This window comes from Camellia sinensis, chromosome 3, assembly GCF_055761805.1.
Source record: "Camellia sinensis isolate YWXY chromosome 3, ASM5576180v1, whole genome shotgun sequence".
Taxonomy (NCBI): domain Eukaryota; kingdom Viridiplantae; phylum Streptophyta; class Magnoliopsida; order Ericales; family Theaceae; genus Camellia; species Camellia sinensis.
Genome location: NC_138963.1, coordinates 41,142,478 through 41,214,566, shown reverse-complemented (window position 1 = coordinate 41,214,566; position 72,089 = coordinate 41,142,478). Strand labels below are relative to the sequence as shown.

General features: G+C 39.9%; 2 protein-coding genes and 1 pseudogene across 2 annotated transcripts; 1 reads left to right on the top strand and 2 right to left on the bottom strand.

The window, feature by feature from the left end:
• Window positions 1-19,366: 19,366 nt before the first annotated feature.
• Window positions 19,367-29,811, top strand: LOC114293955 (Vacuolar protein sorting 55 (VPS55) family protein). The gene is made up of 5 exons (XM_028238073.2): window positions 19,367-19,665; window positions 24,020-24,071; window positions 27,191-27,230; window positions 27,321-27,405; window positions 29,326-29,811. The coding sequence occupies exons 2-5, from the start codon at window positions 24,039-24,041 to the stop codon at window positions 29,507-29,509; spliced, it is 342 nt and encodes a 113-aa protein (XP_028093874.1). The 5' UTR covers window positions 19,367-19,665; window positions 24,020-24,038; the 3' UTR covers window positions 29,510-29,811.
• An 825-nt stretch (window positions 29,812-30,636) lies between these two features.
• On the bottom strand, window positions 30,637-58,448 carry LOC114293965 (NAC domain-containing protein 90-like; annotated as a pseudogene).
• Window positions 58,449-59,895: 1,447 nt separating this feature from the next.
• On the bottom strand, window positions 59,896-63,090 carry LOC114293980 (NAC domain-containing protein 90). The gene is made up of 3 exons (XM_028238089.2): window positions 62,658-63,090; window positions 61,658-61,953; window positions 59,896-60,523 (listed from the first exon to the last, which is right to left on the bottom strand). The coding sequence occupies exons 1-3, from the start codon at window positions 62,815-62,817 to the stop codon at window positions 60,188-60,190; spliced, it is 792 nt and encodes a 263-aa protein (XP_028093890.1). The 5' UTR covers window positions 62,818-63,090; the 3' UTR covers window positions 59,896-60,187.
• Between the last annotated feature and the right edge of the window lie 8,999 nt (window positions 63,091-72,089).

Genomic DNA, 72,089 nt, shown 5'->3' with positions numbered 1-72,089 from the left:
GAAACATAGTGTATCCGAGCAGAGGTTGCCAGAGCAGTGGATTACCCCATCAGTGGACAGTCAGATTGAGATCCCAATTGTTGCTATAGAAATAGACCTGCCAATAGTTCAGACAAATCAGGGCAGTATGGCGGCACCGACAGGAGTTGAGGAAATTATGCGTCAGATGCAAGAAACCATGAGAGCCATGCAGCAGGACGCTGTTCGCCGGGATGAGTTTGCCAAACAACAGGCCGAGATCATGGCCCAGCAAGCAGAATTAATTGCCAGGCTGCAACAACAAACCGGAGCATCTGCTTCACACCCGGTTCCTCCCCCACCGGGAATCCCAACACCCGAGGAGGCACCAAATGCCCAAGCAGATACGGACATACCAACGGGGCTAACTCTGCCCCCAAATCTGCCCCAGCTATCTAAGGCACCTACGCTTGTCAATCAACCGGACTCTCCCTTCGAGTTCGAGGTAGACCATACAGCACTGAAATTGAGCAAGCTCGAGAAGCTATTCAAAAAATCCCAGGGGGTAAAGGCTATCCCAGATATCGAGGACGGATATACCGACGTGGCTATAACGTTGCCGGATAGATTCAAAATGCCGCAGATCGATCGCTTCGACGGATCTGGTGATCCCATGGTCCACCTCCGGCTATTCTCAGATATATTAGGGCCAATGGGCCTCACCAGACCCCAGAAGCTTTCGCTATTTGGCCGGACCCTGTCGGGTGTGGCCGCTATCTGGTATGCGAAGTTGGAGGATTATGTCAAGCGGAGTTGGGATGAAATGGCCGAGGCCTTTGTTGCGCAATACTCTTACAACACCCAAATTGAGATTACAACTCGTGATCTCGAAACAACAAGGCAGGAGCACAAAGAGAGTTTCTCGGATTTTGTGACCCGGTGGAGGGCGAAGGCCTCGATCATGACTTTAAGGCCCACCGATAAGAACCAGATCAGGATGATTGTACGCAATCTCCAGCCAAAACTAATGCAAAAATGATTGTGCTCCCCTTTCCCACCTTTTCGGATTTGCACGAGATGGGAGCACAAATTGAAGATGCAATGAAACAGGGTCTGATTGACCAAGACAGAGAGCAACCCCGAAGAACCTTTAATCGCAACAATAATGCAGGCCCAAGTGGCGTTGCAACTGCAAGAACTTCGGAGGTAAACATGGTCGCCACCATTCCCCCTCCCCTTCCAAGGCCCATGGCAGCCACACCCTTTTTCGGTGCATCCGGAAGCAATACACAGACCACCAAATACCAACCTAGAGGCCAAAGGACCTTCACCCCATTGTACATGCCCTTGTCCAAGGCTCTAGGGGTATTAATCAGGAAAGGACATCTAAAACCCTTGGAACCGAGGCCGTTGCCAAATCCACTCCCCCCCACTTACAACCCAGCAAAATATTGCGCATATCACCAACAACACGGTCATGACACCGACCAATGTTTTAGATTGCGTCACGAGATTCAAGATCTCATTGACAAACAGGTGATTTTGCCACCAGAAAGACCCAATGTCACAACCAACCCACTCCCTACACACAACCAAGCTTCACCTCCCAAAAGAATCAACTTTATCCAGACTGAGGTCGTGTCTTACGATCCTAGCATCTATATCACCCCGTCCCATCTACCTAAGTCGGAGGTGCTCCTTCTTGACTGCACTGACTTTTTGTGCATATTAGACGTCTCCACAACCCAACCTGAGCCAATGGTGGCGGCTTTTGAAGACGGTACGGGAGAGATTGCAGAGGGGGATGGAGCTGTTGAATCGGGGTTTGAGCAGTCTGGGAACTTTGCTGGGGAAGCCTATGATTCGAGTGATTACATCCTGTCAGCAGGCCAGTCTAAGCCAAGTGTAGAATTGCCAAAGAAAGCAGAACTGTGTGTGATCCAGGGGGATAGATTTGAGCAGGGAACAGATGACGTGGCGGAAGGGCTGAAAGTCAGAACACATTGCCGGAGAGCGCCGGTATGAAAATTTTTGCTTGGGACTTGAGCATTGTGGATGCAGAGAAGGGCCGGAAGGGCCGGACTTGAGCATTGTGGATTCAAGGATTTGAACAGAGCTAGTCCGAAGGACAACTTTTCCTTACCGCATATTGACGAGTTAGTGGACTTCACAGCGGGGCATGCTTTGCTTTCGTTCATGGATGGTTTCTCAGGCTATAATCAGATAGTGATGGCACCCGAAGACCGGGAGAAGACTACTTTCGCCATCCCGTGGGGGACTTACTGCTACAGAGTGATGCCGTTTGGGTTAAAGAATGCTGGAGCTACATATCAACGGGCCGCAACTACAATATTGCATGATATGATCCACAAAGAGGTTGAGGTGTATGTGGATGACATGATTGTCAAGTCCAAAGAAAGAGAGGGCCACTACACCGCCTTCCAAAAGTTCTTTCAAAGGATTAGAGAATTTCGGTTGCGGCTAAATCCTCAGAAGTGTACGTTCGGTGTTACAGCGGGAAAAATGTTGGGGTTTCTGATTACACAAAGGGGCATCGAGGTCGACCCTTCAAAAATCAAGGCCATCTTAGAAATGCCACCACCAAGGACTGAAAAGGAGGTGCGAGGCTTTCTGGGTAAAGTGCAATTCATAAGACGGTTTATCTCAAAATTAACCTTGACTTGTGAACCACTTTTTGGTCTCCTGAAGAAAGGCAAGAAATTCCAATGGGACGGCCGATGCCAAGCTGCTTTTGAACAGATCAAGGAATATTTACAGAACCCGCCCGTGTTGTCACCGCCAGAGCCGGGGAAACCGTTGAAATTGTACCTCTCAGTGACTGAGACCACAATGGGCTGTATGCTCGCACAAGAATCAGAGGACAAAGTAGAGAGAGCCATATACTATCTGAGCAAGAAGATGCTAGAGTATGAGACTCGCTACATACCGTTGGAGAAGGCTTGCTTAGCTTTGGTATGGGCTACCAGGAAGCTGTGGCACTACCTGTTAGCTCACTCCGTAATGTTGGTTTCACGACTCGATCCCATCAAATATCTTTTCAAGAAACCGACACTTACGGGTAGGCTAGCTCGTTGGTTGCTATTGCTCTCCGAATTCGACCTAAAATATGTAGCACGCAAGTCAGTCAAGGGAAGAGCAGTGGCAGAGTTCTTAGCCGATCATCCAGTCGAAGGAGGTGAAGCAGTTGAGTACTTATTCCCAAATGAAGCCATTTTCCACATCAACGACGAATATTGGACGATGTACTTTGACGGAGCGTCAAATCAATACGGGTATGGGATAGGAGTGTTGCTGATAGCACCCGATAATTCCCGTGTCCCTCTAGCCTTCAAACTCCGGTTCAAAGTCTCGAACAACGAAGCAGAATATGAGGCATGCATTGCCGGTCTAGAAGCAGCCCTGGAATTAGGGGCAAGACGGTTGGACGTCATCGGGGATTCAAACCTTGTTGTGTCTCAAGCAAAAGGAGACTGGAAAGTCAAAGAAGAAAAGATGATGATGTATCACCAGACCTTGGACTTGTTAATTCCTCAGTTTGAGAAGCTAAACTTTGCTCATTTACTAAGAGAGAACAACAGGTTCGCAGATTCCTTAGCAACTCTATCTTTCATGATAGACATCCCGTTCGGAGTCCGGATGCGTCCAGTCATCATCGACCAGAAATTTGCGCCAGCCTATGAGTCGATTACTGCTATAGATGAGGTTCAGGGCGAAAACCCCTGGTATTATGACATTTGGAATTTCTTGGAGAAGGAAGCATATCCGCCAGGGGTAAATGCCAAGGATAAAAGGGCAATCAGAAGAATGGCCGTTCAGTTCATCATCTGTGGGGGTAAGCTGTATAAGAGAGGTCATCTGGGAATGCATACGCTGTGTGTCGAAGTCGAAGAATCGAAGCGTCTGATGGAGGCCATCCATGGAGGAGAATGCGGTGCGCATATGAACGGAGTAATGCTAGCACGGAAGATCCTCAGACAGGGTTACTACTGGTCCACCGTGGAAGATGATTGTATCGGTTTTGTTCGGCGATGCCACAAGTGTCAGATCCATGGAAACCGCATGAACATCCCGCCGTCGAAGCTGTACAACATGACTTTACCATAGCCATTTTCAGTTTGGGGAATTGATGTGATCAGGGCTGTCACTTCGAAGGGGTCAAATGGGCATGAGTTCATCCTAGTCGCAATAGATTACTTTACAAAGTGGGTCGAGGCCCAATCATATGCGGTGTTGAAGGCGTCACACGTTGCAAAATTTATTAGAAATAACATCATCTGTCGCTATGGGGTCCCAAACGAGATTATTTCGGATAACGGTTCCCACTTCAAGAAGGAGGTGATTGACTTGTTGGAGAAATACAACGTGGCTTTTAATAAGTCATCCACATACCAGCCGCAAACCAACGGAGCGGTCGAGGCCGCCAACAAGAATATCAAACACATACTGCAGAAGATGGTGGAAACCTACCGGGATTGGCCAGATAAGCTGCCATTTGCTCTGTGGGGCTACAGGACTTCAATTAGAACTTCTACCGGAGCGACTCCGTATTCATTGGTTTATGGGATGGAGGCCATTCTGCCTATCGAGATTGAGGTTCTGTCATTGTGAGTATTGGCTGAGTGTCAAATAGCCGAAGCAGATTGGTAGCAGAGCAGGTTTGAGGAACTCATGCTCTTTGATGAGAGAAGACTGAAAGCTCTGTACCATGTTCAAGGCTATTAGCGCAGAATTGCCTGGGCTTTCAACAAGAAAGTTAAGTCCAGGAATCTAAAGGAAGGAGATTTGATGCTCAAGGATAACCGAGCTCCCATCCACGACCCAAGGGGCAAGTTCAGACCCAATTGGACTGGTCCCTACATCATCAAGTCTATCTGGTCAGGTGGAGTTGTGGTTCTGATGGACCTAGATGGCTTAGAATTTTCACAACCGATCAACATGGACAAGTTGAAGAAATATTATCCCTGAGAGGCTCGCTAGGCCGAAAACCCGAAAGGGCGACCTAGGCAAAAGTTAGAGCATAAAAAATTAGAAAAATATAAAAACTGAGCTCGCAAGGTTGAAAACCCGCAAAGGGCGGCCTTGGCAAAAGTTAGAGCGTAAAAGGAGAGTGAAAATACTCGAGTGAACCTAAGCCTGAACTACGTAAGGCTTGATTCCCATCTTCGGGATACGTAGGCAACTTTATCCTGAAGTTCAGCCGTAAACCTTTTCCTCGATGAACTCTGTCCATTTGATCATCTCGGTCATCTTTGTCTATCAGCATTTAAGGGCTTCGATTGTAATCTCCGGTGCAGTGCTATTCAGACTAGGGGTAACTTTCCGTTGCTGCGCAGTGCTGCGGTACTCTTCAGACTAGGGGCAACTTTCCAGTTGCAGGGATCTGGAGTTATGCATCTCAGTGACAGATCTCAAGCGTGTCCAGTTCTGATCCATATCGAAAATGGTTTTGAAAAGTTTTAATAAAAGTTGACTTTGTTCAATTAATCTTCTTACAACTAAGACCATTTTTGGACCAAAGCGGAAAATTTTCAGTACCACAACCTTCAATTTCATTGATTTCAAAACAGAGTTCTCCTGCTCTTGCATACGATCGAAGTTGCTTTTTATTACATTCATAAAGAAAACTTGAAAGTACTAATAAAACAATAAATCCGGGGCATAGTCAAGTCAGGTGTCCCTGCGCCCCCTCCCAGAGCTGGTCGAAGCTTCTGATACCGAGCTGGGCCCAATCTGTGCTTCTTCATTGAGCCAATCCAAGCACTCATCAGGCAAAGCATAATTGAAAATGGGAGCGGGGGCCAGGAGTTCTCTCGTCCTCCATGCTGTGGCATATCGGGCAAGCTGTGCACCTCGAACTGGGAAGGCAGCCGGATACTCTATCCCCCCTGGCGAGCAAGTCTGATCATGACCGAACTGGCGTTGGAACTGGAACGGAAAGTAAAATACACAGTGAGTCAGACCAACCAACTGGATCCCGGTCTGCCGGAACATGCTATAGCTCATTGCCGGGAGATTGAGCCAAGGGCAGCGCCAGGCGGAGCGATCTGCAGACAAATTGCACATCCAGTTGAACCACCATCCCTCATCAAGGGCATCAACTAGGCATTGTCGGAAGAAGTAGCCGCGAGTTGAGTAGGCTGGGCAAGAGTCCACAACCTGCAATTTATCCATCAACCATACCTGGAGAGGGATGAAAAATGAGAGAATAAAGAATAGAGAGATGTACGATGAGAGAAAAGTAAGGCAAGGGTTTTGTGAGAAAAACCGAGCCTGAGGGCCGAGTGATGTGAGCAATACATATGTGAGATTGGGTGGGAAACATTACCTGCAGCAGTAGTGGACTCCCCGCAAATCTGGTCGTCTCCCGGCGATGGAAAGCATCCAAGCCCATCAGCGTCTCAGCCAGTGTCATCGCAATACAAGTCTTTCCATCCTTCAAGCCTTGAGAAACTTCAATCAGGCGAATGCTAGATCCACCAAAGTCCGACGCAAGCAGAAAGTGAGATAGCAAGCACAAGCAAAGGGCATGTTGTCGGAAACCTTGCCAATGATGGTCGCTACGGTCACCGGCGTCAGAAAAGCGATAAATCAATCCGAGGATGTCCAGTTCCCCATTATAGATCAGAGACCGAGCGTCATGCGTGGTGAGTCCACACATCCGCCCTAAAGCTTGAGCGTGACCAAAGCGAAACTGAGGCAAGATCTCTTCATAACTTTCAGATTCCATCAAAGCTTGAAAATCTTCGAAAGTTGGACATACCTCTTGCCCGCCGAAGCTAAAGACATGTGTTACCGGGTTCCAAAACCTTGCCGCGGCATGAGGGAAGGGAAGGTGTGGCGGAGTACGGCTCAGCGTGAATAGTGCATTCAAGCCGAAGCCCCGGAAGTTTAACTTTTCCGAGCCGTCTAAAGAAGCGATCCAAGCTGTGAGATTTTCGACGAGAAACACCTCCATTTTGATACAAAACTGAGATGAAATGAATCAACCACGGAGCTAGGTCTTTTAAAGGGGATAAGGCACTGTTCGGGGGGACACATGTTGAAAAATTGGCGGTTGCTGAGCTAAGTGGCCGGCCGGCCACCTTTTTTGGTAAGCCAGCCACCCCTCTCCCCTCAAATGTAAAAAGCTGGTTGGCCAGCTCCCAAAGGTGGCCGGCCATGCTGCAATCTGTGTATTTGGTCCTGTTCTACCCTTTAGAAGAAAGTCCCTAGCATTTCCATGCATCGGGAGTGTCGAAGGCCTCCATTTCCCTCTGTTTCGGATGCGTTCCGTCACCCAAATCGTCCGAAATATACTTTGTTTATAGAGTTGGTGTTTAGTCTTGCTTATCGAGTTGTTGTTTTGTTTATCGAGTTGTTGTTTTGTTGGTCGAGCTGTTTCGTTTACCAAGTCTTGTTTAATCGAGTTGCCGAGTTTTGTGCATTTGAATTGTTACTCTTTGTTTATCAATTTTGTTGTGTTTTGCTTATTGAGTTGTAAACTTGCTGAGGTTTTTGTTGTTTCTTAGTAAGTTAGGTTGTTTAGTTTGTCGTGTCGGTTCGCTACCTGACTTGGCAAGTACACAATGCACATTTACCGTTTAATCTCATTATTTGCAAAATGATGCGATGCGATGCTGAGAAGATAAAGTACAACACTTTTTCAAAAAGTTGTTTCATTCCATCATGCTTCCTTTGTTACAACATTTTATAACAAAGGTACAAGTTTTACAGAAAATAAAACTGCCTAATAATGTACAATGTGCTACAACTACTAGTAAAAAAGGTAAATAAAGCAGGAAATAGTTGCACCAATGCTCTCAAGAGCAGGAATAAGAGGCCCTTTTCGTCCTCTTCTACGAAACAGGCTCTGCACCACCGGCACCATCTGAGTCGGAACTGTCATCCTCAGGATCCTCCTCAGCCTCCCCTCCACTCCCGGAACCAGGGTCAGAACCCTCCTCTCTGTCAGCAGATGTCTCTGACTGACGATCAGCAGCCTCCTCCTCCTCTTCGTCCTCACCGGGCTCCTCCTCTACGATATGTGCTTTGCGTCTGCGGGACGACTCCCCTCTCCCGGCCTCGCGAGAAGGTCGAGATGGCTCGGCTCCCCGAGAAGGTCGAGATGGCCCGGCTCCCCGAGAAGGCCTGGATGGCCCGGTCTGTGGCTAATATACTGGAGGCATCTGAAAATAAAAAGTACAGTTTGAATACATCAGCTCAAATATGTGTATCAGATACAGATGCAAGCAAACTACATGAAATGAGGGTGCATGCAGATATAGTATATGAATGTGGTGTGTGTCAGATGTGCTCTACACAGGTAACCTACCAATGCAGTGAAATGATCAAGTTCAGCATGTCATCAGAAGTATGATAAGTGCGAGAAAATTAAAGAGTACTTGTACACCCATGATGGACAACTGTGCCTCTCTCCGTAAGACCATGCCCTCGAGTGCGGCCATCATCCCGAGCATCTCATCTATATACCCGACTGGAGGCTGCAGATACAAATGCAAAATATCAGTAAATGAATGAATGTCCAAGTATCTGAGTGATAAATCAAAGCTGTAAAGCATACCGGCGGCGAATCAGGATCTCTGACATATCTGTGGTCAGACATGGGAGGCTCTATCGGAATTGAGTAGGGAGTCCCGAATCGCCATCCCGTCAGCTCGGTCGGCATGTCTGGCCACCCAGGATGATGATGAGTCGGAGGAATCGGGGGAACCAATCCACCCCCACCTCTGGATGTACCAGTCCTGCTAGTAGAAGGGACGTCCGCAGCCCGAGCCCGGCTCGATGGGGGCATACCAGTGGGTCTCCTTCTCGGGGTATGGACTCCCGTCAACGAAGGCATCAAGTATGTGTGACGATAAGTCGCATACTCTCCCTGCTCCAGATAAAGAAATGCATCAGTACCCAACCTGGCGTCGACAACACCTTGGGGAGGGAGCCTATCAGCGGTCCACATGTCGTCTGGGGGTGCTGAGGGAATGTCCTGAACGAGGTAGCCCAATGTTTGGCGCAGGAAGCGCTCCCCTAAAAACCAGGCCCTGCCAACCGGCCCTTCTAACAAGATCCTGTACCGAGAGGCACCCCAGGCAAACTGGAATCGGAGGTCACTACCCAAAGGCGCCCAAGGCTACCATGTGATCTGCGGATAACCAATGCATATGCTGATCAGAAATTGTAAACGCGCAAGATAAATCAAAGATTGGAAACATGAAGAACTGAGAGTTCTGCAATACCTCTGATGGTCGTACTGTGTCAAAGTACTGTCGTAAATAGAGAAGAGACTCCCGAGGTCTCGGCCGGTACGGGCCCTCAAATACCAGCGAGTAAGGGGTCATGGGAGGCATCGCCACCTCAAGCTCCGGGGCTAGTGTCGGGAAGTACGCATAGATCCATAGCTGTGGAAAACAGGGCAGTAGCCATCAGAATACAGAATGCTGAGTGCAAATTGTAAATACAGAATGCTGAGGGCAGAGTACAGAGATACAAAATGTAAAGTGTACCGTGTGTGCAATGTACAGAGAATGAAAGAAGAAATGTAAATCAAAGGGGGCAGAAAGTACCTCCCAAGCTCTCCAATAATCGCCAAGTATGTTCCCCCGTCCGTGGGAGGTCGCGCTCATATAGCAATAAAGAGTGGCCAGGCTGGCGCCACCCCAATCATACCGCCGGACCTGTGATAGGTCCACTAGGGCACTCAACAGATAAAGTCTGACAGTGTTCCCCCTATCGGCGAACAGAGTAGTCCCGAAGAGGAACATCAAAAATTCGCGGGCATACTGGGCTATATCCTCAAGAGTCTCAAGCTCCATCTCCACCCTCCGAAAATGGGAGGAAAACCAAGTATATCGGACCCTGCCCGAAGATCTGTCAACTGGCGGACAAGTTCCCAACAAGTAGATCCAGGCGGCCTCCCACTGGCCCATGTCCTCATCATATGGGATCGCCCAGCCTCCCACATCAAGGCCGGTCAATACGGCGAAGTCAAATAGGGTCATAGTCATGTCCCCAGTGGCAGAGAAATGAAAGGAGTTGGTGGTGTCCCACCATCTCTCCACTAAAACGCCCATCAGTGTCCTACTAGCCGGACAACGAGATATCCCGGAGCAGAAGGGCTCAAACCCTACCAAGTCAACCAAATCCCGGACAGCCTCCGGAAGCTCCACATACCACTCTCTAGCCGCAACAGAGCCATATCCTCGTGCTATACGGGAGGTCACCTGTATTCAGAATGAAAACATACATTCAGTCTCAAAATGAAATAAATGAGCTGTGTGCAAATGAAATGTATGAGCTGTGTGCAAACTAAAACAGATACAATGCAATGAGCTGCGTGTAAATCGAATATTTGGGCTGTGTACTCAGATTTCAAAACAGTGGGCTACGTGTTCATCTCAAAGATCGAGCTGTGTGTTCAACATCAGGTGTTTGGGCTGTGTGCTCAGATTTCAAAATCAGTGGGCTGCGTGTTCATCTCAAAGATCGAGCTGTGTGTTCAACATCAGGTGTTTTGGCTGTGTGCTCAGATTTCAAAATTAGTGGGCTGCGTGTTCATCGCAAAACTCGGGCTGCGTGTTCGACGTCAAGTGTTTGGGCTGTGTGTTCAAATTTCAATAAGTGTGTGCTGCGTGTTCACCTTCAACTTGGGCTGCATGTTCAGAAATTTAGAGTTTGGGCTGTGTGTTCTACTCTCAACAAGTGTGTGCTGCGTGTTCACCTTCAACTTGGGCTGTGTGTTCAGAAATTTAGAGTTTGGGCTGTGTGTTCTACTCTCAACAAGTGTGTGCTGCGTGTTCACCTTCAACTTGGGCTGCGTGTTCAGAAATTCAGAGTTTGGGCTGTGTGTTCTACTCTCGACAAGTGTGTGCTGCGTGTTCACCTTCAGCTGGGCTGTGTGTTTGGAAATTCGAAGTTTGGGCTGAGTGTTCAACTGTCAACATATGTGTGCTGTGTGTTCACCATCAGGTTATGGGCTACGTGATCAGAAATTCAAGTGTTCAAAATGCAAACAGAATACTGTATCATGGGTTAAGCGTCAAAACAAGCTACGTGCTAAAAAGAGCAGATATGCATAGCAAGAGGCATGAAACGTACAAAAATGCGGAATACATTGCAGAAATGTAAAAAAGGCGAAATAAATACCTCTCGTGCCTCATCAGAGAGGTGAGACTCCGGCTCTCACAAAAGCAGATCCCCAGGCGCTCGATCATCAAAATCAGTGAAGTGATAGAAAATAGCTCGCGGAAGGATATATGCCCGAGGGACGTACCTCTCAAGTATGAAGGGTCGAACCCTCGGAGGTAGAGCCATGATATCGGGATCATCCCCGGCACCCGGAGGACCTCCACCGTGAGGAAAATGACCGGCCATTTCAGAAAATCTGCAAAAATGAACAAAAATGAGCAAAATGAGCCAAAATTGAAAAAAGTCAACAAAAGTCAACTCTTGGGAAATGAAAAAGTCAACAAAAGTCAACCCCCGAGAAAATCTTCCAAATGTCGAGACAAACTTACCTCAAGTGGTGAAAATGAGAAAAGAAGCACCGAAATCAAAATTTAATCGGTCCAAAGTGACAAAAACTGAAAGATTTCGCGAAAACAACTTGCGTGGGGCGTTGGAAAACGCGTATAGAGCTCAGATCTGAAGAGGAAAATGGTCTAGGAAGGTAGAGAAGGAGTTTTCGGAGCTAGAGTTATGAGGAAAAATGCTTTGGCCAAATGGATTTAAAGAAAAGAAAGTGAAAGTACCAAAATGCCCACGGTTTTGGAAAAGTGGCCGGCCAGCCACCTTTTCGGGCAGGCCAGCCACCCCTCTCCCTCAACCCTGGCCGGTGGCCTCTCCTTGGGAAGAGAGCTAGCCGGTGGTGTTCCCCAGGTGCCCACCAAGCTCTCTGCAAATTTTGGAGAGGATTGGAGTCCCCGGGACCTGAAAAAGTACAAGAGAAGTACACTTTCCGTCGCGAAATCACTCTACCGGAACTTCAACTTCAACTTTCGATGCGTTTCTCATCGTTACTCGTCAAAAGTGAGATGTATCCTTTTTGAACATGTTGCGACCCCTCCGGGAGGTAAACCGGAGGTCGCGATTGAGTCGCCCTCATCAAAAGCTTGCATTTCTTTGATCGTCGTTTTGTGACAAACATGCATTCGAGTCCACATTTATTCTGCGTTGTTATGAACGTCACTTGCATTCTCATGCACACCACTCATACTATTGTGCACGTTTCACGGGTGTTGTCATACCCCCATACTTAACCCGCGTTGTCACGCGCGTTACTCCTCGCATTGCGATGCACTTTTCTATCGACGCCGCGATTGTCTACATTCAATATCGTTTTGAAAATATGTTGTTAACAATGTTGTGCTTGTTGAGTCTCTCTCTTTTCAGGGCACGATATTGTATGTACGGTTCATTTGAGGCTGGTACGACCAGACGAACCGTGCAGGTATTGTATCTTCTCCGTGTGAGACGTGACAAGAATTGAATAATTCTCTGCATTCTTAACTGCATGAAATGTAGTTGTTGCTTTGCATTCTTGCTTAAAACTGTTGCATCTATTGTGAATATGTGCTTCATTACAGCTTGCTGCATTTGCATGATCATTGAGTTACCTTCAGCTTCTTGCATTGCCAGTTGCATTTTGCCTCTTCTGCCTGTGGGCATGCCTGCGGGCACATCTCTGTTTGTCTTGTCTGTTTGTCTAAGTCTTCGGTTTTGTCAAAAATGGGTCGTCTCTGGGCTTTGACATTCACTCCCGTCACTTATGACTTCCGAGTTCTGTCAAAGAGGGGCAACTATAGACACTCCATTTTTGACCGACCTTAAGACTCAGACGTCACCAGTTGAGCGCTCGGTGATATTGCATATCGTGCTCATTCAGAAGTTTCAGAGTCCCAGCTGCAAGCCTTGCCTCCGGACTTCCGGACACTTTCGTGCCTTGCCTCGATTTGTGAACCAGGCTCTGTTTTCTCTGTTTTCTCTTCCCAAAGGGAGGGAGAGGTCTCGTAGATCATCTCTCAGTGGCCGTAGGCTACGTTTCGTGATCGTAGGTCATTTTTCCCGTTTGGAGCCTGGTTTCCGATTTTTCGGAGTCGACGACCGTGTGCCTCGGTTTGGGACCGCCTAACCACCTCCGTTTGCTCTGATTTTTAGCATACAAATTATTTCCTCCCTTTTGAGGAACACTGTGGCCCGAGAGACCAACTTCGTGGTCGAATGCCACCTTCGGCGCTTAACAACCCATTTTCGGGGCCCCGGGCTGCGCGTTTCGGTCCCCGAACCTCCGTTTTGCATCCGCTTTGGTTCATTTTTGGTGGAGGCCTTATTTTCATTGTTAGGAAGCTTGTAGGAGGGTGGGAGGCCAGCAATTGTTCTGAAAAGCCAGCTTTATTTCTTCATCGCTCTCCGTCGTCCGTTTTCCTCACTAAAAAGCTAATGTTAACCCCCCCGGGGCCACTTTCTTTAGTCCTAAACCCCATATTTGTGTTGTACACACCTGGGAGGCCACCAATATGTATAGGCCGGCCAGTAATTGTCCTTGACCCTTTTGAACCCCTCTAAAAAGTTGGCTTTTCTCTCTCCTGGTTCACTTTTTCTGGGTTTTGACCACATATTTGTGTTGTTCACACATGGGAGGCCACCTTTTTGGGGTGGTCGGCCAGCAATTTTCATTGACCCTTTTGACCCCTGGCCGGCCGGCCAGGGGAGGTGGCTGGCCGGCCATTTGAACCTCTTCTACCTGGCCGGCCATTCTTGTCTCTCCTGGTACATTACAGCTGTGCCAGCTGTTTTGCACAAAACCCCTGCCCGAGGGTCTGCCCTTTTGGGGGGGAAATTTGAATTGGTTTTCCCCCCCCCCCTTTTTCCTCCACTCCTCCCTCTATAAAACCAGACCCCCCAGCTCCATTTTTGAGGGTTACAAATTCTTGTTTAGAGCCTTGCTTACATCTCTCCCTCTCCCTCTTTTCCAAGCCTCAAAATCCTAAAAGCCTTGCACCATTTACACACCAACCCATAGCTCCACACATCCACACTCCATTCCAGCCTTTTGAAGCTGATTTCTAGAGGCTAGGAGCTCCTCTTCTTGGTCCAAAGGCTGCTGGTTCATTGCTCTTCAAGGGTAAGCACACTTTTCCCCTAAACTAGTCTTTCCTTGCTTCATTTATAAGCCTTTCTTGAAAGCATTTTTGGGCTCCAACCCAAACTTTAAATAGTCATATTTTGTGCTCATCTCCATGTTTGATTAAGGGTCTTTCTCTGTTTGAGGTCTCCTCCTTACCCTTTGTGTTTAAACTCTCTTTTAGGCCTATTTTTGCATGATATTTTAGGCTTATTTGTGAGCTGTTTCGGACTTGGTCATAAACTGTGAAATATCTTGTTTTGAGCCCCTCTTCAACTTTGTTCAAGGGATCTCCTTTGTTTGAGGCCAGCAGCTATCACTTGTGTCTTTATCCCTCTTTTAGGCCTTTTTCTTGCATGATATTTTAGGCCTACTTGTGATTATTTTCAAAGCTTGACATAAACTGTAAAGTGCCTTTTTTTTAGCCCCTCTTCAACTTTGTTGAAGGGCTCTTCACTGTTTGAGGCCAGCTGCTGTCCCTTGTCTCTATTCTCTCTTTTAGGGCCATTTTTGCATGATAGATTAGCCCTACTTGTGTTTGTTTTTGAGAGTTTGAAAAATATCTTTTTTTAATCTCATATTCAATTTTGTTTAAGGTTCAATTTTTTTTTGAGGTCATATGCTTCCTTGTATGCTTGATTGTCTCCTATTTTGAGCCTTACACCTAAGCCCTTGTTGCATGATTTGTTTGGCCTTCTAGACACTGAAATCTAGTGGATTTTTAGTGGCTAAGACACTGTTTTGAGCTTCCAAATCAGAGGGGGGTGACCCCCTCTCACCTTGACTTGTTTGGTGGTCATTTTGGCCTTCCAAAGAGACCCTATCTTGCATGCTTTGAAGTCACTTTCTAGGGTCAATTTGGTGAGTTTTGGGACTACCATATTTTATTTTCATAGTTTTTTATGCCATGCCAAATGTCTATCTTGCATGTGCTTAATGACTCCTTGCATGGCCCTCTAAAGTAACTCATCATTTTTGCATGCCATGGTTGCATATCAGTGGTTATTTGGGCCTATTTTTACATGTTTTATTCACTGATTTTTGCTGGTTTGATGAGATTCCATGTGCATCCTATACTTGCCATGTAAACCATGTTTGCTAGTCAAAATTGCATGCTATTTTAGTCCATCTTGCTAGCATCTTTTGGCCATGCTTTGAACTGAAAATGTCCATGTTTTGGGACTGCCTTGGCTCTGTCTTCATGCTTCATGATCAAATAATGCATGCTTTGTATAGCTACAAGTCATTCCATGTGCCTAGTTTCAAGTTTCGGGGTTCATCTCATGCATCGGGTGCCATATTTTCATGATTCGGGACCATTTTGCATCATATTTCAGTGCTGGAATCTACATGCTTGTATGCCATATTCCATGCCTTGCCATGCCTTGTTAGAGTTACATGTTATGCCTAGGATCAGTCATCGGTTTGCGTGCATGCGTGCACGCATTTCGAGAGTCTCATTTTCACCTAATGGCTTCTGATGTGAGTGTGGCTGAGGTCCACTCATATTGGTGTAAGTCCATCGTGCATTGTGTATGCCATTTCATTTCATAGCATTGTGTATGCTAGGTTGTATATTAGAGCATTGTGTATGCCTCGTTACATCATGCATTGTGTGTGCCACTTCATAGCATTGTGTATGCTAGGTCGCATGTTAGGATTGCATTCATGCATGTCATGCATATCGCATTGTGTTTGGGATAGGAGTTAGCCCGAGCACGGGAAACGAGAGACGTTTCGTGAAATGAGGGACGTTTCGTACTCCGAGTGATGGAACGTGTCTCAATTCTCTGTCGCCGACATTCCGGATTACCCACGATGGAGTTTAGGCCTTGTTGTGTCCATATGTGCATTCATTTCATATTGAGTCGTGCAAATCGACTCCTCGGCCATCATGCATCGAGATGTGTGATTAGTGGCACGAGGATCGAGGACTACACTCCCCGAAGAGTAGTCATGCATACATATGTGAAAATACTTTGCCATGTCCCTTTGTTGCTCTCTGTTGCAGCAAATCAGAAATCAACAGCCTTCCGGAGCTTAGCACGCATCCCAAGAAAAATTGCAAACAGAGGCAAACCGGGGCATCGCAAGGGATTTCCGCACAAGGCAACCCGAGCATGCATCATTTATCATTTGAAACAGAGCTGAGGCGGTCCATGAATTTGCGTGCCAATTTACTACTTTCCTAGATTAATTTGTTAATTAATTAGGATTTTATATTTATTCGGGACTGTATTATTTATTCATTTGGGACTGTATTATTTATTCGGACCCTCTGTGCGAGGGCAATGTTGTAATAAGTGTGCGTTCGTGTGATGTATGTCTTCCAACCCCACGTCTTTCTCCCTTTTATTTACCAGCTTATGATGGTTAGTTTAGGGCATGTTTCAATTAGCATACAGTATGATAGCATGTTTGCATTCATTCATCTGTTTTGCATGCACCGGGCTCGGCGCATCATACTAACTGCATTTGTATCTCAATTCCAAGTTGAATACATGTTAGTTGTAGCATTTCACATGCCATCTTTAGAATAGCCGAGCCTATCTTAGTTGCATTTTTGCATGTGTTGCATTAGGCATTTTTGTATAGTTAGGATCATGCATGGATTTCTAATTAGCTTCTGTTTTGGCTTGGAGTACTCGGTAAGTGTTTATGCTTTAGCATCCTTGCATGTGTGTGAGTGACTGCCATGATAGCATGCTTACCATGATGCTATATGCTTATGTGATATAACTGCCTGAATGCCTGTGGGTGAAGGTTGGATTATTTGAATTGGAATAAATGCATTGACTGTGAGTTTTAGGCCCACTAGATAAGTGGCAAAATCATGTTTTTCTAAGCCCACCCGAGGGTGGCAAATCCACGTCTTAACCTACTTGCGGGTAGCACCATCAAACCACTTTAAAAAATAAACATGAAATGTTTTGTTCCAATTCAGACGATCCAGTCTATACTTGTATGCTGTGCGCATCACATAGTAAATCTAGGCTAATAATCGGAATAAGAACGCATAAAGTTTTCAAAACTAGATATCATGGTTAGTAGAGGCCGATCTTTGATCGGGCGAGCAGGGGTGCTCACGAAGTGACCTTCCCCAATCGTACCCAAGTTCCCGAGCCGAGGCAACTTTGGTGATGACGGACACGTGGCCTTAGGCAACGAGTCAGGGTTTCCTAAATTTTCCCAAAATAAAATATTTAGGTGGTGACTCTGTATCTGGCAAAGCAGTCCATGTTTGGCACTTCTTTCAAAAATTTGGTTTCTCAAAACGATTTGCCGGATTTGGACTCTTTGGTTCAGATTTAGAACCGTGACAATTTGAGAGTTCGAACCTGTAGTGAGCCCAAAATGAACAGAATGGGACTCATCCTCCCGGGGCGTTTGGGGACGTCTACAAGTACGACTTTTGAAAAAGGATATAAATATTTTGGTACTGGCATTGTGTATGTATAAAATCTTATGGCTTTGTTAAGATTTATATATTGTATTGTAATGTTTCTACTGGGCTTTAGCTTACCCTATATAGGAAAAATCATCTTTAGGTGCTGGTGATATGCCTCTACCAAGGACTTAGCTTGGGAAGACTGTGGAGTTGAAGGCTCAGTGTTGTTATTTTGTATTTAATTTTGTATAAGCCTAAGGCTTTATCTATATTGAGCTTAAGACTCACTTTTGATGTACCCAAGCATTGACTTGGAAAGATGCACGCCTTTCGGGCATATGATTATCTGTTTAGCTTTCACTTATTTTTACTATTTTTGTAACACATGCTGTAAATTCAGGATGTACTGTTTATGAATATATGTCGCATCTGTCACCTTTTGTATATCAAACTCTAATTAATAAAAGCTTATCAATTCATTTATGTTACTATTTATTGGTTATTACGAGATGGATATATTGTGTTTTATTTCGGGGTGTTACAATAACTGCGCGTACACACACACACACACATATGTATACATATATAAAATGCATCTGAGTAGAAACTGCGTCAAATTGGAAGAAAAAAAAACTCAGAGAATTGTTTTAAACATTGAGAAACGGAAAATGAAATGTACCTCGAGTGCTTAAAGCTCTGAACAAAGCCAAAAGATTAAGAAAAAAGTCTTAGATCTCAAAACCATAGAGAGATTAGTTGTATCGGATCTCGCAACCATGGATGGTCGAATCAAAGACGAAACAAGCTAGATCTACGAAAGAGCCACTGCCAAATCTTATTTTCGGTCTTGGAGATCTTGATGTGCTTTGTGCTCATTGTTAATCTTAGAGAGAAGGCGACAGAGAACGGTGGTAACAGCGATGATGGTGGTGTTGGGGGTGAAAGGTGAGAGAGAGAGAGAGAGAGAGAGAGAGAGAGAGAGAGAGAGAATTTGGATTTTGAAGCCATCAAGAGTGGCCAATGATGACGACAGATGAGGAAAAACAACGGCAGATGAGCACCGCAAAGGAGATCAGCGGAGGAGCATCAATGAAGGAGAGATAGTTAGGGTTTGGAGAGGAGAGAGATGTAGAGTGTTTGAAAATGAAACAGATAAAGGTTTTGGACGTATATATATATATATATATATATATATATATATATATATATAGGTATAGGATATTTTGGTTATTTTGTTTAAACTTGTTCTTTTAAAGAAAACATTCTAACGCTTGAATTTTTGGCCAAACAAAATTGATAATTAGACTTATGGACTAAGTGACCAATCAAGTAACGATAGATGGATAAAAGTGTAATATTACAACTTAGGCCCTGTTTAAAGAGAGGCTACGACCTTGTTTGAGGATAGAAAATTTTAACTTAAAAGTTAAAAAGTCACTACAAATTATTACATTATTCTTTATATTTTTTTACATATTTTTTTCAAAAAAAATAAAAAAGTTAATTCCCAAACACTTATTTAAAAGTTGATTATATTAATTGAAAATAAAATGATAAAAATAAAAATTCAGTGAAAGTAAAGGATATTTAGGAGTGTAAAAATGACCCGCGACCCGGGGTGGGTTCGATCCGTTTAGACCTATTTAGGCTGGGCCTGAGACCCTAGACCTGGTCAGGGTCATTATTTTGAAGCCTGACTCGGACCGTGGTACAGCCCATCGGCCTGCTTAAGGCTCACTAAAGGCCCGGTTTGTCCGAGACCCAGTATCTTTTTTAATAAAAATTAATAAAATTTTAGTACAAAAAAAAAATATTTAAACCCGCCCAAGCCTGAACCCAAACCCACTAGGCCAAATACCCTAGAGTTGGGCCTAATTCTACGATATGTACCCGCCCCGAATTCTGACGGAAGTCCACGAGGTCGGACATGAAGTGAGCCGGTATTGGATACCTTGAGGTGTAATTAAATTTTGTGTTTCTTAATTATTGGCAATTGGTCCTTTACTTTTCTCATTATCTTCTCTGCACTCGTTTGGTTTCCGTCAAAGAGTTCTGATCGATCATCAGCAAGCCTAGAAGCGTACACGCATACATCAATACAATATACGTACACATAAAGTCGTTTACTGTTCTTGTTCCGTTTGGTTCCCTTGAAAATTCGCGGAAATGACGATGACAATCGAAGGTACGATTCTCTTTCTCCAATCATGAATTGAATTTACGTTTCCTGTAACTCTAGCCTCAAGTTTCTGTGCTGAAATTTGAAAAAAAATTATTTTTTGTTTCTCAAATTCATGTAGTACTTGTTGTAATTATAAGTTCAATTGTTCAATTTTTCGGTGCATAGTAGCTTGAATGTTGTTGTTGTTGTTGTTGTTGATGTGGATTTAGACTGAGGAATCTAGAAATAAGTTTGCGATGCAATGAGGATCATCAATTGATATTCCGATATCTATGGTTCTAGTGTTAGGGTTTCACAACATATATATATACACTAGGCAAAGCTAATTATCTGGAGAAAAATCTACTATTGTGGGGTTATTTTTCGAAATCAAAATTTGTGTGCTTTATATAATAGAATAGAATAGATGTGGATGCAGTTGGGTTTTGAAGTTGAGGAGGTTGGATTTGAGTTACTTAATGCTAATGTCGGAAGGTTTATGTACGTGGCATATTTGATTAGTAGGATTATAGTATATGATCACAATCCCATGTTTGATTACAAATTTTATTAACCGGGTTACATGTACGGCGGACATTCAATCTGATGAAATTGATGAATTTTTCATATTAAAAAAGGCTGCAAATCATAATTTTAAGTATGAAATAAAAAAATAAAATGAATACATAACAAATAGTTATCATACTAATTAGATAAATAATCTCATACTAATTCATGGGATTATTAATCCTAGTAATCAAACAAGGCCTTAGTACTAACTTGAATCAAGATTGTCTGCTAGTAAGTATAAATATTTGTGTAATATGTATAGAAGCGGTTGGGTTTTTGAAGTTGAGGAGTTTGGATTTGAATTATTCCATACTAATTTCGGAAGGTTTATAAACTTTTGATACTAACTATAAGCAAAATTACCTTTTGTTTCAGGAAATTAGGGTAGAGTGAATTTGAATTTGGGGTGCAATGCCAGTTAGGAGTTTTAAAGCAACTCAATGAGACAAACAAAGGAGTCTCACTTTAGTCGCGTGAACTGGTCTTTCATTTAGAAGTAAGGTTTTTGCAGCTATATTGAGTTTGCACTCTAGTTGGAATATTATGAACAATTGGACATGAATTGAGTTTTTTTACATAGAATTTAATTATCCTATCCTCTTTTTTTCTTTTTGGTAAGGATGGAAAGTATGGGGAAGGGAAGAAAGGAGAAAGTGGATCTCTAATTCCCTAGGTAAGGGTTTGGGGATTTCTTCTTATTGTTTGGTGGAAAGGGAAGGAGAAGGGGAAGAAAGTGGACATAATGTTGTTTTATAATTATATTTGTATGATGGGATCATGTGAGCAATATTGGAGGGCTGCATAGAAATAACCTCCTTCGTCCTTTCTCTTCCCTTCTCTCATATTTCCTACCAAACAAGTGAAACATCCTTCCTGCAACTAACCAAAGAAGCTGTTCTTGTCAATGAAATTGTTTTTTGAAATCATCGGTACCTTGGAAGCATCATAATATTACCATTAGACTCGTGGATCTTTGGAACTGCTTTGACTAATTTTTGGCAATATTGGCTTGTGACGTGTCACGTAGGGTAGCCTGGACAACTACTCTACTGCATTTTTTGTTGCCATTGTATGGAACACACGATTGTTATTATCATGATGTGGGGCACATAAATCCTTCCGGTTGCCGCATTTAGTGAACCATTGACACCATCTTGTTGGCATTATATATTCATTTGCAAGATACTGCTAGCATTCTATTTGGCAGTTTGCCTAAGTGTCTCCATTGTATCTATCAACTTGATGTTATTCTGCCACTATAAGTCTGCAACCATATTTTATATTGGTCAAACATCTTGCACCCACACGAAGATCACACCATGATGACTATATGAGCTAGTGGTGGAGGGTTTCTCTACTTCCATGGTACACCAGAAAGTTGTCAACCCTTTTGACTTTATTACTCCTCGACTACCAATTGGACATTTCCTTTACTAACTGTTGCCAACACCTTCTGGTTTTTTTGTGAAGGCCAAGCGATCTACTTCCTACTTTGATGCTAATGCAAGTTCTTAGCCTATTGTTTGAGTTTGAGAAGTCCATGGTCAAGCTTTAGATCTCCTTTAATTCCACGATGAAATGCAATTCTTATGTATAGGTTGGTGATCTACTAACCTTGAAAACACAAGTTCAACCATGTCAGAATCAAAACTTGATCTCGACTAGCAGTATAGTGGCTCCTTAGGTCTTGGGGTCAAAATCTTTGGTGAATCTCGCTTAGCTGTGAGTTCCCAAGGTTGGAATTCGTGGTGAACCCCACTTTCCTAGCAAATTCATTTTCTTTAATCCTCTCTCTCTCTCTCTCAAAGTCCGTCTTGGTGAGGAGAGAAGTTGGGAATGTGAAGGCTAATCAGTGTATGTGCTATACCTAGTGAGTGCTACTATGCCAATTATGAGGTGGAGGATGACAACTAATTCATGCATGGCTATGGGTGTTTGCTTTGAGCAAATGTGTTTGATTGGGTTTCTGTCATTGATGGCCAAAGTTATTGATGATGGGCATACACTTACTTTTCTCTCAAAGACAACCGAGTGTTTTTTTGCTTTTGTGTTATAGCTGGTCTCCATTATAGACTATTTGTGTTGTGATGTTAGTTGTCACATGGGCTGGAAGTCAAAGGAGAGGCTTATATGCGGGTTCCCCTATCTTTTGGGTTGTACTTGTCTGTTTGGTAACAGAAATTATTAACTTGTTTATAGCTATTTTTGATAAAAATGAAAACCAATAAATATGTTTGGTAACACATGTTTCAAAAATTTGTTTTGAAAACACATGAGAGGGGGTGGCCAGTGGTGGTTATTTTTTCAATTTATTTTATTTTATTTTCAAAAATAGAAAACCAAATTTGTAATTAGCACTAATCTCTAATATTTATTCATGTTTTAACATATATATTAAAAGTAAGCAAATAAAGTATTTTCAATCTTTGACTCTTCTATGTGTCCTTGCTCTCCCTCTCCTGCCCTCGCCCTCTGCCCTGCTATCGCTTCTACTTCATCTAATTAACATTTAAATGCATCAACTCTAGTTTCTCAAATTGAACTTAGAATCTTTTTTTTACATAATAATATGGGTGAATTCTGAGGAGTTCTATGGGTTATTGGTTCAACAAAGAGAGAGGAAGAGAGAAGCGGTGTGTGTGTCTAGGTGGGTGGGTTGCAATCCACATTTGAATACCACTATGTACTTATGGGCATGCAAGTGTAGTGCACTTAATCTTTGGCTTCTACAACACTCTTTTTTGGGCTTTGTATAATAGGATAGAAAGGAGTGCAAAAAATAGTCATTGTGATTGGATGAATCAATTTGATACAAATGCATGATTCTTCAATAAATATGACCATTAATAATCATATGGATAGTGGATTGTTGTTGATGTCCATAACAAGACAAGCTTGCAAACTTAGGCCTCGTTTGGCCAGTTAACATTTTAGTCAAAAAGCTAAAAAGTTACTAAAAAAGCCAAAAAGCCAAAAAGCCTATAACCTATACTAAAAAGTCAGATTTCATTCTCTCTACTTTTGCATATCTTTTCGTAAAAAGTCAAAAAGTCACCACAAACATACTAGTTTTTTTTACCTCATATTTTAGCCAAAAAGCTAAAAAGTTACTAAATAGCCTGTCTGTTCCCAAACGAGGCCTTAGATTTATGGGACATAGATTCTTTGAAAAGTTATCTGTTCCTTTCCGCTTGTTGATTTTCTCAGAGAAGTTAATAGTTGATTATTAAACTGTCAAATTTGAGATTTAACATTGGAGAAAACTCTTTGTAGAATATTTTTACGTCACCTTCTCCTCTACCACCCTTATCTTCTCAATTTTTATTTTTTCTTTTCCTGGTCTTGATATGTTTTTTCCTGTGATTCCTTAAAAATTCAAAACAAATACCTAGTAGATATGCTATGATTTATTCATGAAGCTTCTTGGTGGATACAATTTTTTTGTTGTGCTTTGCCAGAGGCAGTTTCCTTTGGGTCAAATAAGACCTTCCCACAGATCTGACCAAATTTCAGAACTAAACCTGATAGATATTTTACGTGGAGGAAAAACTGGCTTACAATTTGAAAATGAAAATTTACAACACTAGTTTGCTGAATTATTGAATCAATCGACTCTCTTAATGACAGTACACATGTGTCTACTATGTTTGCTACTAACTGTTTCTTGTTTTGGTGCTCTGGCATTCTGGTACTCTTGAATGGTGCTTCCCTTCTTGTGCCCTGCAGTGTAAGTTGGAATAAAAATCTCACTTTTCTTTTTCGTTGCTGCTTAATTGAAGAATTCTAATCTAACATTGAAATAATGCAGACTTGCCGGGCTTGCTTTTATGTTTTCAGCCAGCATCTTGCTACAGATCCTGGTAACTTTTGCAATAACATCTTTTCTATGATGGTTCTGCTTGTTATAAGTTACTGTAGTAGGATTTTGTTTCTTGCAATTAGTTTCATATGAAGCACATGTTCTTGTAACTAGGGTTGGGAAGCTTCAGCTGAAACAAAGGGTCAGTAAATCATTCGGTGTGTTGTTTCGGTTCATATGGAGACGGAAATGTTTTGGAAACATAAAGGAAATAATAAAAAGAAGTTGGAAATCCATGAAAAATTTGGAAAGATAAATTAAAACCTATCTATATGTTTAAAATCACAACAACCAATGTATTTATTCAACATTTATTTTTTTGATCATCAACAAAAGAAGAATATTATTAAAATAAAAAATAGAGTACAAAGTAAAAAAGGAGGACAAGATATCCCCCTATAAAAGAAAGGAAAAGAGAGAAACAAAATTAGAATGGTCAAACAACTGTCTAATCACTACTAATAAGAAACAAGGCAATTCCTTCAGAGGAGCTGAAACTGACACCCAAAATGAAGGGAAATAAGAAATCCTATCGCACTACTCTTTTTTTTTTTTGTGTGATAAATACTATCCCATAAGCTATCCTTTGATTTATTTTTGAAAAATTTTGCATTTCTCTCTAGGCATAACACCCACACCATACCAAAAAGTCATTTCTTCATTGCCCAATTTGAGACAGTATAGTGTTCATACTGGTCAATTTTGTGCATAGAAGCAATTCTTGGCCCTTGGGCACTGAAGTGCAATTTTGTCCAAGCAGATAGCATTCTAGCTTTATCTTTTTTGTTATTATTGTATTTCAGTACTTCTCTCCCTATTTTTAGAGATGAGGTGTGCGCTTGGAAGCACAAACACTCTAAAATGGTTGTTGTGTGTCCGACACCAAGATAGCACAAACATGTCCACATGCCAGAAACATGCCACATGATGTGTTAATTTTTTAAATTGTTATTGTTTTGGCAAGATATGCTGGGAACACTTCATGGACACATGTCTTGTGTCTAGACACGTCTCAAGACAGCTTTATGTCTTTTTGTTTTTCTAAAAATAATTTTAGAAAGTTGATTTGGGGTCAAAATAAAATATATGGAAACAAAGAAGAGGAAAAGTGAAAAAAGAAAAACATAAGTATGCCCACACATATATATTGCTGCCTCTCATATCTGCATGCTCCTAAATTTAGATTTATATACATAGTAAATAAAAATATGTGAAAAATTGTGGTTGCGTTTGGTAGAGTTTTGTAAATATGATTTGAGAGTATGAGTTGTATTTTGAGTTTGTGAGTTATGAAATTATAATTTGAGTGTAGAAAATTTGTTTGGTTATGGTTTTTGAATAGAGTGTTGAATTGAGTTTTGAATTGTATGTGGAATTGAGTTTTGAAAGTTTGATGTGACATGTGAAATAAAAAAATTTGTTTGGTGATGAGTTTTCAAAATAGTTTTCAAAACTACTTGATAATCAAACACACAATTCATAACTCGATATCCGTATTTTTGATCAACAGTCATAACCAAACTATTTTTAAAACACTCAAATAAAAAAATGATTTTTTTTTCAATAAATTGTTTTTAAGTAATTTTTTTGAATAATTTTTTTTTCAAATAAATTTTTTTTTTCAAATAACTTCTATGTCAATTATTTTATGTTAATTAATTTTTCTGTCAATTCATTTTTTAGGCTTGTATAAACATTAAAAATATTAAAAATATTTTAAAATTATTTAAAATATTTAAAATATTTAGAAAATTAAAATATTAAAAATATTTCTCAAATTAAAATATTAAGAATATTAAAAATATTCCGAAAATCAAAATATTAAAAATAAATTTTTTTTCAAAATAAATATTCAAAAAATTTAAATCATAAATGTTTAAATAATTTAAATAATCTAAAAAATTTAATGAGTAAAAAATTAAAATAAATATTCAAAAAATTTAAATCGTAAAAATTTAAATAATTTAAATATTCAAAAAATTTAAATAATTTAAAATTTTAAAATTTTAATTTTAAAAACAACTCTACACTCAAATCTTAACCAAACATATAAAACAAAACTCAATTAAGAAATTATTTTTAAAACTCGTAGCCAAACACATAACTCGAAACTCCATATTACTTTCACAACTCTACACTCAAATCATAACCAAATACATAACAAAAAAATTAAAATATATAAAAATATTTTTATAAAATAGAGTTTGAATTTTATAAAATATTTTAAAATTTAAAAAATTAAAATCGTAATATTTAAAAATTAAAATATTTAAAAATATTCAAAAAATTAAAAAATTTAAAAAATCGTTACATATTTAAATATTTAAAATCTTAACAAAATTAAAATATTTAAAATATTTTAAAAATTAAAATATTGATTTGAATTGAGTTTTGAAAAGAGTTTTGAATTATTTGTTTGGTTATGAGTTTTGAAAAGTAATAATTATGTTTTGAATTGAGTTTTGAGACATGGGTGTAGAATTATGATTTGAAAGCTCAAAACAAACACCGCACTCAAATCAATGGGTGTAACTATAATTTGAGAGGCTTACCAAATGGAGCCTGTATTTTTTCGTATCCCCACCATGTTGGTATCCCAATTTTGTGGAAATCATTGTGTCCTGTGTACGTACCCATATCCGTGTGCGTGTAAGGGCCTCTTTTTGTGCTTCTTCGGGTGGCAGTTGAGGCTGTTTGTTTCCATGCATTTGTATTTGACCTTCCTATATTTTTTAATCCTTCAAGTGGATAATATTTTGCTTGATAGGAGAAGTTACATTTTTTAACGGAACTTTTTTTTAGAGTAAATAATGCAAACCCCCTGATGTAATGGTTTTTTTTTTTTTTTTTTTGTGATGGCTGTGTCCATTTAAGAGGATGTCTTGTCCTCTTTTTGTTTCCCTCCAAGTTTATCAATAAAATTACTTCTGTTGCTGATAAATAAAATATAAAAAAAAAAATTTGTTCTTTTTGTGGTTGTTCTATAGGCTTTGTACATTTCCTTGCTTAATGAATTTCTGCGCTTCTTTTGTTTTCATTTACATGTTCATCTTGTATGTAAAGAGCTGCACCTGTTTATATGAGTGCGTTTTTATGACTTCTTTTTTTATCTGGCTGCAGGCGTGTGCATTATACAACAACTGGTGGCCAATGTTATCAGGTGTGCAAGGATATCCCTGGTTATTTCAAGTAATTAGAACATGGCTTGCTTTTCGAAGGTTGATGTTGTGATTTTTACTTGTTCTTGCAGCTCTCATGTATGTTTTGGTGCCTATGCCCTGTTTGTTCTTTGGTGGTGGGTCCACTCAATTCTTAATTAGCCGGGATGGTGGGGGGTGAGTATTTCTTCATTCATGCCCTTTGACATTACATTGGATGTTTATTTGTGAAACCTGCCTAAGATTTAGCATTATGATAATTTGCATATAGTGAGTATTTGAAGGTATGCTTTGGCATTTATGCTTCTCTATCAGATGGTTTATGTTTGTATTTGATTCTAAAAGGATTGTTGTATTGTGCCTCATTTTGTATCTCCTTTATGCTTCTCTATCAGATGGTTTAACTGTGTTGTAAATGCGAAACTGAAACTATAATATAACTTAGTATATAAGGAACCATTGTGTTCATATTGTATGAATCATTTCTTTTTTCAGTCAAGTCAAGATTTTTACTAAAAGGTTCCAAACGGGTTACAAGCCTTGTATACAGGTTGGGCGTATATTTAGCAGATAGCAAATAAATACAGAACTAAAAAAACTCATGTATAAGTTTCATGAAACTCCAAAAATGAGTTATGATACTTATATTAATTTAAGTTTCCTGAAAATATTTCAAGTTTTTAGTAGTCTCTTTTTTGAGATTATAATAACAGTTTCTTTAATCATGTTTAAGATTTTCTATTGGGGTTCTGTCGAAAATGGAAAAGAATTTATCTTGAATGTGATGCACCATAATCTAGAACATGAAGGAAAGTCCAAAGGCTTATCCAACATTTTTACCACCCAATATTGACTCTGTGACATGCACTTACTAAAAAAAAAAAGACTGACATGAAAGTAAATGGAATAATTTGAGTTTTGTTGGATATGAAGTCGTAAAGTATTTTTGACTTGTTATTGCAAGCATATTGCTATGACTTTGATTGTGCTACCCATGTGAGGTTGTCGTGAAGTAGTAATTCACTGGTCGTCATAAAGTAGTATTCTAAATATGCTTATTCAACGACTTGTGTTACCTTTTTAACTGTCTGTTTGGATTGAGAGGTTTGCTAAGAAAAGAAAAGAAATGGAGAGAGAGATCTCTTCATCACTTGTTTGGATGATTAAGGAGATGAGAGAGTATAGTTTCCCCTTCTATGACAAGGGAAGACACTATTCTTCTCTTAATACCAATGTTTTGTTTCTCATCAAAAGTGGTGAGATTTGGTGGTGAGAAACAAAATTGCTCTTTATAAAATTTTTCTAATACTTAAATTACACATCTAAATACAAAGCAAATAAAATAAAAAGATACATGTTTCCTTTTTTATTTATTATTCATCCAAACAAAATGATGAGAAATGAGGTCAATGTATGCATTGTTTGGATGTAGTAGAGACGGTTATGGTCAGTTTGTTGCAATTCAGGTCAAGTTATGTTATCAAGTCTTTGTATATGTTATACTCTTTTAAATTTGATTGAGCGAGCTGTTTTGGGAATTTTGAAGAGCTTTGGAAGCTCTTTCGGGTTGCAATTTTGCAAGCTAACCACAGGTTTGGTGCCTAAGGAATTTGTGATTGATTTCAGGACTTCTTTTTAACTTCTAGTCTTTGTTAGCCAAAAAAGCATAACAAGACCTGGCTAGCCTCAAATCCCATAGCCAAAAACCCTATTTAGCAGGCCTGAATGATCCGTCCTGGAACAGTTGAGCCAATTGCATACACAAATAACGGAATCCAGTTCCAAATGTTGTTATTGGGTACTACTCGTGGACATTATTCAGAGTCCAGAACAGTTCATAAACCTTAACCTTGTCCAACTAAACTTCCAAAATATTATCCTTTATTTATGTGCTCCAGAAACCATAGAACTTAATAGCCCCACTACTTGTTAGCCACAAAAAACCAATGAAATCTCTCTCTCTCTCTCTCTCTTTCTCTCTCATATGATTTTGCAAATTGTTTGTGCACCTCGGCTAGTGCTCAAATAGATTTGCTGTATTCGCTGCAATTGCAGTTTCTTTTCCTTGTTTATTCTTATTTTTATTTGTATTTGCAGCTGGATGGATGCTGCCAAGTTCTTAACGGGGGCTTCATCGGTGGGCAGCATAGCCATTCCAATTATCCTCAGGCACGCAGATTTGATTGGAGCAGGAGCTATGTGGATCGAATTTTTCTCCTTTTTCATATTCGTCTGCACGGTCATGTGTTTTCATCGCGCTAGCCTTGAAGATGAGTGGTGATGAATATATATTCAGGACATCAAAGTGATATATACTCTAATCGTTGTGATTGGTTCTATCACCATCATCGAGTGTAAAACAGGTTTAATGGCATAACTAGTAGGAAAAGAGGAAATGAAAGGGACATAATTGTCCACTTCTACTATGTAAAAAAGCTTGAATTTCTTTTTTACACATCTTTGAAAGACTGACTTGCTGTATTTGAATCCCCAGCTTGAGTTTCCATTGTTCTAGTGTAGACTTTAATGCATGAAGAAGATTTTTTTGAACAAGAATGCATGAAGAAGATTGATTTCATGAAATGCCCAATGTTGATTTTCAAAGTTGTTTGCTTTTAAAGTTCTAAAAATTCAAGTGCATTCATATAACTTATGACTCGGTGAGTCGTAACTTCAATGACTTGTTGAGTCATAATTTATAAAATTACAATCTTACGTATTTGGATAGCAACTTCTAGAATAATGCATCATAACTAAAATGGGTGCAGGTCATAGATAAAAATTCATGGTAATTCTAAGAATTTTTTTGGTTCCCTAGACTTTTCCATCTTTCAATAAAGCATCTCTTCAGTCCATATAAATGGACTAGATTGTGCAATTTTCTTGATGTTGGTTCACTTAATGTCCATCTTATAATTTGAATTATTTATTTATTCGACCCATTGAACAATAGTAGTCACAACATTAAAAAAAAAAAAATCATCAATTTGTTTGAGCAATCTTGTGATGCAATCATGTAGCTATTGATATTTAATCAACTTAATTTTTTTACATGAACAATATTCTTAGCAAATCTTATAAGATGAACGATTTGAATCATTGAAGTAGACCATAATGGAGAGAAGTAAAGTAATAGATTGGGCAGAAGCTAAGTCTACAATTTAATACAAAGTAGTTATCTTTTTTCCCGAAAATCTTGTGATTTATTTTATTCATAGTTGTTTGATAATTATACTTTAAAGGGTTAGTTATATTTTTTATTTTCAAATTATGAATACTTTTTATATATTGGAGATCAGATTGAAACATTGGAACCAAATTGAAACATTTCTATACACTTGCGATCAAATTGATATAATTTACAAAAATTAAGGATCAAAATGACACAAGATTCATCATTTTGAAGACAAAAAAATATATTTAACCTTACTTTAAAATTCTCATTTTTGAGATTCTCTTGTATGACATGGCGACGGCAAATGATTAGAAACAAAAGGGCAAAGAGTTATTGAAACAGAAGATCTTTCACCGTTGTTTCCATATGTTTTTGCATACAACTTGTACTAGGCACCCAAGAGCAGTAACACTACAAATCTAGATTATGTGCCCAAAATTGTACCCAGAATTATTAATTAATGGTCTAAATTTATTTCATGCACACAACACTACTTCAATCTCTGGAATCACAATCTGACTAACTTTCGGACATAACTTCTTTTTTTTTTTTGTTTTTTTTTGTTTTTGAGTAAATAGACTTCCTGCATCTTGATTTCATTTGCCCCTATTCTCATGCTTACTTGTACTTACCTTCTCTGGAGCTTAAGTTACTTAATTGCAATTTATTCTATTTAATTCAGCTGTTCCCAATCCCTCAGAGCTTCATTGTCAACCCCACCAACATCCCAGCTATCACTTGCCAATGTGCCATATTTTGAGAAGGATTTGCATGGTCACCACACCATCACCACCACCACCACCATAGTGAGCTTGCTCAACAGTCGCATCGCTTGTCGCTGCCGCTGCTGCTGATGGCCATCTGTCGCCAAATGCTGTTTTGTACACTCGGCACAATCTGAATTCTTGTCTTACCTGCAAAACACAGGCAATATGATTGACAAAATATTAGCTAAGCACAACCATGGTTTTAAATGTTGGTCTCTATTTATGTAACAGCTAATGTGTAATAGGAATTTGGGCTTCTGATGCTATTATTCACTGATATATTTGGTCAATATTGTCTAAAATCAATACTGATATCAATATGTATTCCGATACTGTTGTTTAAAACTATGTGCACAATAGAATTGCATGAACCATGTGAATTGCAAGAACCATGTGGTTGGTATTCTCTATCACCACCAAGTTTATGAGCTTGTGCTTGGTTTTGAATTGCAAGAACCATGTGGTTGTTTTTTTTTTTTTTTTCCAATTGAGAACTCATAAATTCAAAACCAAGCACAAGCTTATAAACTAGGTGGTGATAGAGAATGCCAAAACCTTGGAAGAAAACACTATAATTAGCCATAAGAGTCTCGCTGAGACTTCTAAAACATCATCCTTAAATTTACCTGAAAATGACGTGGCGGAGTTATGTCACAAATCAACAACTGGCATGTAACAATTCATGTTATTGGAGGTCAATTTAGGAGTTTCAAGCCTTTTCCTTAGCGATAATTTGACGTGTATAGGCAATTAAAGTTGAAGGAAAAGCTATTATGCAATGGTATGCAAGTCACACACATACACACTTGTGGGATTATAGTAACTGATGATGATTCAATGGCCCTATACTCATTCATCTTCCATTTGGTTTTCCTTCCGATTGGAGCTATTCCCATGTAGAACACCATGGTTCTCTTGACACCAATAACTTGGTTTTGAGAAGAGTAGACATAACCAGGACAGCCAGTAACTTTCCAATACCCTAGAGTTGTGAACCGGCTTTGTCTTCCCCCACAGGCTTCATTCTCTTCTCTAGGAATGAAGAAAAACCACTGTTCGGCGTCTTCACGACACAACTCTCTTGCAAATTCTGGTTCCAAAACAATAGAACAGTTTGGCAATAAAAAAAAAAAAATCAAAACATAGGTAAGTTTCATAACTTTAGAAGCTAGCTCTTGTAAATTAACTTGCCCCCTTTTTTTTTTTTGACAGCAAATATTTTTTTTATTCATGGAAATTGAATGGACAAAATGAAAACATCATAGCAAAATCTTCCAATCCCAGTGACGTTGGCACAAAAAGCAAACCGAATCACACGCCAACACAAGACTAGAGGTTGGAGAGTGTAAGAGGGGTTGACCACTAAATTAATTGGGCCCAATTGAAGCCTAATCGGAAAGCCCAAAAATTGGTGAACTTAAAGAAATTATTGCCAAATGGGCTTGAACGGGCCTACGAGAAAGCCAACAAATTGGGCCGAGGAAGACCCATCAAGCAGATATCTCTAAAGAGCGTCCAACAAGCCAATCCGAGGAGGCTTAGATCATATGGGCATCCGAGGAGGTTAACCATTGCTTTCAAAAGAGATGAAACCCTCGGAGGAGATCCATTCTCCGAGGTATTGGTTTAGTCTTGAAAGGGTTCGGAACCACGAACCTAGAGACCTATTTAAGCTCGGACTCGAAAGGGTTCGGATCCATGAACCTAGAGATCCGAAGCGCTTGGATTCGAACGGATTCGAATGCAATCTAGAAGTCGCCCCATTAATGAGTCCTAGAACACTTGTGGGCTTGGAGCTTTTTGGGATCTATGCACCAAAACCATGGACGTGACGGAGTCCGAACAAATGACTCAATCCCGAGGACTGTGAGTGGAGATAAGTTCACTCTTCGGTTAAATTATACCTGGGTTGAGGTGGCACGATCTAGAGGGTTCCTGAGACTCTGCAATATTTGCAGCAGGGCGTTCTCTTGAACTACCCCTGACCCTTCTGCGGCAGGATGTCCTCTAGGACTACTTCTGACTCCTTGGGATGATTGGGATCATTGGTTAGGTGTGTCTAAGAAAAAGGGTTTGCCAAGAGGTTAATCTCTTTTTCAGGGTTTTCCTCATCCTCAAAGAAGTCACCTCCTCGGACAAGGTAGTTAAAGGGAATATGTTCCATATACCTTGCACATGGGCTCCATCCTACATCATGAGGTGCCTATAAGTAGCACCCATCCATACCTTTACAAGGGATGAATTTTGGAGAGACAATTTTTGGGAGATAACTAATTTCCCTTCTCCATTATCTACTTTGAGAGTGAAAGTGTGAGATCCATGGGAGAGCCTTGCCATTATTCTCTCTCTAACTACTTTGCTTTCTTCTTCACCCAATCTCTTATCTCCATCACCTCTTTGCTATTGTGTTCCTAGTTGCGATTGTTGAAGAATCTAAGCCTCTCATCATTTCTAGAGAATTTGAATTTTTTGGTGATCTTTGAATTTTCCAACGGTCTTTTAAATTTTCCAACGACATTCTTGAACCCTTACATACATTTTGGCGACTTCATTGGAGAGGCAGATAGGTTAATGGTCTCACCAAGATCCGAAATCTACACAACTCCAGTGAAGATGGCGGGAGAAGAAGAAGTTCATCAACAAGGTTCTTCCAATGGTGGTGACGAGAGAACTCAAGTTCAAGACCCACCCCTCATCCTTGAAGCCATTCAAGGACTCCAACACACTCAACGAGAGATTCTCACGACCTTTCAAATTCTTACCCACACCGTGGTGATGGGTTCAAACTTCGCACCACCAGCAACAAATGGAGGTCAAGTCGGTGCTATCAAGCATCAACAACTTCATGGTGATGTTGGGAATGGTCAAAACCATCAACACCCATCTCTAATTCTCCCTGAAGTTGCTAAAAATGGTGTGCAAAATCATGCACCTGGAGGATCGAGCCATGGTCAAAATCTCACTCACACCATGGTGATGGGTTCAAACTTCGCACCACCGGCAACAAATGGAGGTCAAGTCGGCGCTAACAAGCATCAACAACCTCATGGTGATGTTGGGAATGGTCAAAACCATCAAGACCCACCTCTAATTCTCCCTGAAGTTGCTCAAAATGGTGTGCAAAATCACGTACCTGGAGGATCGAGCCATGGTCCATCGGTGGTTGGAGGATTTTTCAGCGTGATGAATGATGTTCCAGTAGCTGTGGAAGTTCAAGGAAGGCCCACAGAAATCTTTCTACAAAATGGTGCTCCATCCATGCCTAATTTTGTTCCACCGATTGTAAATTCTACTCATGTACTGAGTGGTTCTCATTTGGCTCCGACAACGGCTTTCCAAGCCCAACCCGATATACCCATGGCGTGTAACGGAGTTTATAGAACTCAAGTCAGCGCTCCATCACCGAATGTCATATCCATAGATGCCAATGGTCAATATCACCAAGTTCCTACACCGATGGTGAATTCTCAACACCCAAATAGCCAAGTTGCTCCAGGCTTGGTCTTCGGGTCTACAAGCCAAGTTCTGGGAATACCACCATCAAGTTCTCTCCCTTAACAATTTCTCACTCTCGCTGATGTGCAAGCCATGTTCAATCTCAAACGGGCAAGAGGATTTTACCATCTTTGCCCGATCTGAATGTCAAGCCATCATACTTTATCGAGATGTTGAGTTATGCATACCTGGAGGGGTACATAGTACCGAAGCTCATCAAATTCGATGGCAAACAAGAAAATGCTCGAGAACATGTTGTTTGGTTCATTGAGACTTTGGGGATTCATGGTTCAAATCATGTCTTCCGATTGAGAGAATTCTCCAAGTCCCTCACCGACCGAGCATATAGCTGGTACGTTAACTTGGCCCCAGACTTTATCCGAAGCTGGGAGGAGATGGTCAACAAATTCCACGCCAAATTCTTTCAGGTGGCCGAGAAAGTGACCACATTTACGCTATGTAAGGAAAAACAGCGGGAGGGTGAAGACATTCTCGAATATGTGAAAAGGTTCCAAGACAAAGCTGTGGACTGTCAGGAGGCTATGAAAGAAAGCTATTTGGTCCAAATCTGTGTTGAAGGGGCATTGAATGGGTACAAGATGCTTCTTGTTAATCACAAGTTACCCACCTTCTCGGCAATAATTGAAGCATCTCGAAACATCAACATATAAAACTAGCTTCAAGTCATCCCGAGGACTTTCTGTCACTGTGGCTTCCGCATCTTCAACCCGAAACTCGTAGGGAGAGGGATTCAGAGGGTAGAAGAGGAAGAGCTACGAAGATGACACTCATTTTCCGTGTAGTATTGAGGAGGTGAAGGCCTTAGTCAAAGAATGGATGGCAGACGGGGAACTGAAGTTGCCTTGTATCGAAGAGCTTTTGCTAAAGAAGGACCGCGAGGGTCCTAATTATTGTGTTTTCCACCGATCACTAGGACATTCTACAGAAAAGTACTGGACGCTTAAGAAGATCTTTAGAAAGAAAGTCAAAGCAGATGAGTTAGAGTTCAAAGAACAAGGGCCCAAGGATATCTTAGAAGATGTGGCTATGATGGTTTATGACGGCCACAACCCAAACAACTGGTGAAAGTTTTCCGAATAACCTCGCAACTCTAGAGACTGGAGAGCAATGGTCGACATTCCATAGAAGAAATCTATCTATGACATTTATAATTTTTATTTACTGCATTGTCCAAGAAGTTCTATCTTTCTTATGTTATGAAGAAATTTATTTGCTCCATATTGTATCTTCATTAGAAGTTTATTATATTGTGTATTTTCATTGTGTTATGTTGTTTGAGACAATTTTCAATTTTCAATTTTTGTCGCCTCTTGAAGAAAAAGGAGGAGTAGTAGACTCGTCTCCAGCCAGAAGGGATCTTTCTTGCCAACGAAAGGAGTGTTCTTCCACCTGGACTTCTGAGGGACAACCCTTGCTTCCATTTGGACTTTCGAGGAAAACTCTTGTTTAAATCAGTACGAGCTTCGATGATCCTCTACACTTTAGGACGTAGAAGTAGAATATGGTCCATGACTTTCTGATCTATATTTTAAACCAGTTATTGCATCTTGATTTAGATGTACAAAAATTCAAGAAAATAAAATTAAAACTCATCAAGATCTTACAACCTAATTGGATTAAATGATTGTTGTAGGTTTCAAAATTTTCATTTTCTTTACAATCTTGACATCTTCATGTTAAAGGAAAAATTACACTACTAGTCCCGGTACTTTGATCTTGTGTCATTTTAGTTTTTATAATTTCAATTGATTTGATTGTCTCAAATTGATTTCAATTGCTAACTTTTTTTATGACAAATGTGCACACAAGTGCCTTGTGTCATGTTTTTAGGGCAAAATTGTAAACTAATCCCTTCAATGACTTAACCTCATCTAACTCAATGATAATTTTTTGTTTAAATTTCTAATTGTGTTATCAATTGAATCAAAATCTAAAATTTTTGATATAGTTGAAAGGGTAGAAACCAAAATAACAAGAAAGTGACCTAAAATCGAACATGGTATAATTTTGTGTTTAAAAAAAGAGTAATGTTAGAAATTCTAAAAATTCTACCAAATGTCTCACATGTGTTTAGGACTCACACAATGTAGGTCCCATGTGGGTTCCATATCTATGGAGACAATTGGTAGAATTTTTGAGATCTTTAGCATTTTTGTTTAAAAAATGAGATGGGTGAGATTCATTATAGATATTACCCACCTCACACAGATTAAAAATTCAAAATTCTAGCATTTCTTTTTTTGTTTGTTTGTTTGTTGATGTAGCTAGTTTTTCGTGCTCCTTGGAGGGGTTTAGTTTCATCGGATACGATAGCCCTACAGTTTGGACTCCCGTAGTTCTGAATCTGGTTTCACAATTGCAATGTGAAATAGAAAAAAACACAAATGAGAGTCTAAATATGGAAAATCTTAGAAAATCCATTTATCGTCAGAGATGTCAGAAATGGACTACAGTGCCAGATTTCAGAGTCGCTATCTAAATATTTTTGGAAAATTTAGGAAATCCGTGACTCGTGCCAAAGGCCACTTGTCCGTTATAACCAAAGTGCCTTAACTCGGGAACTTAGGTATGAGACGGGAAGGTCACCCTCCTCACCCGATCAAAGATCAGCCTCTACTAATCATGATGTGATTTTTATGTACATTATATGCTCTTATTCTAATTATTATGCTAACTTACTATGTGAGGCACACAAGTATAGACTATGTCACTCACCTTGGAATGCTTTGATTTCATGTTTGTTTGAAAAGAATTTTGAATATATGCTACTTGAAAAAAAAAAAAAAAAAACGAGCTCATATGTGCATTAATCAAAGATCACTCATGCCAAAGGCCACTTGTCTGTTGTAACCAAAGTGCCTTGGCTTGGGAACTTAGGTATGAGAGGGAAAGGTCATGAATTGAGCACCCTCCTCACCAGATCAAAGATCGGCCTCTACTACTCATGATATGATTTTTATGTACATTATATGCTCTTATTTTGATTATTTTGATAACTTATTATGTGAGGTACACAAGTATAGACTACGTCACCCACCTTGGAATGATTTGATTTCGTGTTTTTTTAAAAAGAATTTTGAATATATGCTATTTGAAAAAAAAACAAGCTTATATGTGCATTAATCAAAATCATCCCAATTGAAGCGAAATAGCCTTCATCCACAGGCATGCAAACAATTATTTCAAATAAGCAGTTAGCTTCATGGTAGTATGCTTGATATGGTAACATGAACACACATGCAATATGCCAAAGTAAAAATGCTCACCTAGTACTCAATCGAGGTAAGCCAAAGGAAAAAAAATAATTAGAAAAATGCATGCTCTAATATGCAAAGTGATTAATGCAACACATATAAAATGCAACTACCGGATTCGGCTTCTTAACATGACATATGAATCAATTCAAGGCATATGGTAGCGCATGTATTCAAACAAGAAATAATTGATGTTTATCAAGCATGATGAGCCAAATCCTAATGTATGCAAAAATGGGTGCAATATGAAACCAAAAATATGATACTACATGCAACTATAGTAAGCAAGTAAATAAAAGAGAGAAAGAATGGGGGTTGGAAGACATACAAAATATTGCAAGTGTCACAAATTTGCCCTCGCACAAGAGGGTCCGAATGAATGTCTTAATTAAAATAATTATTAAAATACCAAATGAATTAACTAAATTAACTAATTATTAGACATTCGAATGAAGCTAAATAATTAATTACAACATACTTATATTAAAGCGTTAATTTAATTGAACGAGAGGCGAGGAGCCACATGTGTGCAACCGAGAACATCCTCCTGGAAACCTTTCTGTTTGCTGCTAGAATCTGCTCTGTTTGCAGCTAGAAAATTATTTTGTTTTGGCCTCAGTTCTGCTATATTCTACTATAAAAATGCCATTGCCGGGACAAAAATAGGTGGCCAGCTGGCCTTGAGAAGTGGTCGGCTTTATAGAATGGTGGCCAGCCTGCTATTGTTTTCTGGGGATTAACTTGCTGCAACAGAGTTGAAATAGAGCAAAATCAGAGTGTTTTCAAGAGATGTTTATTCTTTTTGCCCTTCCCTATCATGAAGATGATCAAGGGATGAGTAGAATTGTTTCTCAAATCATCATTTGTTGCATGATGATCTTAGAACCGATAAGACAAAAGCTTAATAAACTGAAACGAAAGATAAACAATACCTCCTCCTTATCAAAGGGTTACCTCAAGGGAAGGGGTAGACATTGTTTCATGAATCATTAAACACCACTAAAAAGTATGCAATGATTCAAGACACAATAGCTTCAATAAAACGTCTGATTGAACCTAACCCAATTTTATTACCCTTTTTTTTTTGGCCTCTTTTATTAACTTTTTTTACATTACCTTTTTATTTCTCATCTGTAGCTCAACTTTTTGTGCTCCTTTTGGATACGACTAGCCCTACAGTTCGGACTCCTGTGATTCTAAATTTGATCTCACAAGTGCAATGTGAAATAGATAAACACTAAAGAGTTCAAATCCGACAAATCTTTTGAAAAATTGATTTTGAATCAACATGCCAAAAATGGACTGCTTTGCCAGATACAGAGTTGCCACCTAAATATTTTTTGAGAAATTTAAGAAACCCATGGCTCGTGTCAAAGGCCACGTGTCCGTCATCACCAAGATTTTCTCAGCTCGGGAACTTAGGTACGAGAGGGGAAGGTCATGAATTGAGCACTCCACTCCTCCGATCAAAGATCGGCCTCTACTAATCATGACGTGATTCTTATTTACATCATATACTCTTGTTTTGATTATTAGGCTAACTTTACTATGTGTTGGATATAAGTATAAAACTAATTTGCACAAATTGGAACACTTTGATTCATGTTTGTTTTGAAAATTGTTTTGAATATGTACCACTTGAAAAAGTGATCGTATATGTACATTACTCAAATTATTCCAATTTAAGTAATTAGCCTTCATCCACAGGTATTCAAGAGATTTATCACTTAAGAAATTAGTCTCATGGAAAGCATGCTAGACATGGCAACAATCACACTTATGCAATATGCTAAAGCACAAAAATGCTCTCCTAGTACTCCGAGGCGAGCCAAAAGAAACAAAAGAGTTATAAAACATGCATGCACCTAGCTAATGTAACATGACTAATGCAACACATGCGATATGTAACTAATAGGCTCAGCTACTAATTATGATATGTAAATCAATTTGATAGCATGCGGTTTAAACACGTATTCAACGAAGTAATAAACGACAATGCTTGTTAGAATGATGAACCAAGCCTTAATGCATACAAGACAAGTGGATGCAAACATGGAATATGCTAAATGAAACATGATGTTCTATGCTAACCATGATAATAGGATAAATAAAAGGGAGAAAGACGTGGGGTTAGAAGACATATACATTATTACATATTTGGCTTTCGCACAAGAGGGTCCAAATAAATACCCTAGCTAACCGCTACGAATTAACTAATTATTACAAACCAAATGAAATAAATTAACTACAATAGCTAATTAACTAATTATTACAATAACAAATTTAGCTAACTATTCCAGCTAATTAAATAAGTGCATCATAAAACAAACTAGTTATTCTAACTAATTAGTTACAAATCCGCACAACATACTAATATTACAACATCATTTTAACGGATCCCGAGAATCGAAGGATAGCTAATGCATGGATGTGGATTTCCACCCGATAATGCTCTTCATTTTGCTACCGGAATACCTCTGTTGCACAGTTAGAAAATTGCACTATTTTTCCACCTCAGCCCCTACTCTGCTCTACTAGAAAAAGGACATTGCCTGCCTGGAAAAAGTGGTCGGCAATCCAGAAGTAGTGGTTGGCCGGCTACTAATAGTGGGTTGCCGTCCAGTAAAAGTGGCCTGCCGGCCACTAATGTTGGTTCTTCCCTGCAGCAATAGAGGACAAACAGAGCACAAACCAGAGTATTCTCAGGAGATATTTGTCCACTTTGCCTCTCCTTATCAGCAAACAGTTCATAGGAGGGGTAGGCTTGATTCGCAAGCCATCAATCCATGCAATTTCATTACATGATGACTTATGAATCAAGGGACACAATTTTAATAATTGGTAAGGAAAGACCAACAAAACCTCTTCCCTATCATGGATTGATTAAGGGAAGTGGTTGACCTTGGAAACTTGAACTATTTCATCACTAACAAGTATGAAATGCCTCAAGTCTCCATGTATTCAATTAACGTCCAATTGAACACCAAATTACATTATTATCTTGTTCCATTTTATTCCAATTTTAATACCTCTTTTAATTACCTTTCCATTTATTAGTCATTTTAGTCTAATAATAAAGATTAAGTCCACTAATGAAGGGAAGTGTCATACCAAGGGCTGTTTTGGGCATGAGAGAGATGTCATGCTATTGGTAATGAATCTCCGAAGAGATTAAACCATTAAGCACAACAATCTTTATCTTAAGCTTAAACAAACAATCGGTTTGAAACTACTCTCAAAGAAAAGGAAAAGCCAAGAAATAAGAGAGGTTACAAAGATGATTAGAGGTGATTACAAGTATTGAAAACTTGAAATAAATGCTATTAACTCAAATAGGTTGATGTCTAATGCCTAAAACACCAAACCTGTAAGGACCATTACACTAAAGTATGCTATACAAAACTTAAATGAAATAAACACCTCAAACCAGTCCTAAATTAGACTAAAACAGTGCTGGAATTGATGTAAAAAAAGCTAAAAGAGTAAGCTAAAATAATGAAGAATGCAAGCTAGTAAACAAGCATAAGGAGAGGAGGCTAACTCCTCCATTTTTGGGAACTCAAAACAACATTTTTAGCCTCTGAAAAACTCTAAAATTCAGTGATAAAAAGCTCAAAAAAATTTGAGAAAAGAATTGGAAACACAAGGACAAAAGCTTAGAGAACAAGTTTCAAAGAAGGGTGGTTAACCCCTCCACCTTTGGTAGCTTTAAACCACAAGTTCAACCCATAAAAATAGTGTAAAAACAGTTCAAAATCAGCAAGAAAATATAGAAAACAAGTAGTGTAAAGATGCTCAAAATTATACCTCTTGAAGCAAGGTAACTGTTTTTCACAAGTTCTCACTCTTAAGGGCTGAAATTTGGACTCAATAATCTTAGTAAGGAGAGCTCCAATATTGGTTTAAGAAGTGTTTAGGTAAGGTGTGTGTGTTACAAGATAGAGCTAGAGAGAGAATTTCAAGTTTTGGAACTTTTGGAATTTTTTGTAACTTTATTTCAAGGGGAAGATCAAGCATATATAGAAAAATAGCCTCTCAGGTCAAAAATATCTATATAGGAACAACTGTAGCTTGTGGGGGATAGCTGGCAAAAATATCTGGTTTTTGACACAAGTAGCCAGCTAGACAAAAATCTGCTTCTAGGCCCGACTTCAAATGAGCATATCTCCCTCATTCAAACTCGGTTTTATGTCATTCTTGAGTTTAAATTAAAGCCCCCAGAAGTCTACTTTCCAATTGAGGTGTCGTCACATCTAAATTATAAGTTTGTAAAGAGATATGCCCAATTTAGTGAAGGCTACTCATTTATGTCCTAACGGATTGATGCCCAACTTCTTACCCAACTAGTTTTCTTCCCTCATATTCTATTTTCTTCAACTTCAAACTTATAAATAAAATGTTTTTAAAGGTTTTTCAAAGTGTTCACCTCCTTTCCATTTATGTCCACTTTGTCCTTACTCGGTTTATCGAAAAATGTAATATTTTAAAAGAAATGTGAGTCTCGAAACATCGTAGAAACATTTTCAAAAATATTTTAAAAAAGATGGTTTTAAGGTCTAAAATAGTTTTGGTCCAAAATGGGATGTAAGGTTGGGATTTAGAAGCTCTTCTTGTTGAAGAAATCGAACATTTATACAGCATAACTTTCATCATCGAGTGATCAACTTGCGGCGCCCAAGTCCTAAGGGCGGTCAAAAATGGGTTGTCTACAGTTGCCCTTCTTTGACAGAGCTCGAAGTCATGAAGTGACATGAGTGAATGTCAAAGCCCGAAGATGACTTATTTTGATAAGGCCATAAGACTTGGGCAAACAAACAAAATGCAGATGCAGTTGGTTGAACCTGAGGGTTTCCTACGTATCCCTTTACAAGGAATCAAACCAGCGTAGTTCAGGGACAGAATGCAAAACGATACACAATGTAACAAAACAATGTAATGATATACAATGTAACGAAATAATCAAACCACAAGCAGTGCAAAACCATAAAAATACCATAAATGGATGGAGATGCAAAATCAAACTACGTTTTATGTAGAAAAGAAGTGGGCACAACCAAATGACGCCTAACACAAGCTAAGTGCCTACATCCTCAATACTGGCCTCATTGCAGCATGGATGCTTACACATAACAGAACCATGTTTTAACATGAAAGGGATGCGAACATATGCAAAACTATGTTTTTCGTAGAAAGAGAAAGAGTAATTGGGTGGTATAATATAAGTGAGGAATGATCTACTAGAAAAAGATAATGATCCTAAATGCTGAATGCAAGAAGACAAAGTACGGTGCAATAGATACAATGAATGCAGTGAATAAGACGTAGGCCGAATTATGTCTTACCTAGAAAAGGCTTGGACACAAAACAAACCACGTTTAACATAGAAAAGGTGTTGACGCCCTTGATACTGGCCTCAGTGTAGCATGGGTACTTACACATGACAGAACCATGTTTCAACGAAGGAAATGTATAAGCACATGACAACTAAGCGTAACATGGAAAAGGTACGGATAGTAAAATGGTATGATGTAATGGGTGTAATGGATAGTACAGTAGATGAATGCGATAGATGTCATATGCAATGTAATAGAAGTACTAGATGATAGATGCGATGTAGCCGCTAGGAAGTGGTGCTTTAGAAAGTACTCTACAGGGGCAATCGGTGATGACTTACCTTATGCTGCTGGGGATCTTCCGCTTCTTCTTGGTTTGACGACTTTTTCCTTCAACCCGTGTTTCCAAACGATGGGTACTACTTTTCTCCCCGACTACGTTTGTAACTTTTCCTATTCTCCAACAGAGTGACAGACTAGGTTGGTTCAGTATCTAGAATTGAGGCGCATACAAGCTACCTCAACCTATGGGCTGCCATATAGATTTCAAGCCGATGATATACCCCTCGGTATTTAAACTAGACTTTAGTCTTGGAAATTCCAAACCTTTGTGTTCTAGGCATCGCCATTCGAATTCTAGTTTCCACCATCTCAGTTGATCTCCTAGGAACTCACTACGAACACAGTTAGGTGGCTATACCAGACCACCTGAAGCTGTTTGGGTACGACAAACACCAAAGGAATTGCACCTTTAGAGGATTTAAGGTCTCCCAGACCCAGTGAGTGCACAAGACAGTACGGGTGAGGTGAATGTACAAAACAATGCGATGCAGGTGCACAAAATAGTGCGATGCAAGTTATAGAAGACAGTGCGATACTGGTGCACAAGACAGTGCAATGTAGGGTGAATAAACAAAACAGTACTATATGGGTGCATAAGACAGTGCGATATGGGGTGCACAAGACAGTACGATGTAAGTGCACAAGACAGTGTGATACAGGTAGAATGCAGAAAACAGTGCAATGCAGGTGCATGAGACAGTGCGATGTAAGTGCACAAGAGAGTGTGATAGATAATGTAGTAGATGAATAGGGTGACATACTCCAACCACGCTGGAATCGTGAGAGGAGGAAACACAAATCATAAACACGCTGAAATCGTGTGAGGAAGTGAACACTCTAGCCATGCTGAAATTGTGAGAAGAGGAAGAATAAATCCCAAACACGCTAAAATCGTGTGAGGAAAGGAACACTCAAACCATGCTGAAATCGTGAGAAAAGGTCCTAAAAAAACCGCTTAAGGTTATGTTCTACACGTCCTGAGATAAATTCCAAACACGCTGAAATCGTGTGAGGAAAAGAACACTCAAACCACGCTGAAATCGTGAGAAGGGAACCTAACCAAACCGCTTAAGGTCGTGTTCCATGTGTCCCAAGATAAATTCCAAACACGTTGAAATCGGAGGAAAGAAACACTCAAACCACGCTGAAATCATAAGAAGAGGTCTCGAGAAAACCGCTTAGGGTCACGTTGCACGTGTCCTGAGATAAATTCCAAATATGCTAAAATCGTGTGAGGAAAGGAACACTTAAACCACGTTGAAATCGTGAGAATAGAACATAAGAAAACCGCTTAGGGTCGCGTTTCACGCGTCCTGAGATAAATTCCAAACACACTGAAATTGTATAAGGAAAAGAACAGTCAAACCACGCTGAAATCGTAAGAAGAGGTCTTGAGAAAATCGCTCAGGGTCGCGTTGTACTCGTCCTAAGATAAATTCCAAACACGCTGAAATCGTGTGAGGAAAGAAACACTCAAACCATGTTGAAATCGTGAGAAGAGGACCTGAGAAAACCGCTTAGGGTCGCGTTCCACACGTCCTAAGATAAATTTCAAACATGCTGAAATTGTGTGAGGAAAGGAATACTCAAACTACGCTGAAATCGTGAGAAGAGGTCCCAAGGAAATAGCTTAGGGTTGCGTTACACGCGTCCTGAGATACTCTAATCATGCTGAAACTGTGAGAAGAGAAAAACTGCTCAGGGTCATGCACCGTACACCCTGAGATAAAAAAAAACCGCTCGGGAGCACGTCTCACGTATCGTGAGAAAAGCCTCGGGAGACAATGATCCTAAATGCTGCTCAGCATAAAAGGATAAATGATACAAGATAACACAAGATGCAAATAAATGCAATAAGTGCGATGATATGATACATGTAACAAGCAATGTAGTGCATGATGTTTAGAGCATGTAATAAACAAACAAAGTGGCGCTTTAGAAAGCACCTCATGGGGCGAGTGACAATGAACCGCTCTATTCCGATAGACGTCTTCCTCTTGTATTCTTCGAACTCTTACCTTCAACTCACATTTCAAAGGTCCTCAAATATTGACAAGGGGTAACATCTACATGTAAAAGTCACGGATGCCGCTTTGATCGCCATTTTGACTTGAAGCAGTTTTGAACTTAGGGTCGAGGTACACTCATACTTCAGAGAAATGGCGAGACCTACAAAGGTGCACCTGGAACGCAATCTCAGAATTTGCTGAAGTTGAAACAAACTCAGATGCTCCAATTTTTCCTCTTTTCTTTTGCTTTGCAGTCTGGAACCTATGTAGCTTCAGATAGGTCCTTGTTTGGTTGCTTCCTTTTTTGATCGAGGTTGGACCCTGCAGTTTATGAAACTATTTTGCACATCACGTTGAGAATGACACGGTGTTCTAAGCACAAAACGATTTACTTTTGCAAATGAAAGTGAGAAATGAGTTCTTAACCGGGTATTGAGCCTACGACTGACCACAGTACACCACGACTCAACAAAGGAAAAACAATCTAAACACGTCTATTTACACTTACCAAAATCAAAACAACTCAAAACAATAATCAAAACAAGCAAAACAACCAAACACAACACTTGGATGTTTGCCACTGGTGGGAGACCTCTCAGTTCACGGGGAGATCACTGCTTCTCTAGGTATTGTTTCCCACCCTTTCTTATTTGTGATTCTTACTTCACTTAGGCACTTAATCTCTATTTTCTCTGAAAAACCCTTTCCTTACTGTTTCTCTCAGTGCATATCTCTCTATTCTTTAATCTCTCTTATTTTTTATCCCTTCCCAGGTGTGGTTGATGGATAAACTGGAAGTTGTGGACCTTATGAGGGGGGTCAAATATCCAGCTCTATTTCTAGTTCGTGCTTCGCACTTGGTTCGATATCTCATTGCTTGTAGGATGAGAAAGCTTTCGGCCCTTGCTGCTAGCTTTATTTGTGTCTTTCTTGGCGAGTGTATTGATAATGGGGAAAAGATAGAAAACCTGACTCAACTATGCCCCTAGTTCATTATTTTGACCATTTTTTATTTTTCGCTTTCTGCTTAAAACAATTTTGACCAACATGAGAGTTAGATTAACATGTTTGTTCGACTTTTTGTTCTGAAATCATGTAAATCAAACTGCGAGCACTGAAAATTTTTCTTTTTTGGATCCAAGAAATGGTCCGATTTTGGAAAAATGAATAATTTTCTAGAAAATTAGTTAACTTCATTAAAATAACTATTTTTGCAAATGGCCACTGCTCAACTAACGTGGAATTAACTCTTGAGACGTGCAGCCTCAGATCTGAACTTGATTTGTCTTGTAGCTGAATTTTTTCACGGGATAAGACAACCGATTTGAATGAAGATTAGCATGAAGATGAGCCAATTTGCACATGGATAGGATAGCCAAGTTTGAATAAGGATAAGTCAATCAACATGGATGAGATAAGCAGGTTAAAAATGGTTGGAGCCGAACTTCAGGATAAAGTTGCCTATGTATCCCAAAGATGAAAATCAGGCCGTACGTAGTTTCAGGGTTAAGGTGCACTCGGGTATTAACACTCTTCTTTTGCGCTTTAACTTTTGCCAAAGCCGCCCTTTGGGTTTTCAACCTTGTGAGCTCTATTTTTTTTCTTTCTCTTTCTTCTTCTTTTTTACTCTTTTTTTTTCCCATTTTTTTCAATTTTGTTTTTGTTTTTGTTTTTGTTTCTGCTCTATCTTTTGCTTGGGTTGCCCTTCTGAGTTTTCGGCCTAGTGAGCCTCTCAAGGATAGAAAAGTTTAACTTTGTCCATGTTGATCAGTTTTGAAATCCCTAAGCCATCTGAATCCAGAAGAATGGTTGTTGTTTGCTGATGATGTAGTCTTGATGATGTAAGGGTCTATCTAAGTGGGTTTCAATTTGTCCTTAGTGTTATGGATAGGAACCCGATTGTCCTTTAGTGAAATAAAAATTTCTTCTCTCAGATTCTGAGATTTGGTTTTCTTGCCGATCTTGATTGGCTTGAGAAATGACCCAGTTTTGAATCTTCGAGCATATCTGACCTTTTTGCCCCTAGTTCAAGGTGTTAGACTTATTTATTTTGATGATTTATTTAATTATGTTTTAATTTATTTGGAAGAGAAAAACAGAATCAAAATTTATTTTGATGATTTATTTGAAAGAGAAAAATAGAATCAACATTTATTTTGATGATTTATTTAATTATGTTTTAATTTATTTGAAAGAGAAGAATAGAATCAAAATTTATTTTGCCCAATTATTTCTCACCTAAACCTTTATCCTAAATATTGTTAGGATGTATTTAACATTTGATTAAATCAGGAGTTCAAACAGCCCAAAAACAGAGGTTCAAACAGCCCAGCACAGCAGCAGTTCAAAAGGTTCAAGTGGAAGATATTCAAATTAGTAATGATGGAGTACAACGGCTATAAACGGCTATAAATTCAAATGAATATAACGGCTATAAACGGCTATATATTCAAATGAATTACAACGGCTATAAACGACTATAAGTTTCATTATATATACCAAAGCCTCTAATATAAACAAGTGACAAAAAAAAAAAAAAAAAATCAGAAAACATTCTTTGATCTAATATCACTCTCATTTATTCTCTGAAAATTTTTCTGAGAAGTGTTTTTCAATTTTTGTTTACATCCTCTCTCAGAAATTATACACTGAGCCTTATAGTATTAAGCTCATCTTTTCTGTGTGAGATTTACAAAAAAATCAAAGTTTCATTTTATATATCTATCTTTGAAAGATAATTCTTGTAACCTTTTGTGAAAGCAAAAACACCTTCTTTTCAATCTTGTAAAAGTGTAGTACACTTAGTGTTCTTGACTTAGAAAGTCTGTATAAAATCCATGGAGGATTGCTCAATTTGTAAAGAGGTTGCTAGCACCCCTGTGAAGTTAGAGCATAGTGAAAAATCTCAAGTAAAGCTTGAGGAGTGGACGTAGGTCGAGTTGAAGCCGAACCACTATAAATTTGTTTGCCTCTCTCTCCCTTATCTCTTTATTTTATTTAAATTGCTATAGCTATATTTCACATTTTCACTGTGCTAAAATCATTAACTGACATAGTTATTAGAACACTTGTTTTAATTATTTTTATTTCATTAACTATATTTATCTATTGTGCTAGTCATAATTTTTATTAAGATATTATTAATTTTTAATTGTAAAAACCTAATTCATCTCCCCTCTTAGGTTGTTTTTTGGGTAACACAAGGGCTGCTTCTAATCCAGCCATGCAAGCTTCCTTTGATGACATACGACCTTATTGCCCCCAGTTCAAGGGTTGCTTCCAATCCAACCATGCAAGCCTCATATTGCGACTGATCGTTTGAACATTTTGCATCAGGGTTTGAAAGTAAAGGGGTTGAGTTTTGAGGCCGAGAGTGATCCTGCGCTATACAATCTCAAGATCAATTTCAGGCATGTCTTCGTAGGACCACAAAAAATATTTTTTGAAATCTTTTAATAAAGCAACTAGTCGCTTGTGCTCTTCTGAAGACAATGTAAAACCAATCTAGATCAAGCTAGGATCCTTCTCAGTACTCACATTAATAGACATGATCTCATTCATTAAGGGCTTAGCATACATCTCTTCCTTTTAGTTGATCAAATTTTACAAATCCTGAGGAATTCCTCCCTTTTTGTTTTCATCACAATGTTAGAAAATTTTTGAAAAACTTTGGTCAATGCAATGATTTAAAGGCACAAGGAAGTAGGTGAAAAGTATTGCAGTTTCATTTAGAACTTCTGGCTCAACTGGCTCCATGATAGAAATAAACTCAAAGAGTGAAAAAGGCAAACAAAACAAGACAATGATGTCCGAGATGGCCTTATCCTATAAGGATTAGAGAGCTTTGGATAAGGTCATGTAAAGGGGATTGAAGGTGCGGTTACCACCAGTCCTGCAAGGATTGAAAGAGGGGTTAGCAGGTGTTGATTGGGTTTGATGATTTCTTACGAGTGTAGGATTGGAGCTGAAATCGGTGTTCCTAGTATGGCATCCCTTTTTCTGGCTTGCTCCTTGATTCAAAATGCTCTCAACCTAAGCAACAAAAGTGTCATCCACAGTTTTTGCAACAACTGCAAGAACTTGCTGTTTGTTCAGCCCTTTGACCTTCAAAGCCTCAATAGCCCATTGAAGATGTTCATAGGAATCAATGTTCGCTATATCGGAACGGAGCCTAGTTGTTGTCGACATGTCATCACCTAGACTTGAGATAACTTCAGGTTGGCCCTTTTCAATTACAACTCGCCCCAAGATTGGAGAACCTTTTGACATGAAATTTCTGATATGTGATGTGGTCGATGGTGGAGCCAATATCCTAAAGGCTAGATCTGCCACAGTTCTCTAGAGATCTTCAATCATGCTTATTAGCTCAGAAGTAGTGGGTTCATGGGTTTGAGATGATTGGGGTTCAAGTGCATCGATCATACACAAGTTCGTATTTTTTGGAATGAACACCTTGGGCTTGGGTAAATGGGCCAGGGTGATGTATACGCTGGGGTTGTAGGTGGCTGGTAGTGTATGGATTAGGTTGAGGTATGAAACTAATGGGTTAGTGGTGGCCTGAGGTCCTTTTGGTGGAGCTATGATCTCTTTGTCAATAAGATCTTGAATCTTATAACGGAGGTGGATGTAACGGTTTGTATCATGACCGTGCTATTGATGATAGACACAATATTTAGTTGGGTATGTCATGGTGGAAGATGATTTGGGAGGGGTCGGGGTTCTAGGTGCTCTAGGTACCCTTTTTCTAGCGACGTTTAAGAGAGACTCATGTAAAGAGGATGAAAATTTCAGGCTTGGGACCGAGTTGAAGTGGTTAGTTTTTAGCTATTGATGGGAGTGGTGACAGTGTTTACTTCTGAGCATTTCACAGTTGTGCTACCACTGGTAGTAGCATTGGAACTGTGAACAATATTCTTTTTCAAAGGTTCATTATCTTCCACAATGATCCCCTGTCTGATGACATCCTCGATTTGAACCCCCATTTCATGAAGCTCTGTAAAGGTAAATAGAGGTAGAACAATCATATTCTGCAGTAACTTGCCATGCAGATTCTGAACAACCATTATTACCTGATCCTTCTCAGAAGGTCTCGTGGTCATCATCGAGGCTTTGGCCCTTCATCTTGTTATAAACTCAGAGAAACCCTCATTTGGCTCTTGACGGGTTGTCTCAAGATCACGAGTTGTGACCTTAATCTGTGTATTGTAATAGTACTGAGCAATAAAGGCTTCGACCATCTCCTCTCAATTCTGTTTGACGAAATCTTTCAACTTAGCATACCAAATGGCCGCTATACATGACATGGTGCGACCAAAGAGAGATAACTTCTATGGTCTAGTTAAGCCCATCGGCTGCAAGATATCAAAAAATAATCGCAAGTGCACCATCGGATCCCCGGAGCCTTTAAAATGATCAATGTGCGACATCTTAAACCATTCCGGCAATATAACTACAGAATTACTGTATCCATCCTCTATGTTCGGGATGGAGTTAACCCCTTGTGCTCTTTTGAACAACTTCTCTAGTTTGTTGACTTTGAGCGTAGTTAGATCAACTTCGAATTCAAATGGTGCCTCGGTCTGATAAACCGGTGCTTTGGGAGCTTGTGCTAGGATTGGTTCTGTTGGATTACCCTGGTTTTCTTGGACATTGGCAATATTAATAGTGGCACCGGACACAGGGATAGTTGCGGTGGGCGTATGGGATGCAGAGGCCGCAGTCGGTTGTGGTTGCTGTTGTTGTAGCCTAGTTATAACCTTGGCCTGACGGGCCGTAACCTCAGATTGACGAACTGCGTCACGCTGTAGTGTCTCGACTATCTGTTGCAGATGGTGTATTAGTTCCTCCATACTGGCTAGGGGATACTGTGCCATTAGAAAAGGTGACTGGTCTTGTGCTGGACTGGAAGTAAATGGCTATTCCTAAACCGGACTGGACACAGGTGAGCTGAGATGTGACTGTTTTAGGAACTGGACTGGTGAATTCTATCTAATCCTCCTTCGCCTTGTAACCGGCGACAGTGAAGCAAACACTGGCTACTCCTGAACTAAATTTATGACCTGACAAAGTCTATCTACATGAGTCCAGAGTACCTGGGGGATATCAGAGCCTTCTGAAGCTATGGTTCCAGGACTACATTGCAAAAGAGAAAACAGACAGCACCTCAACCCAATTTCACTAGAATAGATATGATCACAGCTGAATGAATGTACTCCCTGCTGCATTTTGCCCTACAAACTAATACCAACTATTCCACTAATATGAAGAACCCTTGTACAGTTTCACAGCAAAGCACATATCAAGTAAAGAGAGCCAAAAAACCCCTATGAAGGGGGTAGGGTTACCCTGTCCTAGTTTCATCATGAACTAGGATTCACTATTTCAATCAAGCGGTTTCATGCAATCCTACAGTCGGGTGGGCATCCTATCCTAGTTTGGAACAGTCACTAGGGCTTTACTCTATGCAGCTAGGCCGAATGGTCAATGGGGGTATCTCAGTAAGACTACCTAATATACCTCTCATACCTAATACTGAGAAGTGAAAGAATGATCAAACGGTACAGCGGTAGTCTAGATCCAAGGGTTGTGTTCCCAATATGGCAGAGCCTACAACCGGTTAGCCTTTCGGCAAACTTTTAGGCAAGCCTCCAGCAAACCGTTTAGGAATAGTAAATGGCAAACATAGTGACTTAAGAGCACCAATGCAAATGTAATGCAAAGAACATATAAGTGTAGATAAATCTCATATCATGAAGTTCGAGTCAAGTTCTCTAATGTCCCCAGCAAAGTCGCTAGAAACTGTAGCTCGACTTTTTGTGCTCCTTTTGAATACAACTAGCCCTACAGTTCGGACTCTCGTGATTTTGAATCTGATCTCACAAGTGCAATGTGAAATAGATAAACACTAAAGAGTCCAAATTCTGCAAATTTTTTGAAAAATCGATTTTGAATCAACATGACAAAAATTGACAGCTTTGCCAGATACAGAGTCAGCACCTAAATATTTTTTGAAAAATTTAAGAAACCTATGACTCATGTCAAACGCCACGTGTTTGTCATCACCAAGATTGTCTCGGTTCAAGAACTTAGGTACGAGAGGGGAAGGTCATGAATTGAGCACCCCACTCGTCCGATCAAAGATCGACCTCTTCTAATTATAATGTAATTCTTATTTACATTATATGCTCTTATTCTGATTATTAGGCTAACTTTACTATGTGTTTCACACAAGTATAGACTAAGGGCAATGCTGGGGACCCCCAGTGGGGGGCGACCCCCAGCAACCCCAGTGACAGGTGGCAACTGTCCACTGGCTCAAACCAAAAAAAAAAAAAAAAAAAAAAAAAAAAAACAGTTTTTCAGCCAATCAGAGTTGACCCCCAGCACCCCCACTGGGGGTCCAACTCATTTTCCATAGACTAATTTGTAAAAATTGGAACACTTTGATTCATGTTTGTTTTGAAAATTGTTTTGAATATGTACCACTTGAAAAAGTGATCGCATATGTACATTACTCAAATTATTCCAATTCAAGCAATTAGTCTTCATCCACAGGCATTCAAGAGATTTATCACTTAAGCAATTAGCCTCATGGCAAGCATGCTAGACATGGCAAAAATCACATTCATGCAATATGCTAAAGCACAAAAATTCTCATCTAGTACTCCGAGGCGAGCCAAAAGAAACAAAAGAGTTAAAAAACATGCATGCTCCTAACTAATGCAACACATGCGATATGTAACTAATAGGCTCGGTTACTAGCTATGACATGTGAATCAATTTGATAGCATGCGGTTTAAACACGTATTCAACGAATTAATAAATGACAATGCTTGTTGAATGATGAACTGAGCCCTGATGCATGTAAGACAAGTGGATGCAAACATGGAATATGCTAAATGAAACATGATATTCTATTCTAACCATCATAAGCAAATAAATAAAAGAGAGAAAGACGTGGGGTTGAAAGACATATACATTATTAAATATTTGGCCCTCGCACAAGAGGGTCCGAATAAATGTCATAGCTAACTGCTACGAATTAACTAATTATTACGAACCAAATGAAATAAATTAACTGCACTAGCTAATTAACTAATTATTAAAATAACAAATTTAACTAACTATTCTAGCTAATTAAATAAGTACAACATAAAACAAACTAGCTATTCTAACTAATTAGTTACAAGTCCGCATAACATACAAATATTACAACATCAATTTGATAGATCATGAGAATCGAAGGATGGCTCATGCATGGATGTGGATTTCCACTCGATAATACTCTTCGTTTTGTAACCGGAATACCTCTGTTGCACAGTTAGAAAATTGCACTATTTTTCCACCTTAGTCCCTGCTCTGCTCTGTTGGAAAAAAGACACTGTCTGCTTGGAAAAAGTGGTCGACAACCCAGAAATAGTGGCTGGCCGGCCATTAATAGTGGGTTGCCGGCCACTAATGTTGGTTCTTCCTTGCGGTAACAGAGAACAAACAGAGCATAAACCAGAGTATTCTCAGGGGATATTTGTTCACTCTGTCTCTCTTTATCAGCAAACAGGTCAAATGAAGGGTAAGCTTGATTCGCAAGCCATCAATCGATGCAATTTCACTGCATGATGACTTATGAATCAAGGGACACAATTTCAATAAATGGTAAGGAAAGACCAACAAAACCTCCTGCCTATCATGGATTGATCAAGGGAAGTGGTTAACCTTGGAAACTTGAACCATTTCATCACTAACAAGTATGAAATGCCTCAAGTCTCCATGTATTCAATTAACGTCCGATTGAACACCAAATTACATTATTATCTTGTTCCATTTTATTCCAATTTTAATACCTCTTTTAACTACCTTTCAATTTATTAGTCATTTTAGTCTAATAATAAAGATTAAGTCTACTAATGAAGGGAAGTGTCATACCAAGGGCTGTTTTGGGCATGAGAGAGATGTCATGCTGTTGGTAATGAATCTCTGAAGAGATTAAACCATTAAGCACAACAATCTTTATCTTAAGCTTAAACAAACAATCGGTTTGAAACTACTCTCAAAGAAAAGGAAAAGCCAAGAAATAAGAGAGGTTACAGAGATGATTAGAGGTGATTACAAGTATTGAAAACTTGAAATAAATGCTATCAACTCAAATAGGTTGGTGTTTAATGCCTAAAACACAAACCTGTAAGGACCATTACACTACAAGTATGCTATACAAAACTTAAATGAAATAAACACCTCAAACCAGTTCTAAATTAGACTAAAACAGTGTTGGAATTGATGTAAAAAAAGCTAAAAGAGTAAGCTAAAATAATGAAGAATGCAAGCTAGTAAACAAGCATAAGGAGAGGAGGCTAACTCCTCCATTTTTGGGAACTCAAAACAACATTTTTAGCCTCTGAAAAACTCTAAAATTCAGTGATAAAAAGCTCAAAAAAATTTGAGAAAAGAATTGGAAACACAAGGACAAAAGCTTAGAGAACAAGTTTCAAAGAAGGGTGGTTAACCCCTCCACCTTTGGTAGCTTTAAACCACAAGTTCAGCCCATAAAAATAGTGTAAAAACAGTTCAAAATTAGCAAGAAAATATAGAAAACAAGTAGTGTAAAGATGCTCAAAATTATATCTCTTGAAGCAAGGTAACTTTTCTGTTAACAAACCCACAAGTTCTCACTCTCAAGGGCTGAAATTTGGACTCAATAATCTCAGCAAGGAGAGCTTCAATATTGGTTTAAGAAGTGTTTAGGTAAGGTGTGTGTGTTGCAAGGTACAACTAGAGATAGAATTTCAAGTTTTGAAACTTTTGGAATGTTTTGTAACTTTATTTCAAGAGGGGAGGTCAAGTATATATAGAAAAATAGCCTTTGAGATTAGAAATATCTGTATATGAACAGTTGGAGTTTGTAGGGGATAACTGGAGAAAATATCTGGTTTTTGACACAAGTGGCTGGCCAGACAAAAATCTACTTTTAGGCTCGACTTCAAACGGACATATCTCTCTCATCCGAACTTAATTTTAGGTCATTATTGAGCCTAAATTGAAGCCTCGGAAGTCTATTTTCCAGTGGAGGTGGTCTCACATCTAAATTCTAAGTGTGTAAAGAGATATGCCCAATTTAGTGAAGGCTGCTCATTTATGTCCTAACGGATTGATGCTCAACTTCTTTCCTAACTAGTTTTTTTCCCCCCTTCTATTTTTTTCAACTCCAAACTTATAAATAAGATGTTTTTAAAGGTTTTTCAAAGTGTTCACCTCCCTTTCATTTATGTCCACTTTGTCCTTATTCGGTTTACCGAAAAGTGCAATATTTTGAAAGAATGCGAGCCTCGGATCATCGTAGAAACATTTTCAAAAATATTTTGAAAGAGAGGGTTTTAAGGTCTAAAATAGTTTTGGTCCAAAATGGGATGTAAGATTGGGATTTACAAGCTCTTCTTGCTGAAAAAATCGAACATTTATACAGCATAACTTTATGATCGAGTTATCAACCTGAGGGGCCCAAGTCTTAAGGGCGGTCAAAAATGGGATGTCTACATTATCTTTTCTGTATTGTTCTCCAAATGTTTAGATTACGTCAACTAAGTCCAAAAGCAATAAAGATAGCAAGCAAGACTTAACCCGAGAAATGAACTTTTCAAGCCATTTTCTATGGGAGAAATTACAAAGGAAGAGAGCGATAACAACAAGTCAAACTCAAAGAGAGCGATAATGACTAATCAAACCCAAAATGAGCGATAATGATTCTAAATCTAAACTCAATAATAAGTTATAATGACACTTTCCTTTGTGATTTCCAAGGGTCAAACTAGAAAGTTAGTCCCTTAGAAGTAATGCACCGGCAATAAAGAGAAGTATCAAACGAGAGATCATGCTTAGCATAAGAAAGATGTAATGCCCTAGTAATGAACCTTCAAAGAGATTAAACCATTTGGCATGAAGGTCTCTTTCTTATGCTTTGAACGGTAATCTTTAGTTTGATTCAACTCTTTAATCAAAAGCAACAAAGAATAGAGGGAGGTTGTACAGTGATGTGGAAAAGTAGGTGATTACAGGTGTAAATATGTATGAAAGCTATAAAAAAGAAGTAAGAAAGGACTATCAACTCAAATGGATTGAAAGTTATATCCATGTGGACTTATAATATCACATCTATAGTATTTAAAGCATAATTAAATACACTAAAAAGCTTTGAAACAACACTAAAATAGTGCTGAAAATTAGGTTTTTGAGGTGAAAAAAGTGAGCAAAAAAGTGCTAAAGCCAAGGGGTTTTAACCAAGCAACAAGCCAAAGGAAAGGTGGCCAACCCCTCCTTTTTTTTGTGACTTAAAATCACATATTTCAGGTCTCAAAATACCCTAAAAACAGTAAGTAAACACCAAGTAAAGAGAGAGAAAAGATGGTACAAAAGCTCAAAGTATACCTTTTAAAAGAGATGATGCTCTTGTAGTTCACAAACCACAAGTTGAACACTCTCAAGAGCTGAAACTGTGTTTAAGAATCTCTGCAAAAGATCTCAAGTTTTGGCTAAGGAAGTGTATGTATGGTGTATGTATATTGCAAGAGATAAGGGAAGAGTGTTTGACAAGTTTTGGCTCTTGGGAAAATTTTCTAACCCTAAATCATGAGGGGAGATCATGTATTTATAGAAAAATGCCTTCTCACGTCGGAAATATCTGTAATGGGACAGCTAGTGCAAGGTATGGGCATGGGGACAACTAACGGTTGCCAAAATATCTGCTGTGCTAAATATGGCCGGCCAGCCAATCAAAAATGACTTGCCGGCCATTTGTTGGACGGCAGGTCTTTGAGTGGTCAAGCTAGAAAAAAACAAGTTTTGGTTCAAAGGAGGCGTAAGGTTTAAGTTTTAAAACTTGAAACTACAGCTTTTTGCTGAAGAAATTGAATGATTTGTATAGTGTAACAATTCATCATCAAGTGTTCAGTGTGAGTCACGCAAGTCTTAAGGGCGGTCAAAATGGGATGTCTATAGTTGAGTATTTAGGTAATTGAGTAAATAAAATTATTATTATTTTTTTTCTATGCTGAAAACATGACAATTTCAATAGTTTTACACTTTAATAACTAAACATCCATGAGTAAATAATCATGGATGTTGAGTAAGTAATCCAATTTTTTTTTTCCTGGATAATCAATAGTAACATTTTTGCTAAAGATAGGGCAGCTTCAAAAGTTTCACACTGCAATAACCAATAAACACCCCTGACACAAGAAAAGAAAAGAAAAAAAAAAACTAGTATATTAGAAAATTGAACCATTTTTTGAAAATCCATTTCAAAAATTAAAAATTATAGGAAAAGAGAAGAAAGGAATGAATGAGAGAGAAGAGAACAACAAGGGAGATCCCATGGATTGAAGTCGTAAATGTAGAGGGCCGGTATGACGAGGTCTAGTTCTTGTCTCCTTCCTTCAAGCTTCTTCTGCAGATAGAATGACACCAGCTCTCCTTCTGTTGGGTTGAATCTGAAACCTGGTGCTAGTTGATCATCCTCCATTCCACCTCTGTGTGTGTGTGAGAATCAATCAACTATTCATTCACTACTCTCTTCCAATTCCACACGGCTTTGTGTCCACTGCTTGTTACCGTACACGACTTTGTTCGAATAGTCAATGTCCTTTGTTTGTTATTGTTGGTGCTAAAATTTAAGAACTTTCCTTCGAGAGGTTGTTGTCGCACGTTGGTTGATGTGAGACAAGTCACTGACATGGTATAATAAGAGGGAAGTGTTATGGGAATTTTTTTTTTTAAAGAATAAGGAGGATGGCGCAGAGAATTAAGAGAGAGATTAAAATTTAAAAGAATAGTCTCTAGAATATCGGGATAGATATGTAAAAGAACAAAATAATTAAGGAAGATTAGAATTAAAAGTTGGGCAGGTCAAGTCTAAAGAGACCTAGGTGTGGAGAAAAATCAACCATCATCAATCACTTACAATTCGTGATATTAATTTTTATTTAGCAGTAGTTTAATTTAACAATTATTAAGAGTAAATTAGTGATAGTTTTTTTTCAACTTTCTTTCGTTCTGTCGATTGCTGTATTTGTTTTTATTTGAGTTCTTGTAACTGGTAGTAAATAATAATCCAATTGAATAAATACGTATTCTTTTTGCTCAAATTCTTCTTTTTTTTTTTTTTTATCGGCAAAACAAAACTTTATTGATGGAAAATTAAAATGCTCAAAGAAGTTCTCAAATTCTTCTTTACTTGATAACCCCCAAAGAAGATCTTAAATTTGTTTATGACATAGAATTTAATCACGCAGTCTAATTTTTATTTGTGTTTATTTAAAATTTATTTAAGTTTGTCAATCAATTACTATCAATTGAGTTTAAACCAAATTTTTACCAACAGTTATATTGCCAATTTTATTTTCACGCAACATTTACGCTTTGTACATATTATTTTTTAGTAGATAGATTTATAAAATTGTTTTTCTTTTATTTTACTCATTCTACACCGATCTTGTTTGGGAGCATTCTATTTTATTAAATTTTTAGTTTTTGATTAAAATATAAGTTAAAAAAATTAATATATTTGAAATGATTTTTTAACTTTAAAAAAAAAAGGCAAAAAGTAAAAAGAAAATAAGGTCTTTGACTTTTTGTATTATTTGTTAACTTTTTGACTTTTTAACTTATAGACTAAAATCCTAAGGCCTTGTTTGGAACTTGCTTATTTTAGTTGACTTTTTAGTTTTCAAACTATTTTATGAGATGAAAAAAAAAAAAATTATGTTTGGAATGATTTGTGATTTTTTTTTTGTAATTGTAATGGTTGTGAGAAAAAAAAAATTTAATTGATGTATAAGATGTGACATTTTATTTTATTAGCTATTTTAGTTTTATTTATTTATTTATTTTTCTTTATTGAAGGGTAATTTGGGAAGATTAACTTTTTAACTTTTCTTAAGTAATGGTTCAAACAATGACATGGAGAAAATTTTATAAATAGGATATAATAACTCATTATTATTAACTAAATTGAATGATTCAGCAAGTATGGATGGTAGCTTTTCATTTTTCAAAACACCATATAAGTGATATTTTTTTTTTGATCAGTAAAGAAAAAAGAAACTTTATTGATAAGATGAGTAAAAAACAAGTAACAAAATACATCAATAAAAGGGAAAAGTGCAAAAAATATCATCACTAACACTCCATAATATCGCCATATAAGTGATATTATGTATTACTTTCAGACTATTTAAGGACCGTAAATTATAAAAGTTAAAAACGTCAAAAAGTTAATTGGACAGGTTTGAACTAAGCTCTCTGAATTTTATTTTGAGTAGTTGTAAAGTCATGGAAAAATATTCACAAAACACATTAATTTAATAGTTAAGATTAATTTCACAGGTAGACCCACCATGTAAAGAATTGATCTCAACTACGCATCACTTTTCTAGTTCAATATTCCTAGTTCATATTCCTGGGTCCATAAACTCTCTCTTTTGTTTTGCTCCTATATTCTGATCCTTGTAGTTCTCCTGAGCATTTGGAGTTCAGATATCCTTTGCCATTTTATTTTCTGATTTCTTGGTTTTAGAAGTCAGAACTGCCAATCAAGCTGTTCCCAATCCCACAGAGCCTCATTGTCAACACCACCCACATCCCAGTTATGATCACTTGTTGAAGTTTGAGAAGGATTTGTATGGTCTCCTCCTCCTCCTCCCCCTCCTGAGGAGCTCTCTGTTGAGGTTGTTCTCTCAATCCCTAGACTGTTGTGATGATTAGAAGAAGTTGTTGCTTCATGATCACCACCACCATGGTGAACTTGCGCAACCACCACTGCATCACTTGTCGCCGCCGCTGATGGTCGCCTGTCAAATGCTCTCATGCATTTTGATTTTATGTACACTCTGCACAAACTGAACTCTTGTCTTAACTGCAAACCATAAGATTGAAGAAAGAAAAAATTAGGCACAAGTCTATTTCTGAAATTGAATTGCAAGAACCGTGTATATGTATTTGTTGTTCTTTGTCACATTCATTATCATTGTTGTTATTGTTTCTAGCTGTTATATTAACCTATTGATGTGCCTCATTATCTTAACTATGTCCTTCTGTTTCATTAATATAATTTAACATAAAGGTTCTAGTCATGGTTAAAAGAATAGAAGATGAAGATAAAGGTGTTATTATGGTTTTTTTTTTTTTTTCTTTTTCAACGAAAATCAATTGTTAATTGTTATATTAGCACATATGACATTTAGCTTTTTCACCCTTTACAAAGCACCAAGTGTTTTCCCCTTTAATTCAACTCTCTTGAGGAGAATTGAATCCATGACTTCTCTATAGGGACTAAACCCTTAGGAAAGTTAGGGTAGCTAGCTACGCCAAGCCTAGTTGGTTAAAGGTGTTGTTATGGTTAGATCACATAAAATACATAAATTCTTGTGCTAATTAACAGACAAAAAAGTAGTCTCAGTTTAGTCCCATTAGATTGGGGCTTGAGAGGGATGAATTGAATACAGACCAAATATATGGTATAATTTGCACAAAATGACTTTGCACTAGTTTGAATTCACAATTTCAGGATTAGTAGACTGAGTTTTAAAACTTCCCTTCTATGATTTTTTTTTCCTTTTTCCCTCTTGATATTACTTGGGTAGAATAAGAAAAACAGAAAGGAAAAACCACCCATTCCCTTCTTTGAATTTAAAACTTCACCTATTTGGTGTTAATTATGTAGTTTTCAAAGTTATCCATTTATAAGTGTATATGTATTCATTAATATCCTAAACCAAGAACATGCTCACAGACTGAATACCAACATAGAAGAAAACACTACAATAAGCCATAATTTACCAGAAATAATACTACATAGTAAAAATAAAAATAAGAGTTCACAAAAAAATTGTACAAAATGCTGTGTGACAGCACTGCATTCATCTAGGTGGAGCCTCTAGAATAAATACAGTCCAACCAACACAGCATTCTGCATAAAAAATTCCAGGTTTTTATCATTTTCCTTAGAAAAAAAGCTCTTATGGTATGCAACTATGTAAGTCACACGCACCGGTGGAATTGTAGTAATTGATGATGATGGTTCTCCTTCAATGGCCCTATACTCATTCATCTTCCATTCAGTTTTTCTTCCGGAAGGAGCTCTTCCCTTGTAGAACACCATGGTTCTCTTCATACCGATGATTCGGTTCTTCTGAGAAGAGAAGACGTAACCAGGAGAGCCAGTAGCTTTCCAATACCCTGAAGTTGTGAGCCGGTTTGGTCTTCCTCCGCGGGCTTCATTCTCTTGTCTAGGAATGAAGAAAAACCACTGTTCGGGGTCATTGCGGCACAGCTCTCCTGCAAATTCTGGTTCAAAAATAGTAACAATTAAGCCAAAAAAATCATAAACTAGGTAAGTTTCATAACTTTAGAAGCTAGCTCTTTGTAAATTAACTTGACTGTGCTTGAATTTTGATTTAGATGTATAGAAATGGAAGAAAAGAAAATTAAAACTCATCAAGATCTTACAAGCCAATCGGATTAAATGACTGTTGTAGGTTTCAAATTTTCATTTTCTTCATAATCTTCGTATCTTTATGCAATTAACACAACATAAAATATAGAAATATGATTTAAAACTTAAAAAAAAAAAAAAAAAAGAAGTTTTATGTCATGAGAATGGATAAAGAAGAAACAATCTAATTTTATTTCTTAAAAGAAGACAAAGAATCTAAGGAAAGGACAAGGACGCAAGTGAAAACGGTATAATTTCTTAAAAGAAGATAAAGAAGAAGTGTGCTTGAAAATGATCTGCGTAACTGCTTTGCTTATTTAGGGTTTTGAGTAAATAATCCAATTTTTTCTGGATGATTAATAGTAACATTTTTGCTAAAGATAGGGCAGTTTCAAAAGTTTCACACTGCAATAACTGAACATCCATGACACAAGAAAAGAAAAAAAAAAAAACCTTGTATATTATAAAATTGAACCATTTTTTGAAAACTCAATTCAAAAATTAAAAATTACAGGAAAAGAGAAAAGAGGAATGAATGAGATAGAAGAGAACAGACGAGGGAGATCCCATGGATTGAAATCGTAAATGTAGAGGACCGGTATGACGAGGTCTAGGTCTTGCCTCCTTTCTTCAAGCTTCTTTTGCAGATAGAATGAAACCAGTTCTTCCTCGGTAGGGTAGAATCTGAAACCTGGTGCTATCCGATCATCCTCCATTCCACCTCTCTGTCTCTCTGTCTCTCTCTCTCCACACACACAGACAGAAAGACACGTTCTCTCTCTAAATTACAAAGTACTATATTTTCTGTTCTTTTCTTTTCTTTTCTTTATTCACAATGACAAGAATGTATTGTATGCCTATGAGACTTGGGTGCTAAGCCATGTGTTTTGGTTTTTCACACGTATGTTTTGGTTTTGTTTTGTTTTGTTTAATTGGTTATGTATTTAAAGGGAAGGGTGAAGTGGTTGTCATAGGTTTTTAGGCAAAGACTGCGAAAGAGAAGCAACCGAGTGAAATGAGAAAGGGGGACCTAGTGAAAGCTCTAGAGAGAGAGAGAGAGAGAGAGAGAGAGAGAGGTAGAGAGGTTGCTTTGAAGTTTCCAGGTTAATAAATGGAAGAAAATCTCTGTCCCCTACTTGTTTTGTCACTCAAAAACATTGACTATAATCAGTCAACCTACTTTAGCATGTAATATAATATGAAGTCTCAGTGAAGGATCTAAGAGGTATCCCTTCTCATTAACATGAGTAAAAAATTAATGCAACGCTAATGTTATGTCATTAGTGATACGAGCATACTTGGAAAGAAGGCAAAAAAAAATAATTATTTTAAGTATTTTTTTTAATTTTAGAAAAACGTGTAAAATAATTAAATATATAATATAACTTAAATAAATCAATAAACTAAGTGATTTTTTGTCCTAGTTACCAAAATAGTGTTAATAAAAACTCTATATGGGATGGATAAATCCCTTTTTAAAACGCTACATATATCTAGGAGAAAAAATAGCAACTAATGATTGAATGGTTATTGGTATTATTGTTATATTCATTATTTTTTTTCCCCAATTAATATGTAGTTGGGATAGGATATTATTTTAGGTAGTGGCTTTTCTCTTGTCCTCATCTAAATTGGAAAAGTGTTGTTCGAGCATGTGAAATTTATCATAGATTTTGTTTTGATAATTTGAATTATTCATTTTTTAGAATTCTTTGTATATATCGTCAACAAAAAAAAGGTTGATTTAATAATTGTAACATCTTCATTTTCTCATAATTATCTTACAAAAATGAATAGTCTATTTTCAAAAATAAATTTTTCCTTCATTTTTTTAGGGACAAATTTGATAAAATAAAAATATTATGATTATCGAATTGACATAATTTTTTGTATTGATGATATACATGATTTTTTTTAAAAATATGAACGGTTCAATTGTCGAAACGAGGCGTGACACGGCCTTTCCAGTCTAGATGAGGACTGAAAAGAAGCTTATCTTTATCTTATGTGTCTCTTAATTGACGTTTAATATAAATGTCAAGTATAATATATATGTATATATATAGAGAAAAGTTTCTCTTCAGTCTATATCGAATTGAGAGTGCGGTCGGGATTCTATAGGCCCACTACAAAGTTCACATCGACGATCTGAACCATTCAATGTATAGAACTTGTTGAGTATTTCGTCTCTGTAAAACATCACGTTGTGATTTGATTAAGTGACTATCGATATCCAATTAACATAATTTTTTACAAGGATGAAATACTTGACGAACTCTATAAATTGAACAGTTCAGATCGTCAATGTGGGCTCTGTGGTAGGCCCACGGAATCCCAACAGCACATGCTAATTGAGTTTCCCAACTGAAGAGAATTCTATATATGTGTGTGTGTGTAATTTTTGTGTTTTATTTTGTGTATTTAGCATTATTCATTCTGTATGTCTTTCTCAATTTTGATTGGTTTATGAGGCAGAGTCTATCATAATTATATTAGTGATGGTTTTTTTTATTTTATTTTATTTTAAAATCAGAAAAGTAAAAATTTTATTAAAAATATAAAAAAAATAAAATACACAGGGAGATTTAAAGAGTATAAACTCTTCTATTATTATGAATCACATTCAACAACTAACCTGATTTTGTTTTCAGATTTCAGTCCATCAGAGCAGCCAACAATTTGAATTAAGGGCATGATGTGGTTGGGACGATTAACGAGTGATTGTTGATTGTCGATGTTGCTTGTGGCTGTTACTTTATGCTTTTTGCGGTTTAAGCTTTTGGCATTTGTTTTCTTTCTGTTTCACTCTAGTTGGTTACTCACCAACTTGGTGTAGGGTTAGTATATGATTTGACATGGATAGGCCCACAAGGCTTACGGCCCACAGCAAACAATCCCAAACCCATCGCTTGGGACCCATAGCATAACCCGGTTGGCAAAGCCCAGGACAGCTGGAGGCCATCTGGACATGGAGGGCCAATGGCATTCGGGCACATGGCAGGTGAAACACATGCCACATCAGCAGACAAAGATCTGCAGAGTTATTGCCACAACACATCACCATTAATGCAGCCCATCACAGCATTTATTACGACAACACCTCCCCGTCGGAACAGAGCCCCCTCACCCTGAACAAGGTAAGCTACGGCACAGGCTTTCGGCGGAACGGGGCACGTCACAAGGGACAGTGAAATGATTACCAAAGGATATAAGCAAGAATGGAAGACAAGAGGAAGGTTAAGCTTTTCTATCTCTCCCTCTCTCTCTTCTCTATATATATATATATTTCCTTCTTCCTCTACTGATTCACTCGCCGGAGGGTTCACCGGGGGACTACCCCGTTCCCCTTTGGACTTGCGTGCAGGTCATCTAGTGGAATCATTCGCCTGAATCGGAGCTTGAAGAGCTTGGACCAGCTCGACTTATCTACCCAGGGCGGACTGCATTATTAGTTGGCGCCGTCTGTAGGAAACTTGTGGTTTATTCGTGCGCTAGTTGTGTTCACTATCGCCGGAGCCCCCCTTTCTCACCGTTACCTTTTCCTCTCACCCGTCCAGGTGTATGGTCACGACTAGGTCCATGGCTTCTCACCATAATACCGCCGATCATCAAACAGACCCTTCCCATCCAAACAACCCACCACAATACATCATCGAACTTACTAACAGCATTAACCACATGGCCGAGCAAAACCAGGCCCTGATCAGTGCCTTACTCCAAAGAAACCTCCCCGCCCCACCTCTAGATATTCCACCAAACCAAGAAAGAATCCCGAGCCACACTGCTCCACAACCCTCTCCGCTCAACCCAGAAGGTTTACAACCCCCTCCTCCTCCACATATGAGCCTACCACCTCCACCTCCACGCCCGTCAGCCGTGGCACTAGCCCCTGAGGGGGAAGCCAGCAGTGTCCAGCCTCCATTGACCGACCATGACGACAACATTCCCCTATGGGACGCTGAACTCCGAGTTATGAAGCTCCAACTACAAGGGGTCATGCAGAACATTCAGCACAAGCCCTCACTCACCACCAACTCGCCTTTTGTTGCCTCCATCCGCGACAAACCATTGCCCGCCAAGTTCAAAATGCCCACCATTGACTCCTTCGATGGCACGACGGACCCAGTCGACCATCTGGAAACCTACCGCACCCTCATGATCCTCCATGCTTTCCCTGGCGAGATCATGTGCCGAGCTTTTCCCGTGACACTAAAGGGATGAGCTCGGTTGTGGTTTAGCCAGTTACCGGCGGACTCCGTCTCCACCTTTCAACACCTCAGTGACTCTTTCCTGAGCCATTTTATCGGAGCCTAGCGTCAGAGACGCCCAGCCACCCAACTCCTTAACATTCGTCAGATCGAGGGGGAGTCACTCCGCAGCTTCGTCACCCGCTTCAACACCGAAGCCCTTCAAGTAGCGGAGAATGACGACAAGGTCATCCTCACGACTTTCATGGCCGGCCTGCGGTCATCCGATTTTCTTTTCTCCCTCTCCAAAAACCCTCCAACCACCATGGTTGCCCTACTATCCAAAGCCCAGAAATACATGAATGCTGAAGATTCCCTGGCCGCTCGGCAAGAGCCAATCACTAAAAATTCGACCCCCAGAGACAAGAGGAAAGACTCAGAACCCAGGACCGCCCAGTATAATAGCCAAACACCCCACTATAATGATCGACCCCTCCGAGCCGACCGGTCGGCTCCAACCCGACCGCCCGGTCGGTTCGAGCGGTACACACCACTCAACTCCCCCATGGAGCACGTCCTCAATCAGATCCAACGAGACTACCCCCTCAAGTGGCCCCTGCCTTCACGAAACCCTTCCAATCGCAAAGATCAGTCCAAGTACTGCCGTTTCCACCAAGACCATAGTCATACTACCGACGAGTGTATCAACCTCAAAGATCAGATCGAGACCTTCATACGTCAGGCCGCCTCAGCCGATTCACAGACACCCGCCCTCAACAGAGCCAAAGAACCGACCTTCCCAGGAACAATCGCCGACATACACCACCCCGCAATCAAGCCCCACCTAACCAAGGCCACAATCGCCCACCACCACAGCCTCGGCCTCCAGGCAATCCTCCTCCACCAGTCAGAGAAATCAGAGTCATTTCAGGCGGCCTTGCTTGTGGGGGACCACCCCGCTCGGCTCAGAAGGCAGAGCTCAGAAAAATCAGGCAGGGCTCAGACAAAGCAGTGGCGACGGTGGACCGACCTCCCAAACAGTCAAAACAATGGATCGAACCTATCACCTTCACAGACACCGACTGTGCAGGAGTCCGTTACCCACATGATGACCCCCTTGTCATTTCCGCCATCCTCTCCAACTATAAGGTCAGACGAGTCCTCATAGACAACGGCAGCTCTTCAGACATCATCTTCCTCAATTGCTTCCGCTAGCTCAAGATTGGGGAAGAAAGCTTGTCTCCTCTCCAAACCCTTCTGGTCGATTTCACCGGCGACCGTGTGACCTCCATCGGCTCTATCAATCTACCTATCACCATTGGCGAACACCCGAGGCAGACCACTAAGTTGCTCACCTTCCTTGTGGTCGACTGCCCCTCTGCTTACAACATCATCCTTGGCCGCATAGCCCTAAACGCCTTCCAAGCCATCACATCCACCTATCACCTTGCCATCAAATTTCCTACCGATCTCGGTGTCAGAACTGTCAAAGGAGAACAGACCGTGGCCAGGGAGTGTTATGTCGCCTTACTCAAAGAAGTCAAGCTAAAAGAGGCCATGATCATCGAAGGGCTTGACGTCCGAGACGAGGACGAGTTGGTTAGAGGTGAACTTGTGGTGGAACTTGTTGAAGTTAACATTGATCCCACCAACCCAATCAAAACCGCCAAAATGGCAGCCAACTACCTTCCCAAGCCAAGGCCGACCTTACCGCTCTCCTGACCGAGCACAGAGATGTATTCGCCTGGACCCATTCTGACATGCCAGGCATTGACCCCTCTTTCATAACCCACCGCCTCAGTATCGAACCCCACTTTCGACCCCACCGCCAGAAGTAACGCATTTTCCATCCGGAGCGCAACACTCTTATAGCCGCAGAAGTTGACAAGCTTCTCGAGGCCCAATTCATCAAAAATGTGGACTATCCTAGATGGTTGTCCAACGTGGTCCTCGTCCGCAAACACAATGGCAAATGGCGACTCTGTGTCGATTACTCTGACCTGAACTGAGCTTACCCCAGAGACAGCTACCCTCTTCCCCGCATAGATCTGCTGGTCGATGCCACTGCCGGTCATCAAATGCTCAGCTTCATGGATGCCTTCTCTGGGTACAACCAAATCCTGATGCACACATCTGATCGGGAACACACATCATTTATTACCGACCGAGGTACCTACCACTATTGTGTAATGCCGTTCAGATTGAAGAATGCTGGGGCCACCTATCAATGGCTGGTTAATGCCGTTTTCCATCACCAAATAGGCCGGAATATGGAAGTCTACGTCGATGACATGCTAGTCAAAAGCAAATACTCCTCTGATGACGTCACTAACTTACGAGAGACCTTCGCCACCTTGCGCAAGTACCAGATGAAGCTCAACCCAGAGAAGTGCGCCTTCGGCGTAGGATCTGGAAAATTTTTGGGTTTTATGGTCAGTCAGCGCGGCATTGAAGCTAACCCTGAGAAGATCAAGGCCTTGGTTGAGATGCAGTCGCCTAGGACAGTCAAAGAAGTTCAAAGACTCACCGGCCGAGTGATGGCTCTCAACCACTTCATTTCCCGAGCAATAGATAAGTGCCTACCCTTCTTCAAAGTTCTTCGGCAGACTTTTGAATGGACAGCCGAATCCGAAGAGGCCTTTCAACAGTTAAAGCAATGCATGGCCAACCCTCCCTTCTTTCCCAAGCCATCATGGGCGAGCCCCTCTTCCTCTACTTAGCAGTATCGAGCACCGCAGTCAGTGCAGCTCTCCTCAGAGAAGATGGCTCAATCCAACGGCCGGTCTACTACATCAGTCGGGCTCTTAGGGGAGCGGAGCAGAACTACCCCTTATTAGAAAAACTGTCCCTGGCCTTGGTCATTGCCTCCAGACGACTCCGCCTATACTTCCAAGCCCACTCCATAGTGGTCCTCACCGACCAACCCCTGAAAAAGGTCATGCAGCAATTAGAACTCTCAGGCAGACTGATGTAGTGGTCAGTAGAACTCAGCCAGTTCAACATCTCTTACCGCCCTCGGACAGCAATCAAGGGGCAAGCTGTAGCTGACTTAATCCTGGAGTTCACCAATCTGGCCCGGACCACTCCACCTCCACTCCCCCAACTCCAACAGAGCCAGAAGATCCTCATTCTTAGACTCTCAATGTCGACGGTTCGTCTCGCAGAGAAGGAAGTGGGGCCGGCCTCATCCTCACTTCCCTCGAGGGCGGCTACTTCAAATGTGCCCTCCGTTTCTTGTTTGAAGCAAGCAACAATGAGGCCGAGTATGAGGCATTGATAGCAGGACTCCACCTTGCCAAGGACATTGGGGTCAGCCACCTCCGAGTATTCAGCGCCTCCCAGCTCGTCGTCGGTCAGATGACGGGGGACTTCGACGCCAAGGAAGACACAATGCGAGCTTATAGGGATATGGCACTCCCCCTTGCTCGCCTTTTCAATACCTTCCACATCAGCCACATTCCTCGGGCGGAAAACTCCAAAGCAGATGAGATGGCTCAGCTGGCCTCTGCTGACCATCCTAATCTCAGCCATGATGTCCGTCTCGAATATCTATACCACCCGGCCATTTCACCCGACCTGCAAGCCGTACAGTTCATCCAAAACGAACCCATCCCTTGGGCATCCGACATTCTCCTATTCTTGACCACAGGAGCACTCCCAGATGACCAACAGCAGGCAGCCAAAGTCCGATCCCAAGCGTCCAATTACATCATTGTCGACGGTATATTGTACAAGCACGGTTTCTCCCGGCCATATCTACGGTGCCTCAATCCAGCTCAACCAACTTATGTAATGCAGGAGATCCATGAGGGAATTTGTGGTAATCATTCAGGCGGCAGGTCCCTTGCTTAGAAGATACTCCGTACTGGGTATTTTTGGCCAACTCTTAATCAGGATGCGACCGATTTCGTGCTCAAATGCGATAAATGTCAACGCTTCGCCAACATCCCCCATGCTCCTCCTACAGAGTTAATCACACTTTGCAGCCCTTATCCGTTTGCTAAGTGGGGGATCGACTTGGTTGGTCCACTTCCCACCGGTCGAGGCCAGACCAAGTTCACGATTGTCGCCATTGATTACTTCATCAAGTGGGTCGAGGCTGAACCCCTTGCCACAATCACCGAGCGGAACACCACCAGGTTTATCTGGCAATCGATCATTTGCCGATTTGGCATCCCTCAAGCCATCATCTCTGACAACGGCAAACAATTCGATAACGCGAAGTACAGAAAATTTTGTGCAGATCTCCAGATTCAACCATGCTTCTCTTCCCCCGGTCACCCCCAAGCAAACAGCCAAGTTGAGGTCACCAACCGTTCCCTTCTGAAAATCATCAAAACTAAGCTCGAAGCTGCTAAAGGCCTTTGGGCTGAGGAACTACCAAACGTACTCTGGGCTTACCGAACCACTGCTCGCACTCCCACTGGGGAAACCCCTTTTCGCTTAACATATGGCGCTGAGACGGTTATTCCGGTAGAAGTCGGTCTGCCCACCCCCAGGGTTTTACATCCGGATCTGGCCTCAACCGAAGAGCTCCATCGAACAGACCTGGACCTCGTCGAAGAGCTTAGAGAGACTGCTGCTGTCAGATTGGCTTCGTACTAGCAGAAAATGAGAACACACTACAACCGCAGAGTTCGACCCCGAGAGTTCTCCATGGGGGACCTTGTCTTAAGAGAAGCAACTCTTGCCACAAAGAATCCAACCGAGGGCAAACTGGCAGCCAAATGGGAGGGACCCTACGTAGTGAAAGCCTGACCACGACCAGGCACTTACCAACTTTAAGACATGGAAGGCCGCGACCTCCCCCACCCCTGGAATGCGGAACATTTGAAGCGTTACTATCAATGAGTTCATACTTTTGTATTATCAACATTGTTGTATTTCCCTCTTTAATACATAATGAAAAATCCGACTGAAGCTCTCAGCTTTTATAATTCAACTGTCTGTATGTCGCTTCCATGACATTTTCACTTGCAGCACTTCAAAGCCTCAACCAGACTGAGCACTTCAAAGCCTCGGCCAGACCGAGCACTCAAAGCCTCAGCCAGACTGAGCACTTCAAAGCCTCGGCCAGACCGAGCACTCAAAGCCTCAGCCAGACTGAGCACTCAAAGCCTCAGCCAGACTGAGCACTTCAAAGCCTCGGCCAGACCGGGCACTCAAAGCCTCAGCCAGACTGAGCACTCAAAGCCTCAGCCAGACTGAGCGCTCAAGGCCTCAGCTAGACTGAGCACTTCAAAGCCTCGGCCAGACCGAGCACTTCAAAGCCTCGGCCAGACCGAGCACTCAAAGCCTCAGCCAGACTGAGCACTTCAAAGCCTAGGCCAGACCGAGCACTCAAAGCCTCAGCCAGACCGAGCACTCAAAGCCTCAGCCAGACTGAGCACTCAAAGCCTCAGCCAGACTGAGCACTTCAAGGCCTCAGCCAGACTGAGCACTCAAAGCCTCAACCAGACTGAGCACTTCAAAGCCTCGGCCAGACCGAGCACTTCAAAGCCTCGGCCAGACCGAGCACTCAAAGTCTCGGCCAGACTGAGCACTTCAAAGCCTCGGCCAGACCGAGCACTTCAAAGCCTCAACCAGACTGAGAACTTCAAAGCCTCAGCAAGACTGAGCACTTCGAAGCCTCGGCCAGACCGAGCACTTCAAAGCCAAGCAGGACCACATTTTCAACACTAGTCACATCTTAAAGCTTATTCATAATTCCAGGACCATGTTTTTACTTAGTCAGATTCCAAAGATGCTATCACATATTTCACTCACTAATCAGACTATCTCCCACCCCATCCAATTTGTTT

Coding starts and splice junctions, on each gene's coding strand:
- LOC114293955 (XM_028238073.2), top strand. CDS start 24,039: ATGTTTTCAGCCAGCATCTTGCTACAGATCCTG. Junction 24,072..27,190: donor GCATCTTGCTACAGATCCTG/GTAACTTTTGCA, acceptor ATCTGGCTGCAG/GCGTGTGCATTATACAACAA. Junction 27,231..27,320: donor CTGGTGGCCAATGTTATCAG/GTGTGCAAGGAT, acceptor TTGTTCTTGCAG/CTCTCATGTATGTTTTGGTG.
- LOC114293980 (XM_028238089.2), bottom strand. CDS start 62,817: ATGGAGGATGATCGGATAGCACCAGGTTTCAGATTCTACCCTACCGAG. Junction 61,954..62,657: donor CAATCCATGGGATCTCCCTC/GTCTGTTCTCTT, acceptor TTTTTGAACCAG/AATTTGCAGGAGAGCTGTGC. Junction 60,524..61,657: donor CAATTACTACAATTCCACCG/GTGCGTGTGACT, acceptor TATGGTTTGCAG/TTAAGACAAGAGTTCAGTTT.